This window comes from Copidosoma floridanum, unplaced genomic scaffold (assembly GCF_036245765.1).
Source record: "Copidosoma floridanum isolate Cflo_tuat_1 unplaced genomic scaffold, Cflo_Japanese_pri ptg000030l, whole genome shotgun sequence".
In the NCBI taxonomy this organism is placed as follows: domain Eukaryota; kingdom Metazoa; phylum Arthropoda; class Insecta; order Hymenoptera; family Encyrtidae; genus Copidosoma; species Copidosoma floridanum.
The window spans coordinates 5,841,729-5,913,817 of NW_028321907.1; the positions used below are offsets into that span (position 1 = coordinate 5,841,729).

General features: G+C 41.6%; 4 protein-coding genes across 6 annotated transcripts; all 4 read right to left on the minus strand.

Moving 5' to 3' along the window:
- Positions 1–4,175: 4,175 nt before the first annotated feature.
- On the minus strand, positions 4,176–14,213 carry LOC149373452 (uncharacterized). Its single transcript, XM_089596365.1, has 4 exons — positions 14,126–14,213; positions 13,880–14,039; positions 11,251–11,652; positions 4,176–4,245 (listed from the first exon to the last, which is right to left on the minus strand). Exons 1-4 carry the CDS (start codon positions 14,211–14,213, stop codon positions 4,176–4,178), a joined length of 720 nt encoding a protein of 239 aa, XP_089452491.1.
- A 5,286-nt stretch (positions 14,214–19,499) lies between these two features.
- On the minus strand, positions 19,500–20,971 carry LOC106643401 (uncharacterized). Its single transcript, XM_014358513.2, has 3 exons — positions 20,768–20,971; positions 19,829–20,090; positions 19,500–19,534 (listed from the first exon to the last, which is right to left on the minus strand). Exons 1-3 carry the CDS (start codon positions 20,969–20,971, stop codon positions 19,518–19,520), a joined length of 483 nt encoding a protein of 160 aa, XP_014213999.2. The 3' UTR covers positions 19,500–19,517.
- Positions 20,972–22,102: 1,131 nt separating this feature from the next.
- Spx (Spliceosomal protein on the X) lies at positions 22,103–24,095 on the minus strand. Its single transcript, XM_014358511.2, has 4 exons — positions 24,034–24,095; positions 23,633–23,716; positions 23,280–23,554; positions 22,103–23,203 (listed from the first exon to the last, which is right to left on the minus strand). Exons 1-4 carry the CDS (start codon positions 24,065–24,067, stop codon positions 22,490–22,492), a joined length of 1,107 nt encoding a protein of 368 aa, XP_014213997.1. The 5' UTR covers positions 24,068–24,095; the 3' UTR covers positions 22,103–22,489.
- Positions 24,096–24,287: 192 nt separating this feature from the next.
- Positions 24,288–27,077, minus strand: Bap60 (Brahma-associated protein 60). 3 transcript variants are annotated; one of them, XM_089596288.1, is made up of 8 exons: positions 27,027–27,077; positions 26,890–26,953; positions 26,568–26,772; positions 26,306–26,481; positions 25,630–25,975; positions 25,358–25,555; positions 25,029–25,287; positions 24,288–24,958 (listed from the first exon to the last, which is right to left on the minus strand). In XM_089596288.1, exons 3-8 carry the CDS (start codon positions 26,682–26,684, stop codon positions 24,552–24,554), a joined length of 1,503 nt encoding a protein of 500 aa, XP_089452414.1. In that variant the 5' UTR covers positions 26,685–26,772; positions 26,890–26,953; positions 27,027–27,077; the 3' UTR covers positions 24,288–24,551. The 3 variants fall into 3 exon arrangements, with proteins under 3 accessions (XP_089452414.1, XP_014213994.2, XP_089452413.1); XM_014358508.2 differs by having other exon boundaries at positions 25,630–25,960; positions 26,890–27,077; XM_089596287.1 differs by having other exon boundaries at positions 26,890–27,077.
- Between the last annotated feature and the right edge of the window lie 45,012 nt (positions 27,078–72,089).

The window sequence follows — 72,089 nt, forward strand, 5'->3', positions numbered from 1 at the left end:
CGCCATTAAATGTTACTGGGAAGGGGCAAGAGCGACTATAATTTCTCGATTCTTGCTTTTCACTCGGCCGACCGCAAGGATCGTTCGGTTCGGTATAAAATTTCACGCGAATGCACCTCCGGGAGCGCGTGCGTCCGTGTACAAACAAAATTACTCGATAACTCTCGGAGGGTCCCCACCTCCCCCGTTGAACGCATCTGCTCAAAATGTCCAACTACTTGTTAAAACATTACTATACGAACCAGAGTCTTTTTTTTCTTTTTCCATTGTTTTTGGACTAAAGACACGTACGTGCCTTTGACTACAATATTCTCATTCCGTCAAAGTTAGTTACATACGCACGTTATATATACATGAACTCTCGTGCGACCGATTTACCTATAATTTATAGCGTATACCGATCGATTGCCGATCCGGTTGAATAAATCCGGCAGCTGCTGTTTCCGCGCGCCCACGCCCGCAACAATTAGCATCGACCTAGTATACGTTTACAAATATATAAATATATACTCTCATAGTTTTTCTTTTCTGCATTTTATTGTATAAGATTCCATTGGTACTAGCATGGGAATTTTTTTATCCTTGGCTGCTACAGTGATATTGTATTGTCTGCCGGTACATGCTTGTAAACGTGTGATTTTTAAATAAGTATACATACAAGGTTACAAAAAATTAGTGTCATACAATTCACAGTGTATAGATGACGGTGTAGGGTAATAAACGTACAGTTTTATTTGCTGCCGTTTGTTCGTCAAGAGTAATGCGTGTACTCTTTCTTACACAAGTTGCGAAACTAGCTTTCCTAGTCTCTCGCGCGTGTAGTACATAATTATACCGCTGTACATGGGGATTAATTTTAATGGTAACTTTCACATGATCAAAATTATATAGGTATCAAAAACCAACACTTGTGCGATTAATATATGTTGCGAAAGCACCGAATTATCTCGCTTTCTCTCGTGTGTTCACACCCACGATTAAGTTTAATTTAAAAAAAAAAAAAAATCACTATTTACAAGACAAGTCTGATGAAAAAAAAAAAAAAAAATCTTCATCCCAGTAGTGTCAGCGCGCTGGATTAATCAACGGCAACAGCAGTACCGGATCAAGCGTATGAATATCGTCGTTTATCGCCATCCACGAGCTGCCCGTTTGAAGACATATACATTACTCGCAAAAATAACTCTACAGCCGGTGGAAATAAAGTACATATACGACACATCCAGCGGCGCTACGGCTCCGCCGCGAGTTTTGCATTTTATCGAAGCCCGCTCTGCATTAAATTAACGAGTGCCACTGTATGTGCATGGATGTATGTGTATACAGGTCCGCGTAAATCATGCACCACCACCACCGTCCATATAATTGAAAGGTGTGCACGCGTCATTATTATACGTTACAACACTTTGGTAACGATCTGCCTTGTATCTGCTCCGCTGTGCTACCGCATGCAAGCGCACATTCAATTGCGTCAATTTTTCACTGTACCCATATATATATATGTATATATGCATTTTTAGGTACATGGAAATATTGTACATATATTATATGTGTGTGCTTTTCACGATCCATTATGCGAGCGGGAGCGTATATAAAGTACGTGCATGCGGTGCCTCGTTGGATAAGACGACGGTGAGAGCGAAATTTTATTTGAGGGCCATTGTTGCGGAGTAAGCCTGTTTGTTGCCGACCGTTTTATCAGCTGGGTGCATAGTTTTCTTCTTTTTTTTTTTTTTTTTTTTTTTTTCATTTGGTTGACTTTTTTGACAAAGAAAAAAAACCTTGGATAGGAGATCCGAGTCCTACTGATCGCTCACTTCGAGAATAAAACTGACTCTAACTGGCTCCACCATCTCATACACACTCGGTTTAATTTTTTGCCCTTAATTGCAGAGTAAACGACGATGGATCAAAGAAATCGTCACGATTATTACCCAACAGTGCCAAGAAAGTAAAAAAAAAAAATTCAATCCCAAAATCGAAACTCTATACTATAATATAATCTACCACCCACGGGTGATAATTAGAGCTTAAAAAAAAAGCCATTATCCCGTAGTAATATTATATGGAGCAAAAAAGAAAAGCGACGCAATCGGTTGACATGCACGGCATGCAAGTATATGTATGCCTCACCCCTATGGTGTGAACCAACGGTGAGCGCGAAATTGGCACACGCAAGTAAGTGTACAATACCATATGTATATACCTGCAAAAGCTCCAAGTGCTCCCACGCCCTCCTCCTACTGCACGCTATAACGTATGTTTATCGTGTCACCGAGTGTACTTTTTCGCATTTGCCCAGTAACTGTTGTACGCCTATATACAACACGAAATTACAGCATGGTGACAGTGGGACGGAGAGGCGCGACCTGGCGTCGACTACAACGTCGTCATATGGCTCCACCAGACAGGGATGCGCGAGCGCCGCGACGACGGCACGTAACTGTGCGACGTTACACTTATGGGTAGATCGGTAATAGTAATTTCTCCGTCTGTCTGTCTGGATGGCGTGGCCCATAAATACGCGTGACGGATAATATAATGCGTAGGATCGATACAATGTATCATCGACTCGTTACAACTTATTCGGCTGTCCTTGGATGAATAATCGTGTATAGTCCACGGAGCTGATGGTCAATAAGCGCCGGGGAAACTATAGTTCTGCGATTTCACGTTGTCGCGAGCGCTACTCGATCTTGTACATGTGTTTATAACTTTGTCGATCTGCGCTCGGATCAGATAAGGCAACGCGAGTCCGTCAATCGTTCAATTTACCGTGAGTCGCGTTTGTACATACATACCGATACATACCGATTTACAAGTGTATCTACGGAGTATCTACAGGAGGGGAAAAAAAGTTTCATGTTGTATCGTACACACGACATATGTATATCAATCGGCTTGGTCGGATAATTTATTCTTTCGCGTCAACTTACTGCCCGCGCGATGTGTACGTATGTGCGCAATTAAAAGTGTGTACCTGTACAGCGCTTATCCGGCTTGTTCGATCTGGGAGAATTTAATTAGTATATATAGAGGCGTCTCCTAGCTCGGCTGAATCTGTGGAAATCGAGTACAATATATGTGCCATAATGTGTTCGCACTTTTTTTTTACCTTATATCGTTCACGACGACTTTACCGATTTCTCACACAAAAGAGCAAAACATGAACCAGAAGACACGTTATCACCTCTACGAGAAACAAATATTGGAATGCAGGATATCGGCACCTTAAGAAAACACGTGCCATTCTACCTACCCATTTTGGCACAATGGTACCCACATCCAATTTAACAATTGAAATAGTCATAAACGTATTAAAAAAAAAAAAAAAAAAAAACTAAGTGAACACACCTAAAACTCGCATGTCCCATGTTGGCACGTATACACATTATTGTCATCTTCGGCTCTTTGCTTAAACGCAAAGTCACCTTACGGTAAAATCGGCCTCGTCGCGCTGCATCACTCGTACTTATTTTCGCAAATACAATGCGTACGGCCGAGTCTGCGGTCGGTTTACTTATTAGTCATTGGCGCCCCTCGGACGGATCATATCGCGACGGTGCGCGCATCGAGTGCTATTTTTATTTGCCCGGCGCGCCTGATCCATATACATTATTACGCACGCGGCGTGTGTTCGAAGCCCACATATACATGCATGTACAGTATGGGCTTACATTGATGCTGCGCTATTCTCGGTTGTTACTACACGCTATGTACACCTATACCTGTATAATTTTACATTTCAACATGTATACGTCTACAATATATTATAGGTTGTTGTAGCGAGAACTTTAGCGTGTCGTGCGAGTGTCGACCACGTTGGCCTTTTGGCTGTTTTTGTGAATTTCGTGTATCTTATCGTGGCACGTGTGTGTGAATTTTTGAAAAAAATAAAAAATCTCGCTTGAGACGAAAAAATTAAACCATACACCACGTAGATAAACGAGTTTCATACGTGATGTCCATGTGTATATACAAAATAGCGTCGTACGAACAAAGACCGGCTGTACGCGTATATATACGGCACAATTGAAATGGCCACAGCTCTCATTGTTCACACGTATATATATGTTATACCAACAAGGCACGTTGCACTTACCGCGACGTCGAGGTCTCGTTGCACGCAACTGCGTGTGTCCCCTCCTTCTTCTTCGCGCTGCTGCTATGCTCGTTTAAAAGTCCAGCCGGTCGTCGTACCGATGGTCCATTCTGTGGGAGAGGCTACCACTGGCGCTCAGAAACCTGCAGCAATCAAAAACATGAGACAATCCAACATAAGGAGAAAGGCGTTGTTCTTTTCGATCCATATTATTATTATCATCCTTCTTTTTTTTTTTTTTTTTTGTTATTTGTACACCGATCGCGATTCGATCAAAATAAGTTTGCTCGAGAATATGCGAAAAAAGTCCCCGCGTGTACAAGGCATCCCCAGCAATTAAACCCCACAGATGATAGCCCGAAACGCTTATCCGAGCCACTTCCTCTACAAGCGCCAAAGAACCCCATTCTGCATAAGAAAAAGGATGCAAAAATAAGATCGATCCGAAAAAAAGGTCGACCTTATCAGCAAAAAAAAAAAAAAAAAAAAAAAAGGCCCGGCGAACCGGGAGACGCACTTAAGGGAAACCTCGAGTCGCGCTTATGTATATAAATACAGTCTCCCTTAATTTACGCTTTATCCCCTCTCTCTCTCAGACACAGTGCTCAAACAAGACGAGCGCTCGGGCTTATCTTATTTCTTCTTCTTTTTTGTGTGTGTGTAGAAGAGGCCCACGGGGTGATAAAGCAAGGGGGGGGGGGAGGGAAGATGGAGCGAGTGCGTGCGGGCAATGCACACCAAGTATACATATACATAACATACACAAGAAATCGCGTATAAACTGGCTTCTGATCGGCTGATTCGGAGAGTGTGTGTGTTGTTTCGCCTACGACTCTCGGTTCGGGGAGAGGAGAGATAAGGGACCGCGCACACACGTGCGTTAGGGAGTGAGTGTGCAGTATGTGTATTGTGTAGAGGAAGCTGTGTGTAACCGAGAAAGGGGCTGATAAGGATGAGAGTCGAGAAAACGACATACGTATCGCTGTATGCATGCAAAGAGAGATGATCGCCGAGGTCTTGATTCTCATTTTTTTTTTTTTTTCTTCGATATCATATGTATTTTTTCAACGACGAGACGGTACTTGCTCTCGTTTTTAGATTGCTCGTTTGCATATATGTAGTGGCGAGGGATTGAGTTTGCGCCGGCGTGTATGTGTACAAGTTATATATATATATGTTACAATATCGGCTGACGCGGATAAAGTGCGTCACTATATTAATTACCGATCTTTCGGAGAAACAAAACTGTGCGGTTGACCGTATTTCGATCTGACGGTGCAGCAGATCAAGGCTTTGAACGCGCATAATTGTATCATAATAGTTTGCACATTTACATTATTTTGTCCGAATTGTTATTCGATTATTTGTTATTTTTTCTAAATTTTTTTTTTTTTTTTCCATAAAATCGGCATGAACGTATAGATACATCGGAAAGAAAAATGGATTTAAAGGTACACACTTTGGAAAAACCTCGGGAACGCTCTTTTAATCAATTATTTACTTGTCTCCAGAACGAATCGTTAATTTGCAAAATTTGCTCGATCGCTATACCCTCGGAAATCAACCAGCCAACCGGTATCGGAATAAACACAAGTATAATTGTAAAAAATTGATCCCTCGTAATATCCGCACAATAGACAATAACGCACCATACAACAAAAAAAAAAGAGGAGAGACAAGCTAGATCGCGGTTATTACGTACAACAATCATTAGAGGCAAATAAACGTATTTATAGTCTCCGACAGAGAGAACGAAATGAAAAAAACGGGTGGGGGGGGGAAGCGGAGAATATAAATTTATACAAAAAGTCCGTAAAATCGTAAAAGCTAGCATCATCGTCGTAATAGCGAAGGAACGAGCCTTGTGTGCATATTACAGAGTCAACGATGAGAGAAAGAGACCCAAAAGACGTCGGTGCTGCAGAGAGAACCCTGTATTATATATATTATACATACACAAGGGGAAAAGAATAAGCGGCGCTTTCGTCCCTTTCCCCTGATGCCGCTCAAAGTATCCAAACAACAGGAGAAGAAGCGATGTATATGTATATATGCTGCCTCGATCGCGGGTGCAGAATGAGACGTAAGACGATACCGCGCCTGCAGCGCAAAAAACAATCGGCGCGCCAAAAAGGGAGAAAAAGAAGGAGCCGTGTATATACCCTCTCTCTCTCTCTCTCTTTGTGCCAAAAACGAAGAGCCAAAGGGAGGAGTCGAGAGTGGAGGAAGAAAGAGAGAAAAATATATACGCCATAAACGCGCGCCCTTTTTCGTCCCACAACGGTGCAGATAGAACGGGGGTCCCAAAAAGTATATGCCGGCACACGCGGGGAGGCGAGCAAGCCAAGGGAAGACAGTAAAAGATGAAGAAGGAGACGGGGTCCCACGAGGAGCGCCCATCACACATATATTCACTTTAGGACCTCGAACTCGAAAACCCACTTAGCAACGAGGGTTGGGGGAGGGGAGGGGGGACGTAGCAGATTAGAGGCTAGCTCTCTCCCCCGAGGGGGCCCCGTTCGAGAGAAACTCTTCTTCCGCCAAAAAGGTGCAGAATATGAAGGCCCCCGGGGTAGATGGACGTATAGGTAGGTATATATACGTCTCCTCTCTCTCAGAAAAGATAGTCCGCATGGGGGTGCACGTATATATACGAGTGTAAAAAAAAAAAAAAAATGGGGGGGGGTCTGATAAGAGGGCGGTTATAGCGCGTCGCGACAACAGTCGGCCCAGACGTCTGCTGTGTTCGCGTGTATTGGCCCGGGCTGCAGGAGTCGCGCTGCCGAGACGACGAGCCGCCACTGCGAGCGCCGTTCAGCCGGCAGATTTTATTTTGTACCCCCCGTCTTACCCCGCGCGCACAACATTGGTGCACTACTGTAGGGGGTGTATACAAAAGCTCCGATGTTTAAGGAATCGCGGATGTGTATAGGTGACATGTACAGTGGTATATTATATATGGTACAGCTGTGGGGGTGAGACAGCTTATAAATGTACGTGTCTATATGTATTTCCTTCGGGGGGGGTAGGGGGTGCAGGAAAAATGCGGTCAGTTTTCGGTAAACAGGGCTCTTTCTCTTGCCAGGGACCCGGGGACGTCGTCGACGCGGCGCGACGCGTTTGGCATGAATAAGTACTTGATCGCGTCGAGCAAATAATTTGCGACGTAACTAAATGAAATTGAGACGAACTCACGTAAATTCTCGTGTGGCTGTTTACCGCGTCGTCGGAGGGACCGGGAAATTGTCACGCGATGGAAAACCGAAGAGTCTCGGTTTGAAAAAGCGCGTCCGTGGACGTTGGTATATATACATACGTACAGCAGGCCAAGGAAAATTGATTTCTTGGCACGGAAAATCGGACTCTCGGGCGCTCGTCGTTCGTTCGCTGCATAATAACACCCAAGGGGATAAAAGGACCCGAATGTGCATGCATATATACCTACCTATATATACGGTGCAGCTATCGAGGCGCCTCCCTAAAATATAATGGCCACAATGCTGCTGTACTTAGAAAAACTATCGCGCTTGTACTGGATCTGGTATGAGAGTGACGAACTGTGTACACAAAAATATTATATGTAATATTTGCTCCGCGATAACGAGGGGGTGCCATCGGCGCCAGGGACCATTATCTCTCGAGGGCCATTTTTTCCCGGAGCTTCTGTTTTTTTTCCCTCGTGCCCGCGTATAATATGTGCCGAGTGTGTGTGTGTGTGCTGGCACATGGTATAATATTTACTCTTCGTCGCGGCAGCAGCTGTTTCTTCCCGTCTGCGGCATAATATCGTACACTGCTGACGAGGAAGCGCTGTGTCTTTTTTTTTTCCTTCTTAATCCCTTTTGACGTGTGTTTCGAAATTCTTCGAGGACCGAGAGGCAGGAGGGACCCGAGGCGGGTTTGATAAAAAATTTTTACGGCGGATAACGCACGTGTGCTTGCCGTATTATTTATTTTAAAGGCCTACGCGCGGATGAAATATGGACGCGTGTAAAAACCAAAGTATACATGTATATGTGAGCGCTTGTCCTCCTGCGAGACTCGGGAGCGCGAGTATTGTGTGTAAAGTGAAAGTTATTTTTGCGTAATAGAATGCGACTCAGAAGCTTGTTGATGACGCTGGGTTTTCATGACCCGTAACGTGTTTGATATTATTTGACGTGACAAACAAAAGCTTCACTCAGATACATCTGACTCATCGGAACGAAAAATCTTCTTTACATGGATGGACTCTTACTCAATAATTATAATATTCGGTCGTCTAGAGGCTTTTTACTATTTGAAAAATAATTTTGTTGCTAGTACGATTATGGTGATTTTTGCTGTTTGTACAATATAAATTACTGTTCATAATCGTAAAAATTAGGCTGGCCAATGTAAAAATTCCCCGGATACCAGATTACCATTCTAGCACAGTAATTTTTTTTTTTTTTTTTTTTTTTTTTTCTCAGTGTACTAATCTCTATGATACAACTGTTTCATCGATAAGGTCATTTCCACGTACACGTCTGAGAGTGTGGACTAAATAAGGTCACATTAGATGGTATGGGATCTCTAAATCGGCGACAGCATCCGTTCGTTTAAATTACGTTAAACACGTGTCACTCAATTAGATCGTCCTCCGTTCGCCCGACGCAAAATACACGTGTGCATCATCACCGTAAAAAAAAAAAAAAAAGAAAAAAAAACCCAACAGATGACATTCTTCCCTCAATCGGCCCTGAAATCGCGCTCGCGCGTTTTTAGGTATATCAAATAATGTCGACTCACCGGGATTTTATTGGACGACCCGAAATTTCGGACGGGCTATTAAAAACTTCTTCCAGAGTGTACGGAAGAGACACGAAGAGAGCCGAGCCAATACAAATATATTTATATACAAAGACGTGTGGAAAAAAAAAAAAAAAAAAGAGAAGCCCGTAATTAAAGAAGAACTTGAGCGCTGGGCGCGCAAATGACGGCAAAAAGGTCGGGGCATTAGGGCACTAATTAGAGAAGACGCGGGGTGAAATGAATTAGAAAAAAAAGCAGGCCGGGGTGTGCTCTGGGTAAAGTGGCAAAAACAGTGATCCAGAGACGAGGGTGTGTGGGGGGAGGGGTTGAGACAAGCGTTAATTAAACGCAACGCGGTCTTTTTCCGGCATATGTTGCCTGTAAGTATATAGGACGAAAATGAGGGAGCTGTATCCGGAGCCCAAAGACTCGCCGAAAGGAATGCGATGCAGAAGAAACAGGGGGGTTGGGGTGTTTTTTTTTGTTGTGTTTAAGGGTATATATAATACACTCTCCTCTATCTCGATGACGATTTTTGTGTGCACTTGGGCGTGAGTGCGTTTATGTCGGTATATAACACGTGGAATGTGTGCTTGTTATATAGGGGGCCCACAGGACGCGATTATCGCGCACAATGCAAGGCAACGATGGGTGTTGTAAGTGCAGTACGCGAGAACGCGTAGAAAGAGGCTCTTGCCGCAGCAGCAGCTTCAATTTACACAAATGACTTGGCACTTGTTCCTTATACGTATATATATATAAGTACACCAGCGCTATTTAAATGGAAATGGCTGATGGCTACGGGTATACGCGATGCACCAGCTTGGCCGGTCGGTTGTTTGTGTTGGGCCTTTTATTTTCATGCCGCGCAATGCAATGTGCGTTATTGGCTGCGAGAAATCACAGTCGTATATACGTACAGGTGGGTATGTATACACATATACGTGCAAAATATCATCCATGGCAAAGTTTATGCGAATTGGACAAACTTCTTTTTTTTTCCATTTGTACATTCAATGACATTTGTGACAAATACAGCTGACCAGAGTGCTTAGTTGTTATACCTTCCTTTAAGCTAATCCTTGATCTTCCACTGTTTTTTTAAATTAAAAATACATTGTGTAGGTACAACATCTATGCACAGGAGAATTTTCGTTAAAAAAAATCTCCAAAGGGATAAGTACCATTATTAATTACGATTTTTACCGATTATACCCAATACGATTAAGATCAATAAAAAAACTTTCACGTACTCGAGCGCGTAATATTCGCATGTTTTCGAGGGGAACCAGTATAAAATCTAGTTGCGCAGGACTATTTTTTATCATATCCGACAGATGCGTGTATACGCGGAAGGCCATAAATATAAATTATGGTAATTAAACGCCGGTGAAAACGAGGCGAATTTATGCTAAGATCATGCACATATATACGCTTTATCCCTCGCTCTCTTGGGTCTGGCTGGCGGTATGGTACATTATACCGTTGTAATATATGCAAAACGCATCAACGCGACATTACGCGAAAATCGCGAGCTGCAACTGCTCTGATGGGCGTGATGGTTCCGAAAGGATGATTATTTTTAGATTTATTGGATAATCTGTCACGGCTATATTTTGATGGTGCTATATGTTGAACAACTTAATGATTCGCGGGTAGTATACGATTGATTCAGACAGTTGTAGATTGTCGGTCGGTTTGTAAAACTGTGATTAATTTTTTTTTTTTTTTTTTTTTTACTTTAAGGAATGGATCGAAAAAAGTAAATAAATAACATCTGCTTCCAGGGTCGCCGTTGGACCAAGACGACGAAAGAGAGGAGGAAAAAATGGAATCGGCTAATTTATGCCCCTCCGTTGTCGTTTGTCATTCGTAGAGTCGGCTTTGATTCCCCGAATTAAAAGCTAATCATTGTTTCCCAATGCCGTCGACAAAAAAAAGCACTGACCCCATATTTGATCGCGGACAGTGTACCCAATGTTTCATCGTCGATTTGCTCTACTTTACGAGAAATAAATAATTGAAGTACATTTTTTCAAAAATTAAACAATAAAAATTTTATTTTTACTCAAAGTGAATGGCATTAATTCATCAAAAATATATTCTTCATAAGGACTATTTCTTTAAACTTTCAAGACTTGAGTTAACAATTATTATTCTGTGAAAGTTTGTAACAAAACAATCGAACAGTTTTAGTTTCTGATGTAGGAATGAAAAAACTAGTGGCGTATTTGATAAAGAATCATAAAAGGGTGAAATGACCACTCGTAAGAGTTGAAAATAAACCGATTTATGAACATCGAGAAAAAAAAAAAAAAAAAACTTTGTCGAAAAGCTTTTTCGCAGTTCTGTAAGTTATGTGCAAAAGCACCAACCTAGTGACAACGTAGCAGGCGCCAAAGACGGATATGAGAGCGGCTATCGCGAGTATCAGAGCGGCGATGTGCAGGTGCTGTAGAGTCTGGTGGGCACCCAGGGCACTTCCATCAATGGTCACGGTCGCCGATCGGTAATCCCTGGGGGCATTTTCCAAAGCACCGTCGTCTCGAGTCTCGACGATGATCCGATCGACGATCGACGACGAGGTCACGGCTCGGGGGGACGAGCTTTGGGGCTCAAAGTCCTCGTCGGCGGCATTGCAGTAGTCGTGGTTGTCGCAACAGGTCAGCCGAGGCCACGGTGCTTTGCCCAGATGCTCCAACGAATTGGAGCCCGCGTCCTCGTCGCTCGAGCCCGTGTGCCACGACTTCGACTCGCACAGCAGGGGCGTTGCACCTCTGAAATTTCACAAAATTATTATTTTTTTTTTTTATTACTATACGAATAGTAATTTAATACATAAAACATATTAAGATTTCGCAAAAAAAGCCGATAGGCATGAATTCCGCTTTTTATCTAAATCGCTAAGGAAAACAATTACTTACGTATATTACGAGCCATATTTACAAAGATACAAAAGAAAGAAAACATGCCAATTATATGCAACAAACTTTCTTTTTTTTTTCGCAGCAGATCGAGCAATATCGGTAAATTTTATTAAATAAACAACAAAGTGACCTCAAAGCACTCTAAGCGCAAAATATTCAACGATCTTTTTATTACACGACATAAGAACAACATTCGCTTGCTCGATTGATTTTTTTTTTTTTTTCATTCTAAAAGATAAAACGTACATGTTATATATTAAGCTTGATGACGTTTATTCTCGAGTGCACAAATAAATTTCGAGATCGATCGTCCGCGAGTGTACAAGGAGGGCATAATATATACATGCAGTATCTCGTGATTACAACAAATTAAAGGGTCGAACATTAATTGAAAACAATGATCTACAGAATCGGTAAGCGATTTCGTGGAATCGGCGCATGTACTCAACTGCGAAACGGGGCAAAAGAAGATTAATCGCATATGTGTATGTGAGCAGTTGAGCTCGTTATCTCTTTCTCACTGCTGTTTCACACATATACAGGCAACGAGGAAATATAAAGATCGAAGAAAAGAAAAAATATATATTCGAGCCGATAGGGTTCACGACCTCTGTTAAGCAGAGAGAGAGAGAGGGATGATTAAATATATTCTATAACACAAATCGGCTTGCGTATACGATTTCCTTGCTGCCGCATCACTTATAGATTTCACGCCAATTGTACCGATTTACTATATTTCTTTATTTTTTTACGACATTATACATCACTCGATGTGCATAGTAACGATTGCCTCGACGTTAAATAATACCGATTTTTGTAACGCCGAGGTGAGCGAACTTTTATCAATGGCTATGATAATTGACGCTCGGTTAAAGGGGTGAAAACGATCGGATCGATGAAAACTCGAACAGAGGGTTCTTTTGTCGTCTCGTGATCTATCGAAGAAGGTGGGGTCCATCGAGTTTGTTGATTTTTGTCCAATTTAATTTTACGATGTTATGCCTGCAGCCCCCGGCGTACTGTATATACATATACATTCCACGTATGTTACGACGACTTTCTCATTATCGGCATGTGTGTACGTATATATTATGGAGTCTCATTTGCATTCTCGTAAGTGCTTAAAGACCCGGGATGAAATGATGACTATTGAATGTAAAATAATTTTTCTTTTTCTTTTATTTCTGTGCACTTACAGCTGCGAGCGATTTTATCCGTGGGTTTATTGATGGGAGACGGCAACGACGAGCTTGCAGTACAGTTGGACTGCAGAGAGGGAATTATTGTTGTATTTGTTTTCTTCTTTTTTTTTTTTTCTCTCGGCTGAGGTGAAATTTATCGAGGAGGGCTATTTTCGAGTGAAAAATACAATAACACGCGGCTACGTGTTTTTCTTCTTTCTCGCGACTCCACCGTAAGATCGAAACTCTCGCTCGTCGTCAAAACATGTTAATTGTTTTTATTTTTTTTTAATTCGTTTTTAATACTTAATTATAAATAAATACGAGCCATTTCATCCATACTTTAACAGCAACAGAAGGACGCAGCTGATACCACCACATTGTTTATCGATATATACCGGAGTTATGTAAGTGTCGGAAAATTAAAATCCGGCAACTCCATAATGACGATATTTCATTAGCACCTCCGTATCGGCGCATCAATCTCCGAAAAAAGTAAAATTTATACATTCTCCCTGATGTATATTTCATTCACGGCGCGATGGGGGGACTAGAGAGAGAGAGAAAAAAAAGATGTTTATCTCCTGAGATAACATTCAAATATCAGAGACTATAGTCGTGATTTCATCCGAAAAATTACAAGCATCGCGATAGGTTTCACGTTTTTCGGTATTTCGCTCGGCAAATTCCGCGAAATCAATTGGCCGTGCGAATTATTTAACTGCTATTTTACGACTTTCCAGTAAAATTTTTCAATAAATTATCTAATTGATTAGACATCCAGGGTCAGTCCCACTTCAATTAATAAAAGTCCACGTCGACTGTACAAATACAATATATGTACATACATGGATATATATAAAAAAAAAAAAAAAAAAAGAGAGAAAACACATTACTCGGTGCATCCACGCGTGGTCCTTATGGAATTTCCAGGCAACTCCTTGGCCCCTTGCAGACTCCCGTCGTAGATGAGCTCGGTGTAGCAGGAGAAGCGCGTCCTGCACACTTTGGCGCCGCTCTCCTTGCACGCCTTGCTCGTGCACACGCATTTTCTACCTTTGAACAGTACATATACAAGGTGATTGGGTTATTTACGTGGTCTCGTCGGACGTGGTGTACAATACATGGTATTGTGTACTCACTGATAACTTGATTGGTACCACACGCGAGTAGGATGATTATGATGACTGTTGTTCCTACAGCACTTGGTACGCTGGGTGGACGTGCCATTGTGTGTGTTTCACTGGTGGCGCTTTGTCAAAAGTGTGTAAATTGATTCAGGAAAATTAGCAAAGATTTTGTCAAAATAAGTCACAAAACTGGTGGTAAATCGGAGGATACGAAAGCAATGGAAGGTTTGGCCGAAAAAAATCCAGAGTTGGCAAAACACGCGCAACCGATACCGGGCAGAGTTTGTCAATGAACGGACGGGCGAACAACTTGTCGAAAACGCCGAATATCGGGCCCATCTACCAACTGGCGCGTGAAAACGTAAAAAATCATCACGCGGTGGGTTTAAACCCATACTAATTTTAGTTCCTCCCACCTCGGCCGAGGAGGACTTTTTTTCGGACCACCACCACCAGCCAATTCTCATTCTCTCTCCGTCCACCACCACCGACGTTTCTTTTACCGCGAGAGCGCGTGTTTTTTTTTTTTTTTTTTTTTCTATTTTAATCCCGTCATCGAGTTTACGAGGATGATGCTGGTGATCGGACGTTTCGCGTGCGCACGAGCTGGACAGGGAAAAATATATATATTTGATGATTTGGGGTCGATTTACTCGAGGTCGTTTGTTTTTCCAGAAGAAGAGGAGTGGAAATAAAAAAATATATACATGGGTCTATCGTGTCAATGACTTCCATTGATTCCAGAGACTATTGTGGTCACTGTACTTCCATTGTGGATCGGAGGGACGTGTTTTTTATTTTTGTTTGTTTTTAACATACACAGAAATAATATTGTAACATTTACGTACGAAAGTTTATATTTGTGAGTTTGTTTTCGTCAAGAGAAACCGCGCAGTTGTGTAGTGATTCTATCTTCGGGGATAAAAACGTTAAAACAAAGTTTTTTTGTCGAGAGTACATTTAACAGTAAAAATCATCCTCCGTTTCTCGATTGTGGTATCTACGAAAATTTAAGTGAAATGTATACGCAGCAATAAATACTGCAAAATTTGTAAATTTCATCCATTCGTTTTTTTCCACCTCAAAAAATTTTAAAACCATGATGTCATCACTGTATCGACGTTTTTGGGAGTGTTTAAATACGCATAATATGGAGAGGATACGAGTATGGAAAAAAAAACGGAGGTCGAAAAAGGCTGAAATGATAATAAGACGTGTGTTTAATGTATGTAAATGTCAAAAGAAAAAAAAAAAAAAAAAAAAAAAAAAAGTTGCTCAGCAGCAACATTACGAGACAGTGATATATGAGACAGGAATAAGCTTATGGGTGTGATGAGAGGATACCACAAACTTTGAATGACTTTGGATTCCATCAATGGGAGAAAAAGTCTGTGACGTTCGAAATAAAAATTTATATATTTATATATGAACGATCAACAAAAAAAAGCCATATCTATATTGTGTGGTTTAATTAGTTAAGTAGTTTTATGTTTTATTCGGATTGGCCATGTATATGAGAGAGAATTGGTACTTAAAACTGTTATTTTTTTTTGTTTCTTGTCCTATGTTGTGTAAGGTTAAATTAGTTTTAAACATAATCCCACGAGCTCAAAGTTTGAAACGCGAATAAAAATATAGGTAAAAGTGTGATCCGAGCGAGGATAAGAAAAATCGTTAGGATTAACTTACCTGTAATGATTGCCCTGTGCACGCAAAGCCACGTGTACTTGCGGGAGTGCACATAGATCTGCGGTATTTATGGAAAAAATAAGTTATAATTTTTTATTCTCGCATGGTTGATTCTGCATGCATGCGCATTGATTTTTTTTAGCCACGACAATTTGTATTCCCTTGCCATTTTAACGATTTTTAAAGCAATATCAATTGAAATCACCAAAAAGATATAGTTATTTTTCCAAAAAGCCCGGACTTGTATGCGCATGCACACGCTAAAAAAAAAAAATATAGGTGGGGGGGCAATTACTCATGAAAAATCGTTCAATTAAAACGTCGAGCGCGCCGAGCTGATTAATTCCGCGAAGCCTCTCCCGAAAAGCACGACGACGCTTTCGAAGACGCATTACTTGCCCCCCGCGGCAATTAAAACTGGCTCCCGTGTGTTGTACACCCCGCATGCCTCCTTTGCTCGCGTACAAAAAAACCGGGGGGGGGGGAGGTAAGAATCACCTACCTTTTATCTACCTAATTACGGGCGACCGAGCGTACGTACACGTACTTCTCGGGCCCCCTTTTTTTTCCGATTCCGAGTACTCGCTGACGGCACTGGGAATCGCTCTATCCACATCGGGTACTCGATCCTTTTGTCCATGCGAACCTACACGTAACATCACTTTACGGGGGTGGGACCACAGCAGTGCCATCCTCGATTCGATTATTTCCATTGTTCTTACCCCTAAAAGGTATCCAGGGATGTACAAATAAACACGAGGTGATGTATACATATATAGACCGGTTTTATTGCAAGATGATAACAATATCGTACATAAATCATCGGAGCTCTCGTTACGTCATCTCAACCGGTGCAATCCACTGCGATACGACAAATTGAATAACCAAAGTGTACACTTGTCTTACGCGGAGAAACATCTATAAAATGTACACGTATAATAATAATCTTGCGCGTGTGGATGTTGCTTGTTATCTCTCGCATTCAAACGAGCAGACGAGCAGATTTTTATCCCGTGATTACGTCGAGTGCGGGTATTATCGTTGTTAAATCACTGTTTTCATATATATATTAAACAAAAACACGGGGTATCCAATCGTATCGTTAATCACAATCGCTGTACAAACAAGTACACACAAATCATTTGGTCTCACTTTTTTTTCAACGGGTATAATACATTGACTTTACTTCTCCATCGGCTCTTGACGAATGTACATATACTCGTGAACGTCTCTCTCTCTGCTCGTCACTCGAGCGAAAGCGCGCGCTTACTCGATCGCGTAAAAAGCGCCGGTTCGCTCGTGCCGAGGAAAGAAGGAGATGAACAAAAAAGTTGCGCGGTTCCTTAAACGAACGCACTCGTGTCCGGTGGGGTCATTTATCTTACTCTTCGCGCAAAGATATTTCAATAATACGCAGTTACGCACCTGTGCTTCAAAAGAATCGACGTCTTTGTCACAAGTACTGCTTGGTGCATCTCTTACTTTTTCCTCATAGTAAGTGATGTCATCGCCGATTACCATCATCACTTCACACCAGTCGCTTTATGTATTTTTTTTTTTTTTTTTTACCGCATAGATTTTTTTTTTTTTACAACGTTTTATTTATACCGCGGAATCAACGGTTTCACTGCAAAGCCTCCAACTAATTTAAAACGGTGTAGGGGGCGAGAAAAAACAACTATCGATCTCGGCTTTGATTGAGGAATTTTTTTTACTCCCCGACTATGAGTGCCGCGCCGAAATAAATTTTCGCATCCTCTTGGAGACGCTTTCGAGATTTAAAATTCAAATCCACGCAGAGCTTATCGCCTCTATTTGGTACACCTGTGAAACGCAATGATCAAAATACCCTGTGACTTTCAAAAAAAGTGACAAAATCGAGTGTCATCCAGGCGACTCCTCGAAAAAAATCGTGCCGATTGAAAAGCTGTATAAAACGCGTATGGAGTAACAAAGACGTAAATCCTATATATATATATATATTGGATTCGCAAAAAATCAGTGCAACAGAGATACATGTAAGGTAGGGATAAAGGTCGCATCGAGATAAACAGCGAAAACCCCCTCCACGGTAGTGTCCCACGCGTCGTCGTAATGTACAAGACTCTCCCAGCCTCCATAATGGAGCGATTACCCTGTGACTTTAATTAACTCCCCCCCCCCCGCCTCTTTAGCCAAGTTTTTTTTTTTTTACTGCACGGTTTTTTCTCCTCCGGTTTTTTTGCCCGCGCCCTTTGTAGCAGAGTTACTTTTCAGTTCTCGGTATAACGTTACGAGCTGTTATTTTATTTTTCATCTTTTTCGTAGCATTTATTATTTACTGCTTTCATTGAGCATATATTTATATTACACAACGTACGGTATGAAAATTCGTGCGCCTTGAACTTGCTCTCCTCTCTCTCTCTCAATCCGAATCTCGGACTCTATTGTTGAGTTACGATTCCTTGATCTCCCCCCCCCCAAAAAAAAAAAATAAATAAAAAGATGCACAAATAAAATAAGCCCCCACTCCATCAGCGGTGTGTCTCTCTTCCATTGTTCCAACCGCGAGCTCCTCTCTTTACTTCTCAGGTCTCCTCGGCTCTTGGAACTTCCTTCGCCGCAGGTATTCGCGACAGGTTTGCCCGACGACGCGACGGCAAATACCCCGCTCGCTCGTGTATATATTATAATGTATGGCTTGGAAGCGCTTTCTCTCTCTCTCTTAATTGTTAATGGGGCGGAGGAGGATCTCTGTGTTCCGGAACGCGGTGTTTTTTTTTTTTTTTTCTTTTTGTTTCTCGAGGACAGACCGTTTCTGCGGGTGCAGTTTTCTTTGCCGTACGCTCTTTAATTTTGCGCGGTTCAACCGGCGTCTCTTTTTTTTTTTTCTTTTTGAAATATACGAGCTTGCGCGATTCGAAAGGTGTTTCAACGCGAGACGCTCTTTTCAATTGAATGTCATTACTTGTATGTACGTGAGCACTCGTTAATACATACTTTTTTTTGTTTACTTTTTCTTCTCTCTCACATTGGTGGAGTTTGGTAAGCAGTAGCGACAAAAGCGAGCGCTACAGCGTATAAGCATCCAATTTTCATTCGGTTCACTTAGTTTCTTTTCTTTTCTTTTTTTGTAATTTGATGCAATCGTGAAGATCATCTCGAGGCAGGGGAATCGCGGAAAGATAAAAAAAATTGTAGGAAATAGCGATAAACCGGTGTTCCATCTCATTTTTTTTTTTTTTACCCATCATGCACTTTGCGCTCGTACTTTGCAGTAAAGAATAAAAATAAAACGATCGGATCGGCAATATTAAAGAGAGGTCTCCCTCGCGTCTCTTTCTCTGGCCGATCGCAAGTCCTCGCTCGAGAGAAATAGAGAGGACGTGGAGTTTAAAATGAGAGAGAGAGAGGAACGATCGGCCGCGCAACTGCCGTCGGGAGATCTCGGAAAGGGTAAGTACACATCGACGAGGGAGCAAAGATGCGCCGCTACAGAGTTTTCCCGTATAATCACTCCCAGCCTCTTCCGATCGGCTCCTCTGCAGTTAACGAAGAGCACTCCGTCCCGATCTTTTTTGCATCCTTCTTTCCTTTTGCCGATATCTTCTTTTTTCTTCTTCTCCTAGCTGTATGTATATACCATATATATACTCTTCGAGGATGGTACATGCGATCGTATACGTGTACATCACTTGGTCGAGATGGACAGCAGGACTTGGAGGATCGCCGAGTGTCATGCAACGATCGGTGCTGGAATCGTTAAGAAATCTTAGTCACTGTTCTTGCTCAACGAGCATTATACATATATATATATACGCATGTGTACTACAAACAAAGTAAAATATACAGATTAAAAAAAAAACAATTACAGAGAGCACGATCATCCTGCCGAATGGTAGAATAAGCTGCGCTAAACGTACATGGATACAAAAAAAAAGAGAAAAAAAAAATGCTCGAGCACGCGCTCGCTGTGTTCTATGCAAAACTCGTGTTCATTTCTCCGTTGTTCATCGACCCACTGGAAATGAAAAAAAAAAAACTTACTGAGGTGAGCATAGCTCGACTGCGGGGCGATGAACATGATCTTCCTGTGCGTCGGCAGCACAGCAGAGGTCGGTATGATGTTTATGGAAATCTCGTGCCTGTTGTTGGGCTCCTCCAGCTGTTGTTGTTCCTCGACATCGGCAACTGACCTCGATATAGTCGAGATCCTCGAGTTGCCGCTACCGGCGTTGTTCCGACTACCGACGCTGTACCCGATCGCCTGGAGGTTGTGCTTGCAACTGCTCACCACGTACGTCCCCACCTTCGCAACGTATACATTAGTTTCAGTTTGACGCGAAAAATCGGCAGATCGGTATACACATGTGATTCGTTTTGCCATTTGGCTTCCGATGAGTCGCCAAAAATAAAGAGTTACGCTCGTTCGATCGCTTCGGGATTCTCGATTGATGATGATTATTTTTCGCGTCCTATAGCGAGGCTGACAACTCCCCCCCCACCTCCCCCTTTTGTTGAACATTCTATTTTTAACGTTTGTACATGAAGGGGGAAAAAAATTGTCCTGCTTATCAATGCGACCATCGCGCTCTCGTATATCGACGCCGTAATCGTCGTACGTGACTCTGAAATAATGTATGAAAGCAAAAGCATTGCAATATATAACACCCGTACAGCAGTCGCTCGTATCAAGTATCGATCGTTGATTCCTTGTTTTTTTTTTTTTTTTTTTTTTTTTTTTCCCCTGATTGCTGACATGAAAGAAGAAAAACATTCGTAAACACACGTCAAATACAATGTCCAACGGATACGTCTATAGGTTTCACGATGGGATATCGATCCCCTGTGATGTTAATCCTCGTAACCGAACTCAATGGACGAAAGACAAAAATAACAAGCGATTAAAAGCGACCGGTTGTGTGTGTACGCGCTTACCGATCTTCAACACGTATAATAAAATGGGGGGAGAAAAAAAAATCTCACCGTGGACAGGACGATGATCAAAAGGAGCACGACTCCGAGCCAAAAGTACCAAGTCTCCCAAAAGTGCTTGGGCGGTCTCCGCTGCATAATAAAACAGCACTGGGGGTTGGGACAATACAGGCACACCTTCTCAGACGAGCAGGGAAACGGCTTCGGGTCCTCGGCTTTGGTCGCGTTGACGCACTCGTACGACAGTCGAGCCATGCCTTTTTACCCATCCGCGTCGCGGCGGTGTTTCACTCACTTGTCATTAATCCTATATGACCACCGGTGTCGTCGCCGTGGGTTTTATCCTTGTGCGATTATCGGCTACGCATTATACACAGCCGGCTATAAGAAAATTGGACTAACGGGTCTTTGATCTCGTGTATAGCACGTGCACCCACACACACAAACAGCGAGAATGTTTTTTTTTTTTTTTTAATTAAACAAGTGCACGGACTCTACGATGTGCCATTGTTGATTAATTAATTTAATTTTTTTGTTTGTTTTTTTTTTTGCTACGTGAAGTTAAGATCTTTCGACACGTCCGCACACCACATTTTACACGCCCAAGGGCGAATTCATAGTGCAGAGTTGTTTTTTTTTTGCGGCCATTTGATGAAACCGCAAAATCCACCTACGCGATGTCCTCCTTCCCATCGTGCATTTTTCGTAAGAATCCAACTATACTAATTACATCGATGGTGCACCGCCGCCCAAATAAATCGGCGCTTGCACTCAAAGCTCCAACCGATCTGCGGCAAATTTTGCGCGCAAACGAGTATTTAACACGATATTTTTCCTGTCCCGCGAGCTTGTCGTCGGTGCACTAGTTCCCGTAGCACTGACCACCGGCCAGCCCAACACGCGAAATAATCGATGCGGACACTTCCTCGCGTTCGGATCGATATTGCTGTAGTACGTCGGTGTGTGCGTGACCGGCTTTTTTTTTTTTCCCGCTCCGCGGTAGCAATTTATTACATCTGGATGAAATGGTATGGATTTGGGATGCCGAATGCGTGTCAGTTGGATGGATCTGGGCTAAGGGTTCGAGAGCTCGGAACGAGGGTTATTGGCAAACCAATGCCATCCGAGTGTGGGCGATATCACGAACCACCAAAGGCAATAACTTTGGGATACATATATATGTAATCATTACAGTTAGGTGTCTATATACTAGGTCGAAATTTGCAGCTGCTCGTAAATTCGCCGTTAGCTTGCATCAATCGAAGCTATACGACTATTTTTCGCGTGTCGAGCAAAAGTTATCTGGGTCGGTATACTTGCATACTAACGGGGGCCGTGTAAAAATAACAACTAGCTCAATATTACAATTGTCAGATTTATTAAATATATAATCATACTAGTTGCTTCCCTTTAACATATATGCATGTGTATAAAATATGTATTATACAAAATTGGTATTTTTTTTTTTTTTTCAACATGGTTGTACTGTTTCTCATGTATTGTATCGACTGAATAAAGAATCGCCTTTAAACATACAAAATTAAACATACAAAATTAATTATTTGAAATACACTGAAAAATTCCTAGCTACGTAAACCGACCGCGTCAATGACATTGAATTAATTTATACACTTATGATGAAATCACTGAGCGAGTCATCGTCTCACACATAGTCATACGCACGACGTAGTGACTTACAAATCACTTCATTCAAGTCCTCAGCATCCGCAACTCTATTCTAGAGCCAAGCCATTGAATGCTTCAACTGACGGGCTACGGTGGTGGCGGTGGCATACTCCTCGGAAGGAACGGCGGAGGAGGCCTCCAAGCGTTTGGTGGTACTCGTGGTAGAGGTGGCTGAGGCGGGAAGGGCTGTCCAAACTGTGGAGCACCGGTGGGTGGTGGAGGTGGTGGAAATTGTCCAGGCGGGGCGCCCCACTGGGGTGGCCCCATCATTCTCTGCTGTTGGTTCTGCTGGTTGGGCATTGGCGGCAGAGGTGGCGGCATGCCCGGAGGTAGAGGAGGATGGGCTGGCATGTTGGGCATCGGCGGCAGAGGAGGCGGTGGGATGCCGGACGGGAAGCCCGTTGGTGGTGGTGGCACTGGTGGAGGAGGAGGATTGCCCATAGGCGGCATCGGCCCTGTCGGTGGCGGTGGCGGTGGCATCACCATACCGTGCATCATGTGATGCGGGGGATGGGGCATGGGCATGTTTGGCATCACTGGCATCATGGGGGGTGCATCCGCAAACAGTTGATGAGGCCTATCCGCTTGGCTCAGTGGATTCTGAGCGGCCAGCAGACGCTCGGCTGCACTGCCGTGTCGTTCACCTTTGGCGTCACGCTTGAACGCATAGGACACAGAGATCGGTCGATTACACAGATATTGGCCGTTCATAGCTTCGATACTAGCGTCACTGGCATCGAACGATGCAAAATTAATGAAGGCGAAACCCTTTGAGTTACCAGTCTCTGGATCCCTCATAATCTGAAAGATTAGTTTGGTTTTGTTTTATGTATCTTTCCAAAAAAATGCAATCAATTATCGTTGCAGCTAAACTTACTTTCGGTGTTTGAAGGATTACTCCAAAAGCAGAGAATGTATCGTATAACAACTTTTCATCAACCTCCAGGTCAAGATTACCAATGAAAATATTGGCCCCGACATCAAGATTCTTTTGATGAGCACTGGCTTTATTCACACGAATAGGCTTTCCATACAACTTGATCATGTTCATTATTTTTATAGCATAATCTGCATCTTCCTCTCCCATGAACTCAACAAATCCATAGCCTTGATGCATTTGCGTCACTCTGTCTTTGGGCATGTGTACATTAACTGCAAACAATGTCTTAGGTAAATACATGATGTGTCGTTTTATTGCCGTAAACATAAAATTATAAACACAAAACTAACCAACAGGACCAGACTGTACAAATAACTCCCATAAAAGGGATTCTGTGACTTTGTCATCCAAACCTCCCACGTATATTGTGGCATCTAAACACAAAAATATTTATGCAAGTTTTGTCTAATATGACATTGATGACAAGAAAAATATTCAAAAGAATGTATTTTCTCTAAAAGACAAACATAGAAGGAACATCCAAGTAATTTTCTTACACTAATATTAATATTTGCTTGGTTTGTTGATATACAAAATTAAAAACTTAGAGGTTATGACGTTTGTAGGCCTTGTTTTGTATAAAGCATGACTTAAAACATGCAACAAAAAAATTTCTATAACAAAATTGATCACAGCAGTTGCTGATTGTTTCAATTTTTACGAAATAAATGCAAAAAATGGCAATAATTACCTTGATTGCGTTCAGCAATCGGCCCGGCTGCCATTATTCTTCAAACGACAATACCAGACAAAACATGTGAGATACCGACTGAACATAGCAATAAGTATTTGTAAGATAGTGTTGGTACCACTGCAGAGTTAAGTTTGCGTCGTCATTCAAATCTTTATTAAATATTATATTTCGATGAATTTAAAATTTTTACATCTTCAGAAACGCTCACTAATAGTAGTCAGGGAAACTTAAGGGGTAATAGAAACAAAAAATAGCATTATGAGTAAAATTTTATTTTTTACAAGCCTACATATAAAATTCTCATTTAGTATATTGATGATTTACAATGTAATGATACGTTTTTACCATACACAGAATCCGCTCTCAATCACACGTCCATTCTACATTATTATCTTAAAAATATTCTTCAAAATAGTTACAAAAACTCATTTTCATGATCTTGCTGAGTCAAACTTAATTGTGTTTGTCCATAATAAATCGTTAAAATTAAGATTACGTCGACGATACATTTTTTTTTACGAATTTCGTATTCCAAGAGCCTGCTCCAGCTCTGCGCGTTTCTGTTGAACCTTGGTATAAAAGTATCGACAGACAGCTTCTTGAGCCCAAGGCTGGTAGTAAAATTCAGCCCTGCGCTCTTCTTCTGGATTTCCAACAACATCTGTCATTGTCTTTAGATCTCTGGTTTGTGATATGATCCATTTGTTGATGAACTGTTGAGGGTCCTTGGCAAAACTTAGGAAAAACTCGCGATTGATCTTGAGCTGGTTTATGGTCTCGACTGTTTCGTGGATCTTGTTGTCCAAGCTCTGAATCTCTTGCTGACTCGCAGTTGATAGCAAAAAATTGTTCATCTGCGTCTTTAGCGTATCGTCCACTTCTACGTCAATATCGTAACAGGCTGTCTGCTTTGTTTCCGTACCTAAAAATAATTTAACAGACAAGTTTATTAAATTTGTTAAATATTTTTCAAACGACTCATTAGTACAGACCTTCGACACTAATAACATGGTTTATAACAATTGGATCTGGAGGATGTAACAGAGGATTCAAACGCTGAGGAATCTCAGCAAACTTCATCCTTGGGCAAGTAAAAATTTGCTCTAGATATTTATCACAATTAATGTATTCTCGTTCATGGCAATCCTGAAGTTTGTGAGTCTTGATGTACTGCCAGAGGGCCGAAATGATGACTGGTCGCGTTTGCGTATGCACGCCCAACAAACGCGCTAATCGAGGATCAAGCTTAAACTGAAAAAAACAAAATAAATTAATATTTTTATAGATTATGAAAAAATGAGATAATGTTAAAAAACTATACCTGCAAAGGCTGATAATCTAGTAGTAGAAGGATTGTGCATCTGACATTCTTGTCACCAGGTCTCTTTACTTGAAAACCATCAGTTTCTTGAGTTGTCAATGTACGATGCCATTCCACTAGGTGATTATCTGGTCCATACAAATCCTTATCCAATTCTATGACTAGGCTTTTGAAAAATGAGGAAAATTTTCGCTTAACCTGCAAATACAATCAAGATGGTAAAAATTAATCATTAAAAATAAATTTTTTTAATCGCATTAGCAAGTGCCAACCTTGTTAGGATCATTTTTATTGTCATCCAAAAGTCTTCCTTCGACTCGTAATTCCCAACTGGCCACGGAACCTTCCTCGTTTTCAGTAGCCTCTTTGGCTGGATAGAAAGTATTAGAGATAAAGATCCTCAACTTGCGCTTTTGTTTCATAGGTCGTTTAAGCGCTTCTTGGATATCGAGACGCTTTCGCATGATCGTGGCATCAAGCTTGCGCTCAAACGCCAACAAGTCCATGTAAGCTTGCGACTCGGGCACTAGATCACGTACTTTTTGCGGCAGAATTTTGTCGGCTAATTTTTTCTTCTTTTTAGAAGTGGAATGTGAAAAGTCACTGTTCCAAAAATACCTAAATGAGTTTTTAACGGACAAGAGGGAAAAAGAAAAAAAAGACGGAATTCAAAAACCAAAACGAAATTTTGAAGAATTTTGATGGTGAGATGTGGGCCATGAAATGAATTTAGAGATCTACCCGATGCTCCAGATTTGCAGAACTTGAAAAAAAAATCAAACCGTACATCATTGAAATCATAGTATGGTTTTTTTTGTCTACCATTACGCATAACCATCTGACATTTTACAGATGCATAATGGTAGATGAAAATTGGAGCTTGAAAATAAAAAATGTAAATGAATGATAAAAAAATTAACATTGTCATTAAAAATCTATGACTCTTACGGCTTTTGCTGTGGCATAGGTAAACGCTGATCCGCGCTCCTCTTGCCACCAGGAGGTGTCGACAATGGGCCTTGTCTCATATTTGAATAAGGCTGATTGGGTCTCATGATGCCTCCAGGACCAGGTCCTCCAGAGCCAATCTGTGGTGGTGGGGTGAAGCCTGATCTTTGCTGCATCTAAAATTATTATCATTGACAGTAAGTAACTCTTTGTCCTGACTTTTAACTTGCTGAATAATACTTGAAATTAACGACAAACTTACAGGAAAATTGGGTCCAGAGTACTGTCTCATATTCGGTGGCACCGAGGGTGATGGGTACCTTTGCGGCGGCGGAGGCCCATTGCTCGCTGCGTTAGGCACCGGAAATCTTTGCGCCATATTTATTTCTTGTCCGAGAGCACTTTTTTAAGCACGAGAAACCACTTTAACCGCTCATCTAGATTAAAAAGTCACTCGCACGGTCGCACTGTAAACAATGATAAAAGCAAAGTGTTGAAAACAACAATACAAGAGAACAATTGGTCGGAAACTTTGAGGTTAGATGTTTCACAAAATACTACGAGCGAAAACAAAACAGCTTTACCGATAACGATTATACGAATTCTTGATGTATGTCATTAAAAGATAAGCACAATATCGGGTTCAATCTGCAAAGAAAGTACTTTCAAGACAAAGTGCATTGCACATTAATGCGGGTAGTTTTCAGAGTTTGTTCTATACCCCATAGTCGATGACGCTGACGTTCCTCCTCTAAACTCTAAACATTCATCAGCATTGCCAACTGAAATCAGCACTATATATACGTCTATACTATACTATGCGTACAGTGTACACTTCAGTTTGGAGTCAACGCCATCTAGCGTGGCGGTTCTCGAACTAAAAAACGACGTTTTCAAACTGGCTGAAACCCGACGTCACAATACCGTTCGCTGCGGGCAATGGCCGTCATTTCCAGAAAGACAACAAAACGCACGTTATACAGCCATGGCGAAAAGCAAAGCCAAAATCTGGTGACTCAGTCACTATGTCGTCAACAACTACGGGAAGTTGTCGTCGGAAATCGGGAATTTACTCAATTAACGAACGCTGACAAAAGGAAGTGTAGATTATAATTACAAGAAAGAAGTGATTAGCAAATTATAACCGAGAATATTAACGTTCCAGGATAGGAAAGGTAATTAAGTTTTTGTTGATTTCTGCTTACATGATTGGCATGGTATGAACACCAGAGTTGAAATTTTGACCTGGGGAGTGGTAAATCGTACCAAATGAGAAGGGGTCACAAGTTAGATATTCCTGTTTCACTTGGATTTATTTGTGTATAGTTAAACATTTTGGTCCCGTTATGAGAAATGAAAGTCCCGAGTCAATTTTTCACAGGCGAAGACAGCATCTTTGCTCTTATCTGTAGGTTGGAGTCTCATGTCACAGGTGAAATGCAGCACGAAAAACCTTTACTGTTCAATACATGAATATTTACTTTATGAAAATGACTAAGATTAGTCAATCGGCTTTTCTCCATTCCCGAATCAATACCAGTTATCTGTTTTCTTCTTGCTATTCATTAACCGTCGAGACAAACGCTGGATACCTGTAATTTACCTGTACCCATTGCCAAAATCGGAAATATTCGTATGTATGTATATGTACATGTGCCCGATTTCTTATTTTCAGTTTATTTATAGTAACATCAATCTTTAATAATCTTCTTGTACCTAGCAAAGATCAAATCGATTCATCATGTAAAATTCATTATCACTGCTAGTCAACCAAGTTGGTAGTTTCATTCAAATTGAAACTTGTTTATATGAATATTACAATAAAGTATTCAATAACTTTGTCAATATTGGATTTTATATTCTCCATTTATGTGATTTGTATACAAATCATATATATATATGAGCTCTTGTCACTTTGATATAATTTAAAACCTATTGAGAAATTAGGTTAAGTAGTTATACTCTATTTTGATAATTTCTATAATTCGTTACGTGCTATGAAAAGAAACAAAGTTTAAAAATATAAATAATTGCTTAGCAGTACAAAAAATCACGTTACTTGGAAAAAAAAAATGTTTACCTTGCGGACGACCCACACTATAGTTATCTGTATTGCCATCATTATCGGCATTACCTTCCCTCGGTAACATAAAATTATGAAGCTAAATTAATTAAGATTGCATTTCATAGATGGCCAAGGAGCATTCAGTGGCTGCAACGACTCAAACGGTGGAGAACTGCTGTAATTGGAACTGGTTCAAATTGAATCCTGGCTCTGCTCAATTTTTAATCGTAAGAACCTTTTTGGTCACTTGAATAAGTAGTTTCTTTATAGTATACATGTTGTGATACCACTTCCTTGTAACTGAAAACGAAGTTGATGACTGTTAAGTATTTCACCATTAGTTTTAACAAGAAAGAAAAGACAAAAGAATACACATATATCAATCATTCATAAGTCTAAAAATATCACGACTATTTTTTGCTCGTTTTTTTTTGTTTTTTTTGTTTATAAAACTTGACAGCTGTAGCGACCGTTGTTGAATTTCTCATGTTCTCTGTAGTCCTGAACCATCGAGGATAAAAAAATGAATACCTCGAAAAAATAGGGAACCTTGCGAATTGAAACGAAAAAAGCATCGCTCTCTCGCCTCTGAATCGCCCGATACCCCGAGCGCTTAGACAAAGGCAGTTTAGAAAAATCTATATAGCCAAAGGGCCAAGGGAGAAGGGGAACGCAGGAGCGAGGGAGCTGGTATATAATAACGTTGGAGAAGAGGCGCGGGAACCCTGACCCAGACGCAGCTCGACCTTGACGCCCAAACGGAGGTGGAGAACTGCTGCGCCTACCATCACCACGCTCCTTTCTTTCTTTCTTTCTTCCTTTCTTTTTTCCATGGGGCCACGTACAGGCCTATTTTCGAACGGCACGCTGTATATGGACGGGGATCGGATGTTCGATGCACACATACGCACATACTGCCTCTCCCTCGTACGTTCGATATATTTATGTCTCTACGTTTCATACCGTAAGTATACGTATCACGTGCACTTTGCCAAATAAAGAGAGAGAGAGAGAGAGAGTTTTTTCTTTGTTCGGAAAATTCCAAATGTAAATGGACTGAGCGGGTGGAGGAGGAGCAGAAACAAAAAAAGGAAGTAGACGTATACGTGTAGCCGAGGGGTTCAAGTGTACACTACAGGCGTATGGATGTGTTTTCTGCAGGGGCGAAGCAGTTTAAAGGGCTCTTTTTTTTTTTTTTTTTTTTTTTTTTTTGTTTTTTCGTCAGACGCACAGGCAAATCTACACACATCGGGGGGGTGCATGCGTTATTTGCTCGGCTATACCGGGGGATGTGTTGCTCCGTACGGGCGCGCCTTGCATACTTGATGGCTATTTTTTTGTTTTTTGTCTCGCGGAAACTTACACCTTTTTCTTCTGTACTCGTAGCGTAGAACCGAGCTCAAAATGAAAAAAAAAAAAAAAAGGTCCGTGGCGATGAACCATACATTGGATCATCAACGTCTCCGGAGGCGACAAAAGCGCCTAATTTGACGTAAGCCCCACCGGGGCAGAGGTGTCGATAGACCCTCCCTGCATGTATACAGCAAGGGATGAGTCGGTGACTAATTCACGAGCTGAAAAGGCTCCCCTTTAGATCGGCTCCTCTCGAGCCGAAGACAAAGGGCAACGTCTGCCTCCTCGCACTCCCCCTAAAAAAGAAAGGGGCGGGCGACGACTGACTCACCTCTCGTAGTGACAGTCCTCCCGTTTCCTCTGCACCGTCAGCCAATGGAGCCGAGTTGGGGGAAAAAAATACATCAGTACATTATATACGCGGGTATATGAATGCGCGAAAGAGAGTGCGGCACCACAAGGTTACCAGGGGTCGTCGGGTCAGCAACACCACGGCCAACACCGAGGAGCTCCTCCCCTACTTTTCTTTCCTCTCCTCCCTTGGCTGGCTCCTTCCTTCCTTCTTTGTCGCCTAGTGCACACCAGCTTCCTTTCCTCGACTTCCTTCCCCTGCGACCGATTCTCCAAAATGCGCGTGTATCGCGAACGAGCCTCCGCTTATACGCCCGCAAGTGTACGAGCCTTGGTTACACGTAAGCTCTACACTGCTGTTATTCGGTCCCGCTCCATTAGGATACACGTATATATATATATACCTGCAGCAGCCCTTCTTTCTCTTCTGCTTCTCCTCCTCCCCCACCTTGTTTCTTATTTCTTTTTTTTTCTTACCCTCGTTTTCATGGGACGATTTCGCTTCCAAGGGGATGGTTCGTACACTTTCTTGCCGAGAATATAAATACCTCGTCTGCGTAAATCTGCGAGGGCTGGCTCTCGTTGTGCCGAAACACGGGGGTGCGTGTCCTTCTTGTGTACATATATAATTTTTAGCCCCTGAAAAATACTTTTTTAAAGGGTATTTCACTGTCTCGACTATGGTGCATCAGTGTGAATGATTCTTTCCCCCCCCCCCATCTGTTATTACTGTCATCCATACGAGTAAAAAAATAGGCGAATCTCCAACCAACGATCATCCCGTTACTCTGTCTCGTGTCGTATTCGCGTGTCACACACGTACGTACTTATACACCCATAATCTCGAGGCAGCATCTCGAACGCGTACCCTCTTCTCTGAGATCTCCCTCGAAAACTCTTTTGGCTCGACAGAAGGGAGTAAAAAAAAAAAAAAAAAAAAAAAAAGAAAAAAAAAGATAGACGACCACTTATTCCTTCCTTTCACGGTGCACCTTATCTTTCTCGTCCCCACGCGTTTTCTCCCGTTTTTTAATTTTCACGGAGCCCACGTATACCTACACGTACGCGTTTTCATCCACCCGACGACGCTTCCTTTGTTCCGTCAGCCTCGTGAAATATGCATCGCTCGCGCCACGCGACTCTCGGCCTTTCGATCGATAACACATAGGTATACACCCATGACGGTCGACGAGGGGATACATGCGAAAGCTCGATGTTATTGGATATGCATGTACCGCTCGAACGGCCAAGAGCGTGTGTTTACCCACATACATACCTTATTCATTTGACTGATAAAAACATCCGTATGGGAAATAGTATCTATAATCATCTTGGAAAGTAATCCCACGCGGAACAAAGCCCTCGCGGAGAAGTAAAAAAGCTCTCGTTACGCATTATAGTGTAATACGTGTGTGCTCGTAAAGAGAAAAGAAGCAGTAACGACATCGCGTCCAATGGCTGTTGGTTTTATTGCAAAAAAAAAAAAAAAAAAAAAAAAAAAAAAAAAAAAAAAAAAAAAAAAAAAGGATGTACGAGCGCGTATACCCGTATACATGCCGATTTGTATCCATATTACGACGATAACCATAACAGCGCCAGAACACCGGGGAGGGTATACGTATATACACGTAGGAAGGGGGCTGGAAGGGCGCATCTCTCGATACCACGCACATCGGGCGCATCGTGCGTGCGTGTGTTAGTCGTCGAGGGTTTCTGGAGGGGGTGTCTGGGTCACCCCCTTTTCGTCTGTCTGTCTGTCTGGACGCGCATCGGCTACATCCTATGTGTATATACACATGCACGTATCAGATACACGCTGCATTGTATGTATATATGTATGCCCTCCTCCCCTGCGTGCCCCCTGAAAGTGTGTGTGTATATATATATCATCTCGTTTACGCGCCCGAGCACTTCCTCTCCTGGTCGCGTGTGCTTTTACCCCCGCCACCCCTGCGATGGCTTTTACTTCCCGAGGAGCCATCTTTTTTTCGTGTTACATCCCTTGGCTATGTGTGGGTATAATATATATTGCGCAACTCTCCCTCCGTCGCGTCTATGCTGTTTATTGGCTTTGGACTGGCTCGCGAGATTATTTTTTTTTTTTTTTTTTTTTTTTCTCCTCTCCCGAGGCAAGAATGTTAACCATGCATGTGTGTGTATGTGTATTGTTGAGTGTCGAAGGGGTGCCGTTTTTTTAGCATTGCCCCGCGATCCGTCATTGTCACTCGACGGGGCTCAAACTTGTAAAACGTTGTTAAGGGCTTAACCGCGCTTTTCTCACTTATTACGTGTAATATGTCACTAAAAAAAAAAAAAAAAGCAAGTGCAACGAGCTTCGGACTCACATTTGATGGTGGGAGTACAGGCAGCTTTGTTTTTTTTTGTTATCGCACGGGCACAAAGCACGATATTGAACCGAAACAAGGTGCATGCAGATTAATCCAAAGATTGAGGAAAAATACTCGACAAAGACCCCAACGCCCAGTAGGTGTTTCGCGTATGAAATGAAAAAAAAAAAAACATTGCCGGGACCAATTTTCCCTCGAATCCTCCGACGGATGTACCCCGCACGCATCCTTTCCTCGCGTTCGCTCTCCGCCACCGGCGTCGTCGTCGCTTCGCTCGCTCTTTCACTCTCACGTTCACTTTCTCCCCCGACTCTTTCGCTCTCGAATGTATAGGTATACCGTGTGCTCCCATCCGGGGCATCACGCATACCATTCGTTATACTCTGCGTGTATATCTATACGTACATACACGCGGAGAGAAAGAGCTGCATGAACAAGCGAGACGGCGAGTTCGTTGTTGGTATACGCATATACACTACCATATAGGTATCATCCACCCATATACTACGTGTACACATATTATATGTATAGGTAAATACATATAGGGAGTCTGCGTGCAGGCTTGGAGGGGGTGTCTGGGTCAATCCCCTCCCGTGGCACAAGCAAACCGGGCCCGTACACGTATACGTATTATATATAACGTGTGCGCGTGTACGCGGACGACTGCAGATATATATCTCCTCCGCACGGGAGCGAGGGGTTAAAATATTACACCCTCGAACCAGCGCATTTCCCGGGCTCCTGTCAACCCGTTTGGGCTAACTTTTTTTTTTTTAATTCATCGCATTCCTCTCACCTGTTCGTACGTGATGTATGGAGTTGCCATGTGCACCCAAAGAACGAACCGTATCGATTGAACGGCAATGATGTCGCTCGCATCTCTTCCGCATCGAAATGTACGTCAAACTTGTTTTTAGCGAGCATCAAAGGGATGACTATAAAACTGGATCGTTTTTCGGGTACTTAACGACCGTTCCACCAGGAAGCTGCGTAATCGCGGGGGCGGAAAGAAAAAAAAACGAAAGCTCCACCCTCTGCGTGTGTCTTTTTGTATGAGCCCTCGTATAAGCATAAATACGTGGGAGGGTATAGGAAAAACGCCGACGCGTGACTCACCGGTGAGTTTTTATAGTCTTGAGATGCCGGGGCCGGGGCTTTATGGACGCGGCCGGAGGAGACCCATAAAAGTAGACGAATTCGCGGGTGGATATAACTGCGATGTCTTGTATAACCACTCGTCGCGCGTGTCGGCACGAGACATAATGAGCCTCATGGCTTGGACTATTTTCGGTGGGGTCGAACGATACGGATAAGTTGTTTCGGGAATTTCGATGTGTATAATACATCTGATGGTCAATAAGATGGGACTGGTAAAAAAAAAAAAAAAAATTCTACAACAACAATATTCTCGTCAAATTTCTTAAAACCCATCTTTTCCATGTAACGGTACAGTATTGCTCCCACCCCCGCAATTAATTATCGATGGTGCGAGCTAAAAGTTGCGTAACGCTAAAGCGAAAACGAAAGCTGCTCGAAAGTGACTTTGGAGCGTCCAGTAGGCAATTTCAGCCGCTGCATCGTTAGACTTGATAGTGTATAGAGTGATTTCAACAAAACACCATTCCAACCGATTGATGTTCGCGATTCGTATCGTAACGTATATGTATACATATTTTAATCAATAAAAACATAAAATGATCTTAAAATTAACCACGGCGTATTGCGATGGTCTGAAACGAATCGAGACACTCCCCTGACAGAAGCCGCGGCGTTAATGCATCCCACACACGCGCATGGACGGTACTTATCGAAGAACAAAGAGCGTCGGGATGAAAGAGAAGAGTGTGTATTTTTCATGCCCGCGTGTGTAACGTATAAGGCCGATGCAGCGCGGCACTAACGACGCTTGTTAAAAAGAAAGGACGGAAGAAAGAGAGAGAGAGAGAAGGGGCACGGGGACTGATGCGTGCATTCACATATACATGCGTGCTATACGCGTATGCGCGCAAAAACGAAAGATAGAGAGAGAGAGAGAGAGAGAGAGCGGCGGCGGCGCAAAACCGGCACAATTGGTTCAGTGGGGCGGTGCCCCTTGCGGCCTTGGCCGGGGACAGTGAACCTTCTCTTCTCTCTCTCTCTCCCTGTCGCCGTATATGCGCCCTGTTTGCCTTGCATTGCCAATGCTCCGATACTCGCGAGTCTGTGTGTGCACATCTGCAAAAGCTTGCACATAAATATATATATACACGACACTTGCAAATTTGCACACGCATGCACGTACACGATGTTGTGTCGATGCAGCGAGAGAATTTTTATCTGCATATAAATATACGGTGTGTGCGTGTGTGTGTGTACTTACACACTCGTGGCAAGCTCTCTTTCTCTCCCTTGCGAAGGCACTTCTTCGTCTTCTCCTTTTGTTGAGTGCTTCGTTTTTTGGATGGCGTTGATGGTCATGATACACGTATATACAATACATGGAGGTGCACGGAGGTCGTTAACCGGGCCCGTGTGCACGTGCACAAATGGAACTGCATATGCTTAGGCGCTTTTTTTTTTTTTTTTCCATCCCCCATTATAGAGCACGCTACGAAATATTACAAAGAGTGTATACTTTCCGTACGATATCATCCAATGGAAAAATGCTGACCGCGCGAAATTCCGGGCAATGAAACCTTTTTCCTCCCTCCCTCCCCCCGAACCGATTCTCTCGTTAATGCGATCATCGGCATATAGGTGTATACATACATACGTATGTACGGAGAGCCAATTGCAAAAAGACAATGACGACGAGGAGGATGATTACAGTATGCAGTGTATCGGCAATTCTAATCGAAATTGATAATTGCATTTTAAAAAGTGACTCAGCCCCCCTTTCCGCCCCTATATTACAACACTGCACTTTAGAATACCCTGCAGTGTGCCACTCGGTCTTGCACATTATACTCACATGCGCACGCTGCACTTGAATACAAACGAGCGCAAACGGCCTCTTTGCTATATATTACGTACCCATATATGCCATGCACTATGTATAATCCCTTTGGACGTTGCTCGTTGCTGATGCAGCGTTGTGTGTGTATTTTGCGCGCTGCCTCGAGCGACGACGAAGGCCTCGAGTGCGTTAACCCGATCTCTCCCGTGCCTGCTGCGAGCCCTCCGTTCCGGTCGACTTGAGACAGATAACGAGCGCTTAGGAAACAGCAGTGTGTGTGTGTGTGTCCCATATCAATCCCGCGGTTGTGCTCCCCATACATTGCTGGAGTTGAGCTTCGTTTGGGCACCGCGACCCCGGTTATTTAAGCACAGTCCAACGGTGATGGTCCATGCACACGCGAAAGCTTTGCTAACGCATCGTACAATGTATGTATTTAGAACTTTCGCGGCTTGGGGATCGAATGTGTGCAAGAAGAGCGAATTTTCTTCGTTACTTTATTCGCATGGCTTTATAATATGTATTGATGCGTCATTTACAATTGGGATTCTTAAACTTTAAATTACAATGTATGCTATGCAGTACCTTTTGCCATTTGGACGTGCGTGTTAAATTTAATTTTTAAATCTGACTTTGGTTCATTGTAATTTTTTTATTTGCTTCGTTTTTCCGAGCCAACCCTGAGATTTTGATTGGATCAATCGTACCAACAGTGAAAAAATCGCATTTTGGAAAACCAATCCTCGTTCGCGCGGAAAAAGCCGAAAAAAAGCATCCGTCTCGCCTAATACGGGTCTGTACTACTGAATTTTGAATTTTCACAGCCGAATCACACTCTAGTGCCGAAAAACCGAATCTAAAGCAATTTTACCGTTTCCTCTGTTAAAACTCGCACCCCTTGATAAGCGAGGCGACCGATAACATGCCCATGTGGGTAAAAATGTACGTTTACACCCGAAAATGCTCAAGTTTTAACTTTTCCCATCGCGTCTCCTTTCCCCCGTACCATGTGCTCCCCGTACAGTCGACGCGTCGCGCGGAATGCAGGGCTCACATGTATGTGTGTACATCAGAGGGGAGAGAGAGAACACATTATACACAGCCCGACCAAACTCCCGAGGGAGAGAGAAAAAGGATGCGCCTCTCGCGGATTCTCCGAGCCCCTCCTCCGGTCGGGCCGAGCGAGCGCTGCAGCTGCGCACATCAACGGTCACCGAGTTCGATGCACTTGGCGCTCTCTCCCTCCCTCTCTCTCCGCTGTGTGCGACTGCGAACTGGAACTGAGGAACGAGAGAGAGTTGCGCTGCGGCCTTGACCCGCCTCTATGTACATATATACACCTCGTGCTGCGCACTCCGGTGCATCGCACCTTGACCGACGACGCTTTTTCTTTCACTCGTTTGTATTGCAAACACTCGCTTTTTGCCATCCATATGTGCTTTGCTCATTATTCATACGCGCAAGCGTATATTATTGTGTTGCGTTTATTTTTGCCACAATTGTTTTTTCATTTATCCATGCTGTATATTGAAGTTTTTTTTTTTTTTTTTTTTTTTTTTTTTTGTACAACGAAATGATAATTTAATAAAAATATTTCTGGAGTACGGGATGATTACGTGAAAGTTGAGCGCAAGGGAACATATACAGTTAATTTACAGCAATCTGGTTAAATTACTCCCGCAAATTAGATAATATGCCGTGTACACGTATATATACACACCTATGGTTGAAATATTTCTTTTTTTCAATTAACATAATTTCAATCTTGATGCTCGTCGCACACGTTTAAGCTCATAAATAAATTACACGCTCGGCCAACTCGTAATGTATATTATTGTATAGAATGACTCGGCTAAGCTCTACCGCGGAGTGTTTTCATTGTATGCGTAATAAGTATTTCAGCGGAATGAAGATATGGCTTTCGCGATTGGTACAAATTACGATGCGATGATTTAAAATGCATCGAAACTTCATGCTCTGGATCGTGAAATTTTAGTGTGCGCTTATTTTCCTCACGAATACTTTACCCACTAAACTTTTTAGAATAACTTTCTTTCAAATATTCCTCGAAAATCTTACCGAGACGAGTACAATTCATTCTTTTTTTTTTTTCCAACAATCAATACAATTAATCGCAATTATCAGCATTAATTTGATGTTTCCATTACGTATGGAGCCAAGCATTATTGAGCACGACTCGCCATTGTGTTTGCGTTCTTCTTCTGCGTATTTCTCGTCACTCGACATCGCCCCTCAAAGAACGAGTTTTTGCGTATTGTTTTCCAAGGGCTTCGGAACGAAAATCAAACAAAAAAAGAGCTACTAAAGAAAGAAACAAAAAACTTTTAGTACAGCGACTCGATAATTATTTATTAATTACAACTTAATCATACGCTCGTTTTTTTAAAAATATAAATAAAGTCAAACCTAATCTCGTGTTTACTTTCACACTGAAGTAGCGCACGCGTTTTCAAAGTCAATGGGGTGCAAGGAACACAGGGGCTCCTGACGAAAATACCCACCAGCGCGCTCGTCACCTCGGTAATTCTTCCAAAACAAAAAAAATCACTCGCTCTCTGATTTTTTTCCTTTTTTTTTCTTCCAATACAAGATCGCACACAGCCTTCGAATGCTTCGCGTGAAAGGCGACAGAACAAAAATATGCCTCGAGTATATTTTTACTATACGAAGATTCATCCATATTGACTTCCTGCGCCTATACACGACTCTCTCTCTTTGTCTCCTCATTCTTCGAGATCCACATACGCTTTGTTTCTAGGGCTCGCTAGTGTTTCTCAGTTCTTTGCTGCGGTTGAATTATCGCGCTCGGCCGATACACGCGGGGGTACGATGTTTCATCAATCCGAAGGCCTCGCTCGGAGCGACGATCGCTTAATTGACCCGTGCACTGCAGAAATTCGATTAAACATGGACACGGTCGGTTAATCGCGATACTAGCGAATTTTCTTTCTTTCTTTCTTATCCCTTTGGCTTTTACTTTGACGTCCACGTGATATTTCATCTGTTTGGAAATAATTGATTGTTCTCGTCAACCCTCCTGGCAGCACGTGGAGTTTATGATGTACATCGAAACGCAGGCAGTTTTGGTTGAAAATTAATTACTAGCCGACGTGATGAAACACAATCAGATTTGATTGAGCAATCGTTTGAATTTTTCTCTCTCGGTGTAACATCCGTACCATTATCTATTGATCGGTTACTCCGAGCTTAATTGAAAAGTGGCTGAATGTACGTAAAGGGTAAAACTCTTGTTTCTATGCGGTACTTGACGTAGGATGACGATTCCTTTTGATTGATACCATGTATTTTACTCTATTTTTTTTGTTTCTTACTTCTCTTACCTTCGAAAAAAAAACAAAATTAAATTCATTACAATTTACGAAAATAGTCTCTTTTTTTTAACTTATTAAATAAAAGATGTACTTGCATACTTGCACTTGAAAATAAAAACAGATAACTGAAAAAAAAAAGAAAAAAAAACTGTTTTCGAAGCCATCACCAAAACGCATCGCCTCACGCATCCCTCGGAAATTTATTTTTTCTTCCAAGAATCGAGACCAATTTTACCTCTGTCACAGTGCATACATCATATTATATGTATATAAATATACGATCTTGCTCCCTCCTTCGGTCTTATTCTCAGAGGAGATCGCCTCCTATTTATATGCAAGGAGAGACCTAGAAAGAGCATCACTGTGGAACTCAAGGGAGACAGAAACTCGTGTGTGCACAGCACACACACACACACACACAGAGACTCGAGATACTTAGTTTCTCGTCACCGCGCGCGCGTGTACGTGTGTGTTTACACACGTTTCTGCTGGTGATATGCAGCGAGCGGTGCATCGCCCCTAACCTTGAACTGGTGCGTGAACGAGTGCTCGCGCGCTAAGTCTCTTCTCGCTCGTCCTAAAAAGTTATTCCCGGCCTCCCCTCTGCCCCAACATCCTCCTCCTCCTTCTTCTTCTCTCCGTTACAGTAAGAGAGTTCACTAGCGAGCGTCGCTCTCTTCTCTGCCCTTTTTTTTTTTTTTTTTTTTTTTTTTAATTCCGTGTTTCTCTTGTTTTTTCATTTGAGCTTCTGCCGGTAAAGGAAAAGATTTTATTCATTTGGTATATACCAGTAATGCAGCACTTTTTTCCTTCAAGTGACGCAATTGTATGTCGATTTGGGAGGTGTGAGTGTCGGACGTATCTCTAAGGCAACGCTGAACACGACACGGTGGATTATACGGCAGTTGACGAAACTGAGTCAAGAAGCAAAGAGCACGTATTCTTTTAAGATAACAATTAGACAACAATTATTAACAATTTTACCGAGCATAAATATAACTTTGAGATCACGGTGTAGTTTATAGTTTCTCTTCTATCGAGGAACATACTTGACAACTAGTTTTTATCCCCCTTTAATTGATCTCAATAAAATACATCTTAATCCAAAACTTTTTCACCTCACCTCTAGAATATCATAAAAAATACAACATATTATATGATTATGATTATTATTAATTGTAACCGATCAAAAACGATGTACGAAATAATTGACACAACGAATCGCCCACCCAACATCTCAACTTCATCCCCCGAAGGATCAGAGTAAGATGGGTAAACTGGTCGTATGCAAGGATCAGGGGAGACAAAGTAAGTCGACTGTAAGCAGTTCAAAGCTCCTTTGAATATCTTTTTGCTCGTGGGTTCGTATTTACGCTTCATCAAGTGAATTGACAAGACAAGCAATGATCGTACTCTATCGAAAATGGGGATGAAAAATATTTTTCACCAAACGAACCATGCAATTTTTGTAATTATTATAAAAAATCGCACGTTAAAAAACTTTTTTTTTTTTTTCTTTGTTCCTACGTCGTATTTGCAAAAGTATACCAGAAAGAAAAAAAATTTCCACCTGCATAAAGAAACCCCTTCGAGCAGCGACGCTTCGACGTCCATGAGCCCGCACGTAGACTTCAACCCCTTTCTTTGCGTGCAAATAACCAGCCAAGCGTGCGTTGCTTCATAAAAAAAAGAGTGTAAGACTTCGACGCCCGCAAAGTAGGGTCGAATCACCGATGTATCTTCGATAGATACACCGCTCGCACGTAGAGGGTGAAAACGCACTGCTCGCTCGTCTGTCTCTGTATTATGTATACGTTGAGTCATCAAAGTAGATACGTAGTGTGAAGTACAGCGTTGAAGTGTTAACAGCAATTCAGGGGAAAAATGAGACGAGCAAGTACTATATACTATGGTATCCAAGAGCTGGTGTGGGGGTGGGATTACTTTGTTATCCCTATTGTCGATATCGGTTTTCTCGCAAACAGAGATTACAACGATTATGAGTATAATTACAAATGGTGAAAATAGTTTTTGTTGAATCAAAACATGAAGGAAAAGATAATGTCAGAGATTCCCAAACGGTAGATACATCCCATCGGTACAATTACCCATTGCATAATCTACCGAGTGATTGTGAATTCTCCCTTAAAGGCTCATCAAGACTCTGTCTCCGAACACCTCTTGGAACTCCATAGAGCCCACGGAAGCAAGTCGCGACGCAGCCACTTTCTGACCCTGTACTTACACAGAGTAGACGGGCATAAAGAGAGCCCGGCTCCCGTCGCCCCATACAACGTACACACGCGGGGCTTCCTCGCACGCGACACTCCCTTCACTCGCAAAGTGCGTTTTTGCGGGGGAGTAGTGCTAATGCTCCCACCCCCCTTTTATGCAGATGCAGTGCGTGCATGTGCATGCAGATATACTTCTCGAGTATACAAATATACTCGCTCGAGACTCGGCTTTTTGTGCATTTTGCGCGTATATGTTACGTGATGTAGGTAGTACACGAGGGGGGTCGCCGAGTCTTTTGAGTGTCCATGGCTTTGTCTGGCGTCTGACGCTTTTTCGTCGGCTATCGACCGAAACAGGGTGCAAAGTGCGTTTTCACTCAAGTTTTTGTGCAAAGACGTAAAATAAACAAAAACAAAAAAAAAAAATAATAATAATAATATCTAAAAAAACCTACGTACAAAGCACTCGGACCGCATTCGCCCCCTAAACTCGACGTACATAGCCATTCTTTGGGCCAGATAAAAACCAAGCACAGACAGTCATAAATATCATCCTCAACGCATCGCTCGCAAAATATCGTGTTCGCAATAATGGTATACGCGCGCCCATAAAGTATATATATACATATCCCCATTAATTTCGCGACAGAGTCCGAGGGACAAAGAAAACGAGCGTCGCGTCATATCCGTCTGCTCGGCTGTTGGGTGTATAATATCCGAGATATAGGGGGTGAACGGAGCACGGTGCTACCGTGTACTTTGCGCCACGCTCGCCCGCCCCGGCGTGTTGGCCGCGAGGGAGTGTGCGAGACTCGCGAAAATCGGTTTGGGAGCCAGGAGGCTATGGTGGCGACGGAGAGAGAAAGGGAGAGGCGCGCGGCCCAGCGAACGGGAACAGGGAAAGCGAAAATCGAAGCCAGAGTCTGGGCCGACCGCTGCGCCGCGAGTCTGTGTATATTTATATACCTGCGTACGAGCTAAAGTTGGGGGGTGCAAGCGGCGTCGCGACTATCGAGGGGAGGTCGCGCGAAACGGGAAAAGGTACTCTCTGCACTTGCGTCGAGTTTTTTTTTTTTTTTTTTTTTTTTTTACCACAGGTTCTCCTGCAAATCGATACTCCTCGAGTTTAATTTGATTAGTTGCTTTTCAAACAGAGACGATTTTAAAAAGTCTAAAGTGCCATTTTGTTAACCTGCACGAACCTATGTCGGTATCGTTTATGGGGGGGGAGGGGAAAAAAAAAACAAATTTCTTTTCACGAACCACGCAACGATGGATAGAACATTGTATAAAATGATGCCACTGTCATTAATTACGTTTAAGGGTAAAGTTATTAAAAATCCAGAGCCCCGTCCCCTCTTGATTTCTTTCCGCGAAACACGACAATTAAAAATGAATAAAGCCCAGCAGCAGTGTGGCGGTATACGTATGTGTGTATATATATATATATATAATGTTTTATATTTATAACAATAGATACGAGAAAAATAAACTAATATTTGTTACTCTGAAAAAAGTAGAGTTTATTTAATAATTATTATACAATATTTACAATATTTACAGCGTAATTTTACCTGAAAAAAGTAGAGGAACGAAAATATAAGTCTATTATCTCTATTGTATTTTATATTTTACACTCAAGACTGTAATTTTATATTTCACTTGCTTCTTGATCCTTATTTGTTCGCACTACCTTTCTCTCTGAGTTTATATCTGTTACTACTCCTTTTCCTCTCTCTTCTCTATTGTTTCACTTCTTACCTTCAATATCCTTACCCCCTCTATCAATCACCTATCAAAGGACACGCTTTATTTGTATTTAAAGAGAGTATACTTTCTTTACATCTCCCCCCCTCCGTATTAGCCGAAAATTGGAACATCTCATTGCATTTTGTTTTATTTACATTTCTTTCTCACTAAAATCGTCGTCATTTAGTTCCATATTCATTGGAACCAATTTTGTTATGTGAAATAAATCTGGTTTTCTATTTTTTTCTGTTTTTATTTGATATATAGACTCTGAAATTTTATTTATTATTTCATAAGGTCCAATTCGTAATCTATCCATTTTTCTCCTATTTAGTCTGTTTCCATTTTCTATATATACTAGATCTCCAATTTCAAATATATGATTTTTTCTGTTTTTATCAAATATTTTCTTGTTATAATTGTGCGATTTAATGGTATTTTCTATTGCTGTTTGTCTATTCTTTAGCCAGATGTCTTTGTTATCTATTGTTATTAATTCTTGAGGTGTTATGCTTACATCAGTCCCATCTAGTAAATATTGCGGTGTGAATCCTGTAACAGAATGTTCTGTCTCATTATACTTTTTTATACATTCATGAGCTATTGATGTCCAAGCTTTTTTATTTTGGTTTTCGTTTAATTTGCACCTAATTTTATTAACTATTGTTTGATTGAGTCTTTCATTTAATCCGTTAGAAAATGGCGCATTAACAGCTGTAAAAACTATTTTGATATTATTGTGTTCCAAAAAATCTTTGAAATCTTTTGAGTTAATTCCTGGGTACTGATCTGACAAAATCATTTCTATTTGTTCAGTATCTATTATTTTTCTTACTAGTTTAATAAAGTCACTTGCCGTTTGTGTCTTAGATGTTATTATATAAGCATACCTGGTAAAGTGATCTACTAGGAGGTGTAAATATTTTTTTGTTGATCTATTTCCTCCAAATCCACCAATGGTATCTATTGAGACAATTTCAAAAGGTTTTTTTGCTGGGCCTAAATGTGACATTTGGCCGTATTTAAGTTGACCTCTTGATTTATTTTCTATACATATTTTACATTCTCTACATGTTTTGATTATATTTTTTGTTAAATTCTTCGCTGTGTAGTTTGTGCTTATTCTAGCCATCATTTGTTTTATTCCAATATGAAACCATTCTTTGTGTATTTTTTTAATCAATTTTTTACTAAACTCTTCTGATAGTATTATTTTTTCTTTTTTTCTACTCTTTTTATAAAAAATTTCATTTCTTTTTATTAACATTTTATTTGATTTTTGTATTTCTTTGTTTTTTTCTTGATCTATTTTGATTTCATCTATTTCTATTAAATTTATTATTCTTAAAAATTCTTCGTTATTTATTTCTGGTTCTAATACCGGATTTCGGCTAAGACAGTCTGCTTCTATATTTTCTTTTCCTGGGATATATTTTATTGTAAAATCATATTGCGATAAATAGTAAGTTAAATCACCTAGTTCTTCGTCTGTTCTTACTTTAATATTTAGATTTTCTAATGGTTTATGGTCTGAATATACTATAAATTTTTTTCCAATAAGCCACTGCTGCCAATATTTTATTGCTTCTTTTATAGCCAAACATTCCAAATATATTGCTTTTTTTTTCTTTTGTGTTTCTGTTAGTTTTTTTGAAAAATATGCTATCGGTTTATCTTTTCCATCAAATTGTGTTTGTTTAAACACTGCTGCTATTCCTTCTATTGATGCATCTGTGTACAGTTTTATTTCTAAGTTTGGGTCAAATATCTCTAAAATTGGTTTTGAGCACAGTAACTTTTTTGTTTGTTGAAATGATTTTTCACATTCCTCTGTCCATATAAATTTTTCATTTTTCCTAAGTAATTTGTGGAGTGGGTCTAATAATATCGCACTTTTCGGAATATATTCATGATAAAAGTTTATTTTGCCTAAAAATTGTCTAATATTTTTTTGGGTTCTTGGTTGTGGAAAGTTTTCTATTGCTATTAAATTATCTTTTATTGGACGAACGGTATTATTTTCTATTATGTGTCCGAGATACTTTGCAGAATTTGAACCAAATGTACATTTTTTAAATTTTAATCGAAATCCTTCTTTTAATATTGCGTTTAAAACTTGTTTGATGTGTTCTATATGTTTTTCAAAAGTTGGTGAAAATATAAGTATATCATCTATGTAATTTTCTGCAAAATTTTTTAAATTGTTTTTTTTTAAAATGTTGCTTAGTATTCTTTGGAATATTGCTGGTGCTGTTTTTAAGCCAAACGGAAGGCAAGTCCATTGGTAGTGTCCATCTTGTGTAATAAAACCAGTTTTATTTCTATCTTCAATTCTAAGAGGTATTGACCAAAAAGCCGAATTTATATCTAGGGTGGTGAAAAATTTACAGTTTCTTGTTTTTGTTATTAAATCTTCGATTAGTGGGAAAGGTTGTGCTTGCGGTACAATTAATTTATTTAGGTCTCTAAAGTCTATGCATAGTCTTGATTTCTTATTTTCTTCTTTTTTAAATGCTAGAGTAACAGGTGCTGCAAAAGGGCTGTACGATTCTTCTATTAATTTTTTTTCAAGTAATTTTGCTACTTGTTGTTCTATCTCTTTTTTATCTTCTATTGTACATCTATATGGTCTTTTGCTACAGTATTTTTCTTCTATTAAATCTATTCTTGCTTCATAATCTTTAACTGTCCCTATGTCATATTTGTTTTTTGCAAAGACTGAATTGTATTTCTTAATTATATTTTTTATCTCTTTCTTTTTACTATTTTCTAAATGTTCTAATCGTAAATCGCTTTCCTCTTCTGTCACATGCTCATTAAAGTTTATTTTTACTTCCGTAACCTTTTCTGTTGAATTCTGTTTTATATGTTGATCTTTTTCTTTGATTATTTTTTTCTTTTGGGAAATATTTAAATTCTCATCTTGTATAAGTCTAAATTTTTTTATCATATCTAAACCTATTATAATATCCTCAAAGTCTTCTCTTTCCACTATATCTAAGTCTATTTCTTCTTCTATTTCGAATATTTTTACTTTCACTTTTATTAAGCCTTTTGTTTCGCTGACACCATTGACTGACTTCAAATATATTTTGTTTACATTTTTTTCTTCTTCTTGTATTTTAACTATTCTTTTATTTATTAATGATATCTGAGCCCCGGAATCATATGTTCCTATAACCCTCAATTTATTATTTAACAATATTGGTATTTTAATCAATGGTGTCTCTATTCGTTTTTTTCTTCTGTATATAAATCTGCATTTATTCTTTCATTTGCCCCAACTACTCTTGTTTTATCTTTATTCTTAAACCAACATTTTTCTTCAGGATGGAATCTGTTGGATTTTCCTATTTTCTCACATATTTGACACGGTTTTTTTTCTTCATTTTTATGTTTATAATTGTATCTATTATCATTTTTCTTGCTTATAATTTTTTTGTTCAAACTTTCATGTTTTCTTATTTCATTTATTAATATTGTTGAATCTACACATTCTTCTTTATCTAATTTATTTCTTATCCATTCTGGTAGACCCATTACTATCAACGCTATTATTGTCTTTTTTCCCATGTTTGGGTCCACATTTATTAATAATCTTTCTTTTTTTATCGCATATTCTGTTAATGAACCTTCATAATATTTATAGGACAATGCATATATAGATGAATTCCAACTTCTATCTGCAAAAGTTTTTAGAAATTTTTCTTTCCATTCTTGCCAGTTATTATTTATTTTTAATTCTGTTTGTGCTGTATAATGCCAGTCCATGCAGGCTTTATCTAAAAATAATCTTAAAATTTCAATTTTTATATTATCTTCAATAATTTCAAATCTTTCACATTCTTTTTCAAATGTATTCATCCATTGAGTTATATTCGTCTGTTTTTCATTAAATTTTTCTAAAATAAATTTTTCTGATATATTTTTTAAGTTAAGCTTGCTATTATCTTTTTGTTTGTTTGTTAATAATTGTTCTATCAAGTTGTTTATATCTACAGGATTTTCTATTATTTTTTTTTCTTTTTCAATTTCGTTTAAATATACGTTCTTAAATTGAAAATTTCCTATTTCATCTATATATACTTTTGCTAACTCATCATCTAATCCTATCCATAACTTCTGTTGTGTACCCCTTTTAGCGTTACTTTTAAATTTAATAAATACCTCTGTTTTCTTGACTTCTGTGTGATTGTCTATATTTTGATATTGCCGTGGTATAGCATACTGTATTCCTTTTTCCGTTTCGATGAAGGTTATATTTGTTATGTTTGTTTTGCTATCACTCGGTGAGGAAACAACTTCAAAATTAAATCTTAATTTTGGCATTTTTGTTATCTTGAGACAATATTTTCGTTCTATAATGTTTTATATTTATAACAATAGATACGAGAAAAATAAACTAATATTTGTTACTCTGAAAAAAGTAGAGTTTATTTAATAATTATTATACAATATTTACAATATTTACAGCGTAATTTTACCTGAAAAAAGTAGAGGAACGAAAATATAAGTCTATTATCTCTATTGTATTTTATATTTTACACTCAAGACTGTAATTTTATATTTCACTTGCTTCTTGATCCTTATTTGTTCGCACTACCTTTCTCTCTGAGTTTATATCTGTTACTACTCCTTTTCCTCTCTCTTCTCTATTGTTTCACTTCTTACCTTCAATATCCTTACCCCCTCTATCAATCACCTATCAAAGGACACGCTTTATTTGTATTTAAAGAGAGTATACTTTCTTTACATATATATATATATATATATATATACACGTAGCAGGGAGTGCAGAAAGAAAAGGGAGACAAAAAGCTCCAGTGGCAGCCAAAGGAGACGAAAGAGGGAGAATTAGTTGCCAGAAGAGGGTCGATGCCAGGAGCTATCGGTGGATGGTTGGGGGGCAGTTTGCCCCAGTACGTTGCACCCTCGTCGTCGTCTGCGTCGTTCTCACCCCCACCCCTGTGTATCCATACACATATATACACACGTCTACAACATCCAAGGGGGTGGTGGCGGTGCTTGTCCTCCCTTAACCATCTACGTGTGCGCCCCCTCCCTACAGCTTGCACACTCCACCCTCGTCCTCATCCTCTCGGTTCTTTTTCCTTCCTTCCTGTCTGCGTCGCGCCGCCTCAGCTTTTTCATCGCGGCTCCGTGTGTGGGTGTGTATACACGTTCTTTCTGCACTACATTTATATTTATGCATGTACGGGGGTATAATATAATGCTGCCATGGCCGGATATTGGTATTTTTGAGGGGAACTTTTTTTTCCCGCCTTTCGCCAACTTGAATGTTTGCCGTGTGCTTTGCAACACGATGTATTTTTATAGGATACGGTGTTTTTTTGTTTTCTTTTACAGGTATTTCACATGTAAAATTTTTTTTTTTTTTTTTTTTTTTTTTTTTCACGAGAAACAATCTCCCAGAGGCAGACGCGGTCGGTACATTCTGGTGTTACTCCGTAAATACGCGGAAGGGATATTTTACTCTTATACACTGTACGCTCGTGTAGTGAGAACAATCGTGATGTAACGAGTGTACGCTTTTTATAGGTGAAATTGTTTATCTCGGCTGGCAAATAAATTGCAAGCTCGAGCTCGTTCACGTGTTTTGGTACATTGAAAATCTCAAGGGTGTAAATTGTTAAATTTTTGTTAAAATCATTAGCTGCTATTGGAGATAACCTGTTTTACCAAGTGTCCATTACACATACGTTCTTTTCGTAATGTGTGTACAATAGAAGCTCACAGTAGCTTTCCCCCCATTCGACAGCGACCCATCGATTTTGCAATTTTTTTTTTCCTCCCACTCGATGCGACGTCATGTGTGTATACATACATCAGCGTATGGCAGAGAACAAAGGGACTATCTCCAAGCTCGTGTATATATAATACATAAGTATAGACATGGAGAGCGAGAGATGAGTGGGGGTGTATGTGTATATATATGTGCACGTAGGCGCATATTCAGCAGTAAAAGCACCGGCCCAGCCATCCAGACAGTGCAGACTGACACGCACATAACACCAGCACAACGACTAATGAAAATTCTCGAACGAGCGCGGGCATATATATATGTAATACAGGCTGCAGGCACCACCACCACCACGAGAGAGTAGAATGGCAAGTTCACGGTGCTGCTTTTCGCAACCTTCGCTCCCCCCTCCGGTTTACACATATATGTATATACCTACGTGTATGCCCACCCACACCCAACTACCTCCCCATACCTCCTCCCAGTAACATTATGTGCGTGTGCATGTGCATACGTGTACATACGTATAGGTACCACCATCAGACCGGTACACACATATTCCGGGGTTACTCCCGTTTCACCCTATATATCCTCCCTCTCATGAACAGGGGAGCACCACCACCACCACCACGGCTGGCTTCGCTGCAACGCGCTTGCCTGCTGCTCCTCGCTACCCCTTTGTGTAAAATTCACTTGTCGATGCGACTACCATCACTACAACAGTAGCAGTGTAAGTGAAGAGTGAGAGAGAGAGAGAGTGTACATGCAGACGAGAGAGAGGACGAGGGGGTGCCTGCCGGGTGCTCGAATCAATACCGGCAGACATCCCGACTCGGTGGAGGTCAATGCCTCGTTCCCGCGAGCCCGCCGACGACCTCAACCTCCTCTCTCTCTCCCTCCGGCTCTCTACCTTCTACCCTAGAGTCTCCCTGCACATATACACTCCCGCTCCTCCTCCTCCTCTTCGCCCCTGCTTTTCACTCCGGCCGTTCGTCCGTGTGGCCGAGTCTCTTGTCTGCGCTCGACTGTATTACCCGATGCAGGTGTACGTAATACGCATGTATTGTGTCCCATCCGAAGCTGCCAGACACCGCTATACTTTGCATTTACTTTTCTTTGTAATATTACAGGTTGGTTGCTGCATATACTTTTGTTGTTCCCTCCTGCACTTTTCTCGCTGTTGCAACGGATTTTTTGATAAATTGAACAAACTTTCAGGTATCACGTATAATTATGTGCACGATGAAAAACCTCCTTTCAGCCAAAGACGCACAACGGAGGATTCAAACGATCCCCGCGCGAGGGAAGATAGATTAAAACAGATAAAGCGAAAATCCTTGCTCCCCCCCAAAGAGGAACCTTAATCGAGAGGTATAATCTACCCTGCAGTGGAGTACATGGGAGGGGGGTTGTATAAGAGCTCGCGGCCGCAGTGTCCCGACGGCGAGCCCCGGTTGGCTCGAGAGTCGCGGCAGTGGGGCTATTGACGCGGAAGAGCGCCGCCGACTGTCTGGTCTCGAGGGAGCGGGCACGGGGGGAGGTGGTATCAGCATATTTTTCGCGACGCTCGTCTCGTCCGGAAGTGATATGCTACCGCGCTCGCGCGCACACGGAATGGTACAACGGAAGCCAAAATGGGTTCTCACGTAACGGATGGATCGCCATCTTTTTATTATATACTAGTGCATATGTTTTTGTTTTTTTTTTATATGTGCATGTGCATATGTGCAGGAATTTTTTTTTACCCCAACCTTATTGCAATTTACTGAGGTATTAGGGGGGAAATGTCACATGGTACGTGCTTTTGGCTGACTTTAACTTTATCGATAAAATTTGGAAAAAAAGATGATGCGAGTCTACAATCCCTTTCCAACTTCGAACTACGAGGAGTGGTTTGAAGTCATTAAAAAACACTTCACAAGTCATTCAGAGACTTGAGAGTGCGCAGCCCCTTTGGGGTATGTATTATTATTATTTTTAATGTCATCGATTTAAACCCCCAAATAATGAATTTAAAAAAAAACGCACAGGGTAACCTGAAAAGTCGGCACAACCCTTAAGGTAGAAGCCCTTTCTCTCTTTTTGAGTAGAGTGTGGGTACAGAGAGTCGCAACGAGGGTATACGTGGTGTACAGCGAAGCGCTGGCAAAAGAAAGCCGGCTATCGATTCCGGTTGCCGGGCAAAAAGTACCTCTACGTCTATCTCCCTCTGTCGCTGGCGTCCTTTTCCCGCTCGCTCTTACACCACTATGTGACCGGCAAGAGCAACTCCACTGCTGCAATTTCTACGACAAGGAAGAAGAAGAAGAAGAGGAGGAGCTGGTCTCTACGTATAGCTTATACACGGAGGAGCAGTTCTCGGGACCGGGTGCGGAAGAGCGGGAGGAGAAACTTTGGGTCGGGAAGCCCGACGAACGAGCTATACACGAGCCAGCCAGACAGGAGGGAGGCACTAGGGCGAACTTTCGCTACCTCCCGCACTATGCCACATCGACGCCTCCCTATATACCTCTTGCACCGGGTATATATACATACCTATATGGTCGCTCGTTCTCTGGTGTCCTCTGAAAATTGGATCTTTCGCTCCTGTGTTGCACGTTCATGGACGCGACGCACGAGGAGGGCTTCCTTTGTATTTGGGACATTTTTTTTCTTTTTTCTTTTCATAATGCCTGTGAAAATAATACAAATGTTACTTTTGACCCGAGGTGCCAATGGTCCCTCGATAATGAAGATTTACACAACGACACCGTGATCGCATAAGCAGCCCCATTTACCCCAATGCGCTCCAAAGTCTCGCGCACTCGTTCGAGTAAAAATGGTCTCGGAAGGAGCGAAGCCTTACCGTCAAGCGGAGACAATGGCGACGCAAGTAGCTTAATTATACCTCCTGTGTCGGCGCACTCCACTGCTTGCCAACGAAATCCGCATCGTGCGAGAAGAAGGGGTGAATGGGGGGGGGCACGAAAATCCCATTTGGCCGGGTCGTTTTTTCGAAAGAGGAAACTCCAGTGTCCCCGGGCGACAAAAAGGGGGGCTGGCGGCGAGGGTGTCAGCCCGAATACGTGGATGAAACTGTGAGTCTCGAAACGGGGCCAATGACACTCGCTCGAGCTTTTCTCTTTGTTTCGAGGTTGGGCGGTATAGGTGGACGCGCGACTGGCAAAGTTTCGCGAACTAGGCTCGGGGAGTTTCTTTCCATTCGCGTCTGTGGGGTCGTTTGCTATTCTCGTTTTCAAAATTTTCACGGCTATTAGAAGTGCGGGCTGTTGTTCCCTCCCCCTACTATTCAAAGAGGGAAAAAATTATAACAACGCAGGTGGCAAAAGCTTTGGATTGTAAATTTTTTTTCCCCCACTTTTGGCACCGAAAAGGGGAGGAATCGGAGAAAACCCAGGGTGGAGGCAAAAATCACCCTTTCAGCGAAATGGAAGCTACAGGGCGCGCGGAAAAGGGGCAAAGAAACGCGAGGGAAAAACTGCGTTGCCTCAAAGCCTGCCCGTCTAGACCATAATGATACCGGTGCTTAGCGAAACAAAAGCAGTGACCGTGAATTTGTTGCATCGTATGTAGATGCAAAAACAATTGAGACAAAAACAAGCATTAATATTTACAGCGGCTATTGTCTTATAGGAAATATGGAGCTACTATTTTATGCGAAACGCATGACGCGGTAGTACTCGCTCGAGTCGCGTGCACATGGAAGGCCCGTGCACTCTCTCCCTCTCTATATTATAGTGACCGATCGATGCAACGCCAGAGAACCATTTCGCTCTCGTCTGTATAGCGTATATACGTATACGTGTATACATGTCGACTACGATATAAATCACTGGTTATAGGATGTGTCTGCACAGGTATATACATGTACACTCGCAAAGTTTCGACTGACGCAGTCAGCGGGTCATTGAGCTACGAGGGCGGAGGACAATGAAAATACCTTCGGCGGTATGGTATAGGGTCACAATTTTTTTCCAATTTACGACAGCAGTACCACTCCGTAGTACTGTTTTTATCCACGCAATATTTTCCCCCAAAACAGGTGAACAAGTAAAATCCACGAGACATGTCCCATCGCCTCTTACTGAATTTACAGTAAAGAACACAAATCTTTCCTCATCTTTACCTTTAGGGGAAAAAAAAAAAAAAAGGTGAAGCCCCCTCGTGCTTACATATTCTCGAGTAAAGTGCACACGCAGGCACAACCCCCTCGTCTTCCTTTACCTATACCGATACCCAATTGTTCATCCACCCGAGACGGCAAAGACGAGACGAGCAATTCACACGGTGCATCCTCGGGCCCCCCTCGTCTCGGGCGCACCCACGCGCAAAGAGAAATAGTTGGTTTCTTAACCATCCCCCGCCCCCGCTGTCTCAGACCTGCCTGACTTATTCTACACAGGGCACAATGCACCAGACGAGACGCGCCGTCGAAGGGTGCGCTACAAAATGGAGCGACTTTGAGCTCAATCCCCCTCTCGGGTGCGTGTATGTATATGTACGTACAAAGTCGCGACGTCTAACACGCGTGAAGGTGCTGCGTTTTTTAAGGGTAGAGCTTGCAGGGTGTGGCTCGCTAACGAGCTGCCGAGACGGTGAGGCTGCATTTTTTTTTTTTTCTTCCTCGAGAGCTGCAAGCGCCGTCTGGGCTTTACGGTCTTGACCTTGCCGTCGTTGCGTATTGCGTGAAAGATAGGTGGTATGAAATAGCGAGGAATCGAGGTAACGAAATCGTTTGGCGTTGCAAGTTGTTGGTGCATAAATTTGCGAAATTTCACGCACTCCAAGGTATACTTTATTGCACCATAGGAGTAAAAAACAACTCGCACCGTAAGAACTTTCTTTCGCCTATACGTGAGTTTTCGATTTAGAAAAGAAAAGCGCCACAAACGAGGTATAGGGATACAAGAGAGCCATATCGTACATGGTGATAAAATCAAATAATGGTAAAACTGTAGGCCCTTCTTATAGTGGAAGTAAGTGTGCGCATTGCAGTAGCAGCTACACCATCCATCATCGAAAGGTCTGCGCAATCCCAGCCTTTTTCCCCGCAGAAATCGTCAAGATTCCCGTACACCCCCCCACCCAAAAAAAAAAAAGCAGTACAGAAGCATAAGGGGGGCGCGCTGGCGATTGGCACAGCTGCAAAGAAGAAGCTACCCTGGAGTAAAAGCAGTAGACGAGGGAGAGCTTGCGGAGGAGGAGAGGGATAAAAGAAAAAAGCTCGAGACGCCAGAGGCGAATAGGTGGTCGTGACGCCAATGTCTGGTGGGAGGGGGGGGGCTTTCGCGCAGTATTTTCTATACGTGTACGTGTATGAAGCGCGTGCGGAAGTGGCGCGCGCATAAAGAGCCCCGCTGCCGCTGCAGCGATGGAGGTCATCCACCTGAAAGGTCGGGGTCGCGGCAGAGAGAGAGCTTTTTCGAAGCCGGCGGCGCATCGCCATGGCAACTCCCGCTCTCTCCTGCCCTACCCGACTCCGCGCCACCTTGTACTCTCCCTCTCGGGGAGCTCGTGCATACAGCAGTCAAGGCTAGCTAGACACTGCCACTGCCACTACCAACGCGCCACCTTCACCCCGCCGGGTGGGTGGCCCGCGGGAAAAAGTTCTGGCTCACCCGTTCCACGTTATACAAAGAGACGCTTTTTGCAAGCTCGCGCTTCCACACCGACTGAAGCTCGCGAGGCTTGGATTTTATTTCTGACTCTCTGGTACATAAAATGGCGATTTCAGGAGAGCGGAAAAGACGCCCATGGGGGCGCGATGGAGCTATACTTTGGTGAACAAGTCGAAGAGCAAAGGTACATGTATGACTGTGTATGTCTAGCCATCGAGCTGTAAGCGATAATTGGACGCGGGAGGTTAATTGGACAGCTTATCGGGCCAGGGGTAAATTGCTCTCACACACCGGTGTTTCTCTGGTGCTTTGCGACACCTTTTCTTTCTTTGATTTATATTTAATCACTTTTTCTTCGTTATTATCGTCATTTTCTCTTTTCATGAGAATTTTATTGGCTTGGGGGGGAGGTTGGATGTCTTTGTGAATATTGACTCGATTGCAGGGTCGAAGCGGCGATTGGCGCAGGAAGTGGGAGCCACAGTGTGAACGAACTCTCGCGGCCGATGCACAAATAAACTCGGTTACATATTCATGGCGCGGTATATAATGAAATTTCAAGGCTCGAGTTGAATTATTTCGCGAGGGACGCACTCGTGGGACGTGTGTTTCGCGGCTATACAATTTTCAATGCAATTTCGTGGATTTTGATTTACAATACGATTCCTTGTTTTTATCTCTTTTTTTTTTTTTTTTTTTTTTTTGCTTGTTTTTCGCGAGCACTCAATCACCGCAGACGAGCCGAAAATAAATTAGTTGCGATTGTTGCATCTGCTTGGGGATCGAGAAAAAACAAACACAACACACAAGTTCACCGACTGATTGTAAGTGCTGTTTGGCCAATGTCGTTCAAACGGCGCAATTAAAAAAAAAAAGTGGGTTGCACGTAGTGATGAAGTATGAAAATTACTCAATTCGAAATAACCAAAACATCACGATAAATATACCTCGAGGAGCTCGTAAGAACGACGACGCCAGAGAAAAAGACACGCCGGGAGTTGCATGCGATTTAGGGCCTCAGCGGGCACCCCCGTGTTATCGCGGGTCGTCGTGTGTGTGTTTAATGATCTCACAGTGTATGCACGCCGGCTCGGCGGTGTCACGCAAAATCCGTCCGCTTCGACCCCTGGTTGTCGGTGGCGATAAGATCGCTCGGTTTGCCGAGGTCAGTGCCGTCGCCTTGTATGTATACTTGTGTGGCAGAATTAAAATAATGGCCTTTTTGGTTGCCGAAAAGAAAAAAAAAAATTTTGTTATCTCTCGCTCACTCGTTGCAATGTCATCGCTGCGGGAAATCGACACGTTAACCTGAAGTTGTTTGTTTTTTCATTAAATTGGGTCTTGGCTTATCTCTGCGGCGGATTTGTTTCTCTCGTGCTCCGGCGTTATTGGTTTTCAATGCCAAGTGCGTTGCCGATTCGCCACCAGTATTTGCAAATGCTTTTCTTGCGTTGGTTTTGAATGAATTAATGGGGCTGGTTTGCGGGTGTTTCTTAATGTTACATTAAACTGAGTGCTGTGTAATCAACTGCATAGTTGTGTGGTGTTACCTTACGAAAAAGTCGAAAAAAGTGACTCTATTATCGGCACCTTACCGATCTCTAAAGTCATCAGGAGAAAAATTACCGTAGCTCCACGACAGAACATATATAGCTTTTTCTACAAAAAAAAAAAAAAAAATTATTATTGTAAAGTCACAACTTTACGGTTGCTTTCATGGTAAGGATTCGTGTAAGAATTGTTTCCCCGTGGTTATACCGTGAATTTTGGAAATCGAAGAGTCGAAATGATCAATTTTTGCGAAATCAAGGAACCAAGTTGAAACGCAAACTCGTATGGGTGTATGGATTTCACACCAAACTTATCGCAGCTGTGATCTCGAATTACGTGCGCATCGAAGAGCGAGAGAGAGAGAGATAATGCGCTATCTGAGCTGCTTCTGCTGTTTCTTTGTTGCCCTCCAAACGACCGTCTCCTTCGTTTTTCAATGTTATTGAGAATTATCATTGGCATTATAATCGATACAGTATAGCATGTAGGCACAAGTGTGTGTGTATACGTGCGTTAGTGTAGGAAGGTCGCAGTATATGTGTTTTGTGGTCTGGATCGGGAGGTTTGAATAAAGAAAAATGTGTGGCGTTATTTTTTTTTTGTTTTTTCAATTTATTTACTTATTTTTTTTAATACATAATTTTTTTTTATTTAGTCAACAAATTCAACGCGAGTAAATAGTGTATTATGTCACAGTTAAACATTACTTGTTAAAATTTAATACGTTATTAAGCGATCGGATGTGAGATGTAATTACGTCTTGCAATATAAATAGTGGGTTATCACGGGTTATTGCATACTTATTCAATTTGTTTCTCGTTGTTTTGCCAAAAACATGAAAAGTATGATGATCCTCGTGAGCTTACAATAAATTTTACTACAATCAGTTAGCATACTGTTAAAACATGTAAAATAATGAAATAAAAATGGAAATGAACATAGTCCCAATAGTTCATAGTTCATGCACTTGATAATCCCACGTGGCCGTGGGCAGCGAAAAGTTTGCATACATATTACTATATGTTTCTCTCGGCTCTCTGAGCGACAACCAATGCAAAATTCTCATTCGATGATCTCACGATTAGTGTCGAGTGATTACGTCTGCTGTCGACGATAGCTCGGGTGCATGTACATAATAATTCGTCGTATATCGTGCACACACACGCATTACACATTGTATGCTTGTACACGAAAAAAGTCCTTTCGCGCAGATCACAACGTTTATTACGCGATAAAGTATGTAAGCTCGATGCGAGTGGTATACCGGATGATGCCTACACCACGACACACGAAGATGTGATAACCGTGTTGCGACAGGTCATGGCTCCAGTCACGCAATTACGCTTCATTGTTTGCGCTGTGCATGTACGCCCACTCTCTCGCACACAGTATACCTCAAACTCGTACTGCCTTCGTGCCAAGACGCCGTTGTTGTTGTTTTTTTTTTTGTTCACCGCCAGATAAGATTTTTATCAATCTCTTTTTTTTCTCTTCCTTCCAACCCTGCCCCCCTGCTCTCTTGAGAGTTGATTTAGACAGACCCTTTTCTTTCCTTGGCTTGTTCGTATCGGACTCGGCAGATCGCAAGGGTTGTTCCTTGTTCCTGGCGCTTTCTGCGTAGTAAAAAGCCGTGATTGTACGCCTCGTAAAATTACCTCTGGCACGTAGCCTTTCTCCCTCTCTCTCTCTGGTTTCTTTTTATTCAGTCGTCGCTGGAAATTAAAGCGCAAATTGGTGTGATTTTGTTCCAAGAGCGATAGAAATCGTGATTAGCTGTACACGTCGTGGTATGCGTGGGTCGTTTTGGTGTTGGGATTTTTTAATGCGTTATTACTTGATTTACGATTAAACGTACCTTTGATCGCTCGCTTTCCAAAGTGGATCATGTATTGCGGGATTTTTGCGTACACATTTTCCATTATTTTAACCCCAAATGAATTAACAATATTAATTTAAACTTGGCAACTCAAGTATATAATGTACGAGAGACTTTGCAACGCAAACCTACAATTTTTTTTAATAATGATGGGATGATTTGCCTAAATATATAAAGTATCATTTAACCCGTGGAACGCCCCTAGCGTATTTTATCTGAACTCGAATTGGGTCCAGCCAACGTCCATAGAGACCGGAATGTTTATAGTTAAGATACATTTTAACTGTTAACAGTTAATGTATACCTTAACTATAAACAATCCGGTCTCTCAGTGTTTTCTTATATCAGACCGAAAAACCAAAACTAAAACAACAACGGTACAAGCAGCCTTAGATGTATATATTGTGCAACGACCGGCAGGTCACGGTGAAAGTGGCAAATTTAAACGACTCGTGTGTATATTTGCAAATTTTTCCATATCTTTAAAGATGCAAAAATCTTTAAATAAAAATGGCTCACGTTAATCAAGAAAGAGACAACCACCTAACGCCAGATAATCGTTGCACGCTGATCTTTTCCACATGAGAAAAAAAAAAATATTGTTACAAACGATAAGCTCCCACTGTGACATTATTTTCTGTTGGTCTCATTGTATCCTGAAGAAAAAAAAGAAAATTCCTCCTTTTTTTTATATTTCAATAGCTCACGTATCTGTATTAAAATAACAAGAGCGATTCCAATAACAATCCATTTCTAAACACAACCGCTGCTAAATCACCATATTATCGCTGTATCAGCGTTCCCTTTGAAATCTCCCAAGATGCAAATGTAGAGCCAGACGTCCTTCCGAGAGCCGAATCAAGTGCACCGCAAAGGTGTATATATATATATATATACATGCAGAGCAGACATCCTTCGCTCCCTTGGAGGATTGGTCGAAGGGCTCCTCGCGCGGTTCTCGTCTCGCCGCTGCCCCCCCGCTTCCCCTTTCCTCGCCCTAAAACGCCAGAAGGCTGGGACCGGTTCCCGAGAATGAAGGTTACTGGTGCAACGGTTACAGACGCGCCACGAAAGGTCGAGAGCCTCGTGCGAGCGAACGAGCCGAGGATCAAGTTCGCTACTCTCCAGATGGCTCCGTACTCTCGCTCGTCGTCCCATTTGGTTTATTCTTGATAAATTTTTCCATCAGCCATGCCTCTCGGTTTCAACTTAAATTCAACTTTCCTTCTTTTTCCTTCTAACAGTAAGGCAGTAACATTTCAATTGAATCATCACATCTCGAGGCTTCTCTACAGGGCAATTAGAATAAGGGACCATTCGGTTTCCGTACCAAAGGCACTAGACTGCTTTACCGATTTTTGGGAGGAAAAAATCGGCTGGCTCATTTGTTCGTGGCCAAATTAAACACCAACAACAGCAGCAGGTATACCAAAGCAGTATATGTGTACACGTAAAAGTTGAACGACCTCGGCTCAACTCTTTGGTACAATCGCCGAGTCGTATAGCATGTATACGTACTGCGTGTACTGTACCGATCTCCGAAACCGAGCCCAGCTCTCGCTTTCGAGTAGGAATGGCACGAGCAGCACGTGGGTGGAGGGGGTTGGCGCACAGGGCCCATATTATACACTCCCGAGCAACTCTCGCTTTCGACCGAGTGAAAGTCCCGAGCCGAGGTCCCACTTGCACTTTCGATCGGCCGCGAAATCGGGGGCCCCTCTCTCCATTTGGGCACCACAATCTCGTTATCTGGGCTGCCAAAGTGAAACGTGGCTCTCTCTCTCTCTCTTTGGCTGTGTGCGGTGAAAGTGTGGCGGGGGCCGGGTCGCTATCTGGTTAACCGGGTCGCGGCACGCTTACCCACAATCGGCGGGGCGCTTTCGAGGCTACTGGGACTGGCGCGCGAAAGCGGGAAATCGGCGCGCGACCCGATCTCCCCCGTACACTGCTCTCCTGATGTGTGTTGTTTAGCCTCGACCGGGTTACGATCTCCGCGGATTTCTCTCTCCCACTTGCTCCTATGCTGCCCGTGGGACGCTGAACTCGGGTGAAAGCCAGACTTCGACCGGGTCTATGTCGCTCGATACGCCGGTCCCTTCGCTATAATCGAGCTTTTTTCCTTTTAAAGCTGTCTTTGACTTTCGTGAACGAATCGCTGGAAAATAAGTAATTATTTTTATTGGAAGAAACAAAAATACGTGATATGTGTCAACTATTCATCGATACCTTGTTGATCTTTATTTTTCGTGATTTCAGCTAAACCTTCATCCATCGGTACACCGTATGCTCTTCGACCGCGGTATCGAAATGTCATATCCTCTACTGTTTCCTCGAAAATTTAAAACACTCGCGAGAAAGGAAAATTTCACTCTCGATATATATATTTAAATATCCATCCCCAAAACAACTCGGATTTCCCTCTCCACTAACTTTATATTTAAAATCTCGTCTACGGAATGAAAGTTTCCAAGGGGTATCGCCGTAGTTTCGCTTTTCCTCGACCATACATATACCTTTCCGTAGAAATACAAGAATCCAAAGCGACTCTCACGCGAAACGCTCGAGTTTTCGCGACGATTTCTCTCCGCCGAAACTCTCGCTCTCCATTAAATGCGCTCGCCGCAATCGGACCGGCTCTCTTTTCTTTCTCCTACGCAGATGCATGTGCAGCGATAGTCGCGTGCCAACATTTTTCACGGCGCGGTGTATAGACGATGAAAGTTGCTTGGCCAGGTGCATTGAACTAGTTTGCGTTTCTCGCTGCAATGGCTGATTTTTATTTTTTTTACCCCTTCGTATCGGCGAGGATGAAAGTGAGAACGGATGATATTGGTCTCTCGATACATCACTCGCCGTGGGGGGGAGGGGCAATTTTTATTTTTCATTCTTTATTAAGATTTTTCATGATTTTGCTATATTTTTACCTCCACTACCCAGAGAAACGAAAGAGAAAGTACGCGCCATGCGATTATTTAGAAGCGTTTTATTGCGTTCAAAGTACTTTAATTATGTGGGTATATTTTTACAATGTGCTCGGAAGGCGAGCGTGAAATGCACCCAGTGAAAGTCCATTTCGCGAGTACAAGGTACATACAGTGCAGTTATCTCTGTACATCTGGCAAATTATCACTCGGAGCTGTAATTAAAGTGGCTGAATCGATTTGAGCCAATTTTTTTCTTTTTCTATTTAATCCATGTATCTTTCGGTTTATGGTGAAAAAGAAAGTGATTTGCAGCATTATTGAATTCGCGTATCATCGATCACCTCCGATCGTCAATCATTCCGAGTACACATCGCGTGTCGAGTATTTTTCAAACAACGTCGACTCGGTGCTAAAAGTCAAAACAAATCTACCAAACGGAAGCTAATCGCTCCCTCGGAGAGAAAGAAAACTACTGCACAAAAAAAAAAAAAGGTTTAAAAACTCTACTTAGGCTTCACTCGTCCGAAAAAATATTTTTTCTACGGACGAGACAAAAATCGAGTAAAAAATACAAAAAAGAGCTGTGGGTTAGCAGCCTGCGATTGGAAGGGGCTCGAGAGCCACGATGCTCTTGTTTCGTGCACGTCTTGGATTCATACGTGTGTATATTTAGGCCCCTTGCCACACGCGTGAGCGAACGCTCGCACGAATAAACTCACTGTAAATGTGTGTGTGTTACGTGTTATACACAGTAAAAGTGGCTAACAAACGAAAGCGTATCCCTGTATATGGGTTGTTTCACGAAAAATGTTTTTGAACTTGTATGTGTGAAAAATTTTTTTTGAATTATTTTTTGCAAGTTGTGTTACATCCAAAAAAAAAAAAAAAACACAAAATTTGGAACTTACGTTGATTTCTTTTCTTGAAAAATGCCGCAAATATAAGTATTTCTCATCATCATCGAGTTTGCAGTACGTACCAAGTGCTTTTATAAACTTTGCGGAGACAAACACTTTTGTAATCACGATAAACTTATCACTACTAGATAAATTCGGTTGTGGGATGGCAAAAAATTTTCCATTCCACTCAACCATTTGAAAACAATTTTTTTCAACAAACTTTTTAGTTTTATATCAAAATGTGTACTATTATCGAAGAAAAACGAACGGTATAAAATGTCACATTGAAAAAGGCCCGCTCACAAAATATAATACAATGTCTTGTTTTAAATAATCGTGTAACGTGGAAAAATGTAGTTTTTGTGAAACGACCCATGTACATATGTACCTACACGTGTGTGTGTGTGTGTGTGTGTGTGTGTGTACAGAAGAGCCGAAATTTCCGAGGCGAGACCTTCAATCCGGTCGTCGAACCACAGCCATCAGCAACTACTGCTTTGTCTCTTTCCCCCCTGGCCTCAAAAGGCTGTCCTCGAGCGAAGGCAGAAAAGTAGACCAAGTTTAAGGTCGCCATCAGCGGCTGGCCCGCATGATTACGATGACGCGTCGTTTTCTGTACACCTATATAACCACCAATTGGTGTTTACTGTAGAGTGTGTAGTAGGTATACACATATACGTGGTGTGTTGAAGCTCGATCGGTCAATTCGACGGGTTCTTACGTAAATGAAAAATGTGTCGTGTCGCGCGAGCAATGCTTGTATGCCGATGTAGGTAAGTGACGGATGTTTCGGTGATGCGCGTCTTTGGGCTCTATTGGATGATTAATGGCTTGCATTTCCGGGGGCCTCGGGGACTTTTAGCTATTACTGTCGTGTTATTTTCGTGCGATACGTAGGCTTTGGATCATGAGGGTATTTGGTTACTACTTCGAGTCGTTTTCTTTTTTTTTTTTTTTTTTTTATCAATTACACGTGGCACTTATATTTATTATTTTTTTTTTTTTTTTCATCAATTACACGTGGCACTTATATTTATTTTTTTTTTTATCTATCATCGTAATACACTCGTTTGCCACCAACTGCTAAAAATAATTGATAGAGAGAGAAGTTTGCCAGTTAACACAAATCACGAGAAGTATATAGTATCGTGTAATACGTTCTTATATACATTTATGATAAAGCTCGATAATAAATTTATTTTTGATGAAAAAAACTAGGTCACGCATGATAATTAAGTTGAGCTTTTCACCGTTCTTATGAATACTTTTATACTATTTTCTTCACAAACTTATACTACTCATGAAATTTGTAAAAAAAAAAATACGCTACGACGGTCAGAAATAAGGTACAACCAAGACCCATTATTACTCATTCCGTGGAAGCAAATGAACCACCACTCAACGAATGATTCATCCCAATATGATCAATGAAACCACCATGGATACTCTTCTCTCGGTTGCAGCTCCAAAAAAAAAAAAAAAAAATTCCCATCATCCCTACCGTCTTTGTTTTTTTTTATCTTTCTCTCTTTAATTTTGTGCTTCTCATTTCTTATCCCACATCAACAACAACAGAATCAAATATTACCTGCTATGTACCTATACGAGCTACCTTCTAATTCATACAGGATACATGCATGTGTATACTTAATCAGCGAACAAAAGCGCGGTGCCCATGAAACAAGCCAAGGCGGAGAAGGAAGGCTACGCGAGCTAGGCGGCCTTGGGGCTGGTGCCACTGGCCCTGGAGCGTTGACGCGTCATACACAGGTGAACTTGAACCTATTCGCCTCTATCTATCTCTCTTTCTCCACGTTTATTCAATCTACGCTTTTCCGGTTTTCACTTTACAGAGACACCAATCGATTGATTCTAAATACCATCCTAAAGATTGCTCGTGGAAAGGCACCCGGATTTTTGTGAGATATTTTTAAGAAATTATTTTAAAATTCTGCATTAGGGTGGGTATTGGTACGTGTATGAGTATCGACTGCTCTTCTAGCTTTTTCGTTTTCGAAGAAAGAAAATTCACTTCTTTTATAAGCTCGACTGTTGTTTGGTCGTACATATATGTGACGAATTTGATGATTAACTTGTTAAAAGTATACTCTATATAACCTTGTCCTTGCTCTGATGCTGTCGAGAGTTGTGGCTTTGAAGTTCGAATGGCTAAAGAATGCTTTTGTCGCCGCTTGGAGCAATATGTATATATACATATATAGATAAGATAGGGCACGGAGATAACCAACGCTTATAGGTCGCGCGGGTTACATCACCGTACGAAAAAATAAAGAGGTATATATCGGCTCTGCAACGTAAAATGTGTGACAATTCAACTCGTGCGATACAAAAGATCTCAACTTGGTTTACACATTGTAAAAGAGGTACCTTGAGCTTTTGTATATTTCGTATTTCAAACAAACGGGAATCGCGGAAAATGCAGGCGAAGGAATAGTATAGGAGCAATATACTCAATACATAAAAAAAAGTCTGGTTTTCCCCTTTATCTCTCTCTTTTGCCTCCTTGTTTCATCCGTAAGCTTTTCGAGTAAAGTTGGGACGTGGTCATGAGATTTTCCTTACAAAAGCTTTTATGAAGGAGGAATGTTGTACATTCATTTCTTGACAACTTTGTGGACGGCGAGTTTTCATGGTCAAATAATTGACGCTCATTTCCGAGGTGAAAAAAGGGACATTCTGTTCTTGGCTGTTCTTGGCTTTCTTCCTCAAGATCCATCGTTAATGCGTCAATTTTCCATTTGTAATGCATGTACATACATGTATAATGTGGTACATTCGTGCTCCAAGTCATAGTCGCAGTAGTTGTACGCGTGTGCACGCATCCACGATTTTTGTCGCAACCAACCCTAACCTCATACAATGTACGCTATGAAGCAAACCCCCAACAGGGGGACAAGGTGACCATTTATCTGACGGACCGGTTTTCTCCCGATCGCCAGACACGAGAGCAGCAGCAACAGCCGTCACTATTTTGATCCAACTAAATCTGCTCTCCCCCATTTAGCGCACGCTTTCTCTGCTCCTATTTAACATTACGAGCCTCTTTGCAAATGGATTTTCTCGCAAATGGCGCGGAAATGGCCGTGCTGCGTTTCTCCGATTTGGACGCGAGCGATTCTGTCTTTTAAACTTTAAAAATTGTGATTAAACAAGACCTATACCAATAGCAATCAACAAATAAGAAAGCGTGGCAGCAAAAAGAAAAAAAAAAATTACAGAAAAATACCAACAACGAGTGTGTTCAGCACAGGCTTTTTCCAACGAGTACATAATACGCCCACGCGCTCTCGAGGGGGTCAAAAGTCAGCCAGAAGCGCCAAAAGGGTGGATGCGCTCGCTCGTCGATGACTCGGCCCATACATACATGTATATCTATACCAATTCGGTGTCTAACTAGTATGTCCCTCCCTTTCGATAGTCTCATTCCTCTATAGTTTTTCTTTCCCTTGACGCATCTACCCACACACGTATCCATATTTACAGATACACACACACTCGATCGAAGATAGATTAGGGCGAGAGATAGCTAGACAGACCAAAAAGGGCCTGCGTTTTGTTCCCTATACCCCCCCCCCTTGTTCCCTACCCACTGGATATAGTACACGTGCTCCTATATGATACACGCCTGTGAGCGAGGCCTTGACCTCCAGTTCTATTCGACCTAGAACACATGCAAGCCCACACGCACGCACACCAATACAACCATCGCCAGCCGGTCTAAATCTAATACTTCTTCTATGGGGGGGAACCTTCTCTATGCTGCGTCTACTCTGTCTATTCGGGGGAGACGGGCGTACAGAAGAAAAAAAAAAAAAATAGTAGGCCTACTGTGTTGTACGTACGTGTGCGTGTGTGTATTTACGTCTACCCATGCATGAAGGAAGGGGGGGGGACAAGCGTCTCCTATTGCATGCCATTACATAGAGCCAGCTAGCTCTCTTATCTACATAGATACAGTGGTACATGGAGTGGCCGTGTTTTTTATTTTTTTTTTGTTTAGCTTGTGTATTTTTGTTAACGCGCGTATATACGGGTGTGTGAAACTGAAGGTGTACCTACGCAGACGAGGATGGGGGTGTGCGGGATACAGGCAGGAAATATGGGTGTGCGTATATTTTTAACTCGTATATGGTTCTTTTGATATATTTTTGTCGCGAGGCATTCCGTGAATTTCTGGAGCTAGGCTTTTCTAAAAAAACTTGTTTTCCCAATGTACAAACCTATGTACGTAGGAAGAAGGGGAGGACTTTTTCCTTTGGCTCATTACCGAGACAATTTTAAGTTTGACTTTGAAACCGTGTCAACCAAACTGTAACCAATAGATTTGTAGTCATTGAAAAAAACAACTTTCAAATAGAAAATGAAACCCATGTGTTTGGTAATAGAGCCTAAAGCTTATTATGGTTTAGAAAAAAAAAAAAAAAAAAAAATACATGAATTCGACCAAATTGCGCATCGTTGATTTGACGCTCCAAGGATGACGCCGAAATGAACTAGTTGTTGTCTTAATAAATGATCCTCAAATTATTCATCAAAAAGTAGAGATGCTGCTGAACCACAAGCACTGCACCCTAACATTGCATGTTAGACGCTGGACCGAAAAATAGACCCTCGGGTAAACTGGTACAAATATGGAAGAGAGAGGGAATCAGTGGGAAATAAAACAGTGTATAGAAAGGGGTCTCGGTGCCTGCTATACCATTGGTTGTAGTATCAGCAACGCGTAACCAATGCGCTAGAGGGTATTATGTATTTTCGCGTACCATATCCGCATAATGGACGCACAGTTACAACGCACACGAAAAAACTATAACGTATACGGGGCATCAAGGGGGGGCTGATCGATGAAAGCAGCTCGTCCGCGGATGTAACGCTGCAACGCGAAGCGCATGGAGCGCGCGCCGGGTTCACGGGCCGCATTCAAGGACAAGGCCACGTGATAGCTGCGCGCTGCAACCGCGACTGCGCACTGTGCCCCACAACCTTATGGATACGCGGTAGACGGAGCCTCCGGTGCAGCTGGTGTGCGGCTGCGGTCGCAGGGCTGGACTGGCTGATGATTTTGATTTATTTATTGTCAATGGTGATGGCTCGTTTGAAGGGCAAGTGCGCCTTCTTCGTCTCGAGTGTTATTGTCGTGGTCTGATTTAAATCGGCGGGAATCGGTATCTCGAGGTAAACCGGGGCTCATATAAAACTTTGTTGCAATTTCTTCCACGATTACTCTTTGTCCGAGGAGATTGATTTTTGATTATTCGTATATCTAAATTGAGGTGATCGATCGAGTGGCTCGTTCAATGAAATAACGTTGCAGCCGATGATTGAATAACGGATCATTGTCTCGTTCATTGGTTAAAATTACGCGTGGATTAATATTATTGTACCATATATTATCCATTTAAATATATTTAATAATTATATGAATACCGATAACTATACAGAGTAAGTATAAAACTATACTGTTGTTGTTTGCAGCTTCGGTATATTGTGGACACAGCAACGAGGACCAATATTTTCGGGACCATCAAACCAGGATGAAGGTAAGTAATTGAAAAAAAAAAAAAATAGTTTTTAAAATTTACATTACAATAGTACCTTGTATGTACGCATAATTTTATAAATACATCGTATCGTTGTAAATGACCCAAAAAGAACGAAAAGTGAGAAACAATGAATAAAATTTTCCACACGCGACCTACAAACTATCAAAAGAGGTAAAACAGCGAATGTGAGGTGAACACAAAATGCAAACGGTAAACTTGGGTACGAGAGGGGTTCGTTGCTCTTATTCCTCTGTATCGCATGCACATGGCACTTCGAACAGCCGTTGCATACAGCACATGCCGTGTAACATAATTAAAGAGGGTTGAGTTCATACCCTTACGTATTAGGTACATATTATCATAGCACATACACGCATGGAAGAGAATACGTATAGGTGAAAATGAGGATCGGTTTTAGGCACTTGTTTACCTCTATGAGCTGTTACCATTGAGTTAACTACGGACTCTTTTTTCCGCTTGTTTATAAAAACGCTCCAGAAGTTTAGTTGGTATACATAAAAAAAGGGCGGGGTAAGCCTGGCATCCGAGACCTTATCTTTTTTAGAGAAAAGAAGGCAGTGGTGCCAGCTCCACTGACACAACAGTTTTTAATAATGAAATAATGCAACAGTTGGGGCTCAAGCGACAGTACGAATCGACAACGAAACATTTTTTGTTTTTTCTTCCTTATTTAACGATACGAATGAATAAATAAATAAATAAACGTTCAGCCAGTAAACGTCCCATCTCCCCCGTAATATAATAGAGAGAAAATTTCGTTACTCCGCAAAATATCTGTAATTGGTATTATTCTATTTCTTCGGCTGTTTCCACCTCTTTGGCACTTACGTATTGTTAGAGCGTCGGATGCTTTCTCCGTAATATCCTTGCTATATGTAGCGTCACGCATGAGCGCATCGGACGTCCTTATACACATCAAACCTACACTACATTATTTGCTCTTGCGCGCACCATGTAAAGAGAGAGAGAGAGAGAGAGAGAGAGAGAAAAAAAAAAAGTAACAGCAGTAGCATTATTCTACTGTACACAATGTCAAAATATATACCACCTATATTTAAACGGAAAGGAGTGTCACGCTCCCCCGTCGAACTCGTGTGCCTATCGGGGCGGACACGGAACGTGTACGCTCTATTTTAGTATCGTCATTTATCTCATATACGTATGTATATACGTAGAAGAACTATGGTGTTTAAAACTGAAGTGACGCAGCCGTGAACTTGGATCGTATGTTTCGTTTTGTTTTTTTTTTAGTTTTGTTTCACGCTACGCTCCCCTATTGTTTACTATTCAAGGAAAGGCTGACGGAGAGCGTATACGACTGTACTGCTAATACCAGCACGTGTGATCCATCAGAAATGTATGGATGTACATCGCTGACGATGATTAATTGATGGGCACACGAGATTCCGTCTCTTATTGTAATGGGCGAAAAATATATTTCGGGTGACTAGGGAGACGTGTATAATTGAGGAGCTCAATTCGATAAATCGTCGAGCACTTGGAGGTCCAAGAAGTACTCGGAAAACATAAAAACCAATTGATTAAATTATAAAAATATTAACAGGAAATTGAAAATTGAAGATTTTTTTTAAATCTTCGTTGCTTTTGTTTTATGACCAGTTTTCGAGATACATAAATGACCAAGTCTAGAAGTAGTGTCTCTTGAAACTAATGCTTTTTAAAATTGAGATTACAGTATCGGTTTTGGTGACACTTAAACAGATTTGAAACTCAAATATTAATTGAATGAGTATTAACGTTGCCGATAATACAGTGGATCAAGAAAACTGTAAAGTGCAATTCTAATTGTTTGTGCTATGTTTAACTGTGTATAGATATAACTAGTCAAGTATATTTTATACTGTACATGCACGTGTCCACTTTGGTCGACAATTTGATTACAAAATTAAAATTTTAAACAATTATAAAATGTGCTTTAGAGATTTTTAATTGTAATTGCCATGTCACTATGTCATCTAATCGAGAGTAATATGTACGAGTACGCCACTGCTTTATCGTCTGCTGAGTTGCAAAACATATGTATTGTATGACTGTAGGCCAACACGAGTGATCTTCAGCGTGATATAGATATTTATAGTTAATGATGAATTTTTTTTGAAAACTATTGAGTACGTGTTACATTCAAGTAAAGTAAAAAGTAATACAGTTTTCCCAATACAATTAGTAATATTACAGTAGATAAATTATTGCTTATATAATATGTTATCATACATTTTGGAACAATTACCAATACTAGCAACTAGCAACTACTTGAGCATAAGTAGATATGACATCTCTGTATGTATCTGTTTTGTAGAGCTAAACATATTACGTATCAGTGTGAACATAATTTGAAAAATTCAATATCATACCGTAAAATTTTCAACGAGCAATTTCCGATACAGTACAAATTTGGCAAGAAATCACGGGTTTGCGTGCAGCTAAACTTCGAAAATCACATCCGAGAAGTGAAAGTCCATAATGAGCCACTTTGAGCTGTGCCATAGACGAAATATCAAAAACCACACTGGCCATGTTCTGGCGAAGGTGCTTCTCTTGTTAGCCGCGGCTAATTCGACGCTTCGTCGCTGAAGCGAAGCGCCGACGTAAGTATACATCCACTCCCCGATACCTATACATACGCGCTAGGAGTCCGAATAAAAAAAAAAGGACCAAGGTTGTCCGAGGCGGCCTCTGAGGCTGCACCACGGGTGAAATGGAAGACGAGAAAGGCAAAAAGGAGATGGAGACTGGGAGTAAGGTTTAGAAGCCGATACACCTATACGATCCAGCGTGTCCGGCTGAGTGCATCTTCACGTTGCGAGCGTTATATATGGGGTGTGTGCGGTCTCAACTGAAGTGTCAGGAGGTACCGCTGAGGGAAAGTGTGCAAAAAAGTTGCATCTTCAATAAGAATAATTGATAAACAATCTGTCATGTTATGTTTCATACACAGCCGAACAGCCTTTGATCGATGATTTTGCATCCTCCAGTTACTGGGTGACATTTGTTTTTGCTAAAATGATTTCTTCGAAAAAGAAAAGAAGAAACTATAGGAAGAGAGAGAGAGAGAGAGAAGAGTTTCGTAAGTGCATTTAGTAACCTTGGTACTGGATGGATGTGCGAGCGCGAACGCTTTATTGTTTTTCCTTTTCCTCGTGCGCGTGCGAATTACGTAAGGAGTTCAGTGCCAAGGCTAAAATGCAGCTCGGTGTGCTGCTATATACAGAGCTCGCGTCTATATTATACTCTGTACACTGTGTGTGTGTATATTTATGTGTTTCTCGTTACACGTGGATTGGTGTGGATTGCTATTCATGCGAACTATTATGTTTAATTACGTTGTACGCTGTGTTTGTAATGTTTACTCTCACGGGTATTGGTTGAGTAACTGATCAAAGTGACATATGCGCGCAGGCACGAGTGAGATACTGTGTACCGATGCTTATGTGTTTTGTCAAATTACGCGGTTGAAAAAAAAAAATTCCAATTTGCTTCGTAGAGATGTTTGGGGAAATCATTAGGTATTACGTAAAAAGCGAATTAGCATTAGTTTGTTATTTACACGAGTCAAAATAACAATCTATAAAAACGGAAGATTTTGGGAAGGAGATGACTGTTTTAAAATCATTTCTAAGTCATTTGCAAAAAAAAAAAAATTGGATGTAAAGGAGAATTTTTTTTCGTTTAGTGATGATTGGGATTCATCTTCTGAAAAACATTTAGATTGACTTGGATTTTCGGGACATTAAGTATAGTAACGTACTACACATTAACTATTGAATTCAATGTCATTGCTAAATTTGCAAGATCTTAAGAATTTGAAAGAGTTTTCGTATTCTTGAAATTACCGAAATTAGAAAAGATTTCTGTATCGTGATGACTCGAGATACGTTTACGGGGATGGTAATTTTCAAGTGTCTCTCACTTTCCCTGAACTTTCAATATCTCTAAACATTCACTTCACCCTTGAGCTTTCAGAGCTTTCTCGTAAAAATTTAACTAAAGGAAATAGTGGCAGAAATGCGTACACAATTTTTACTTTCGATAATTACACCCCTTTTCAATCATCCCTTGATGCATACAATTGCCGGCTAAACGGTTTCTACCAGTTCATGTTTGGATTGTTATTCCAAAAGACATTCATTTGCCCTAAATCCAAAAAGATTTCTAATTGAAACACCAATTTTTCTCCACACGAAAACTTGCCAATCATAGACTTAGCAGTGACGTTTGGATATTTCAGAAACAAAATAATACAGAGAGCAGAGATATTTATCGGCAAAAATCAAAATTGATCAACTAATTTCGTGCGCTTCGAGAAGACTCAAGGCACTCCTTTCTATTACAAAAAGTTCTTTTGATTGATTGACGATCAATTGAGAGACCGAAAACCGATGAAAGTGTCCACTGCACTCGATTACAAGAGATAAGAAGATGATCATGCAGTTGTAGAGGAATGTAGGGCCCAAATTGTCTTCAACATTGCAGTTATCGGAGAGAGAAAGAGAGAGAGCTTGACGCACATGTGCTTGCATGGCTGGAAGATGCATACAAGATATCATCATTCTCATATCTAAGTATGTATAATCTCGTGCGTCGCGTATAGCGAATATATATACGGGGAATAAAAGGGTATACATCAGACGGAAGGCAGCAGGAGGGCATCCACGCATGATGATAATAAGTAACTTATTGTGTACAGGGGAGCCGGTAAACGTTGCCTGCAGCAGCGACTGCGCGAGTAGAGAAGGAAGGAGCGACTCCTAGCGCGCGCGCGCAAGCTCCAGCAACCATATATACGTATATACACACAGAAAAGAGAGCCGCGTGGTGTGGTTGTTGCCGGTGGTGTGTGCACGTGTATTGTGTCCGTGTGAGACTCATGTGTGTTGCTATTGCCACCGCTGGTGCTGCTGTTGGTGCTCTAAAGAGAGAATCGTCGGCAAAGAGCGCTCGACCGCGCGACGATCGGGACGATTCGCGCCGCTCTCTCACTCATGTACTTTTATTCTATCTCTCTTTCCCCGCTGTGTTTTCATACAATATTACGTACATTGTTTCATTGGTGCATTTGTTACTTTGATACAAAGTATACTTACGTAGACTTGTAATTAAAGTTGAATCGAGTGTGGTTTTGTCGCAAGTGCATAGGCAGCTTTTTTCGTCGAGGCAAAGCGAC

Excerpts from the sequence above, each read along its gene's own strand:
- LOC106643401 (XM_014358513.2), bottom strand. The coding sequence starts at position 20,971 with ATGGCTCGACTGTCGTACGAGTGCGTCAACGCGACCAAAGCCGAGGAC. Across the intron at positions 20,091-20,767 it reads TGATCATCGTCCTGTCCACG|GTGGGGACGTACGTGGTGAG; the intron begins GTGAGATTTTTT and ends TACGTTGCGAAG.
- LOC149373452 (XM_089596365.1), bottom strand. The coding sequence starts at position 14,213 with ATGGCACGTCCACCCAGCGTACCAAGTGCTGTAGGAACAACAGTCATC. Across the intron at positions 14,040-14,125 it reads TGGTACCAATCAAGTTATCA|GTAGAAAATGCGTGTGCACG; the intron begins GTGAGTACACAA and ends TACTGTTCAAAG. Across the intron at positions 4,246-11,250 it reads GCCTGCTACGTTGTCACTAG|GTTTCTGAGCGCCAGTGGTA; the intron begins GTTGGTGCTTTT and ends TGATTGCTGCAG.
- Bap60 (XM_089596288.1), bottom strand. The coding sequence starts at position 26,684 with ATGGCGCAAAGATTTCCGGTGCCTAACGCAGCGAGCAATGGGCCTCCG. Across the intron at positions 25,556-25,629 it reads ATAAAAATGATCCTAACAAG|GTTAAGCGAAAATTTTCCTC; the intron begins GTTGGCACTTGC and ends TTGTATTTGCAG. Across the intron at positions 25,288-25,357 it reads TAGATTATCAGCCTTTGCAG|TTTAAGCTTGATCCTCGATT; the intron begins GTATAGTTTTTT and ends TGTTTTTTTCAG.
- Spx (XM_014358511.2), bottom strand. The coding sequence starts at position 24,067 with ATGGCAGCCGGGCCGATTGCTGAACGCAATCAAG. Across the intron at positions 23,717-24,033 it reads GATTGCTGAACGCAATCAAG|ATGCCACAATATACGTGGGA; the intron begins GTAATTATTGCC and ends TTTTGTGTTTAG. Across the intron at positions 23,555-23,632 it reads TGTACAGTCTGGTCCTGTTG|TTAATGTACACATGCCCAAA; the intron begins GTTAGTTTTGTG and ends CATTGTTTGCAG.